The sequence below is a fragment of the Desmodus rotundus genome, chromosome 2 (genome assembly GCF_022682495.2).
Source record: "Desmodus rotundus isolate HL8 chromosome 2, HLdesRot8A.1, whole genome shotgun sequence".
Lineage (NCBI taxonomy): Eukaryota > Metazoa > Chordata > Mammalia > Chiroptera > Phyllostomidae > Desmodus > Desmodus rotundus.
In genome coordinates, this window is record NC_071388.1 from 58,797,007 (window position 1) to 58,867,974 (window position 70,968).

A 70,968-nucleotide genomic window follows, 5' to 3' on the forward strand; every position below is an offset into this window, starting at 1 on the left:
AGAGAGAATAGGAAAACAGAGAAAATGAATAAACGCAAAAGTTGATTCTTTGAAATGCACAACAAAGTTGAAAAACCTTTAGTTAGATCAATCAAGAAAAAGAGAGAGAGAAGGTTCAAATGTAAGAAGGGGCATTACCACTCACCTTACAGAAATAAAAAGAATTATAGAAGAATATTATGAACAATAAGCCAATAAGTTAGGGAAGTTAGATAAAACGGTCAAATTCCTTAAAAGACGCGAACTAAATGGGTCAAGGAGAAGTAGAAAATTTGAATAGACCTAAACAAGTAGAGAGACTGAATTTGTAACTTAAGAAACTATCCAGAGCTTATACCCAGATGGCTTCACTGATGAATTCCTCCTCCATTTTTTCTTAAAGATTTTATTTATTTATTTTTAGAGAGAGGGAAAGGGAGGGAGAAAGAGAGGGAGAGAAACATCAATGCGTGGTTGCCTCTCGTGTGGTCCCCAGTGGGGACCAAGCCTGCAACCCAGGCATGTGCCCTGACTGGGAATCAAACTGGCGGCCCTTTGGTTCACAGGCCAGCACTCAATCCACTGAGCCACACCAGCCAGGGCGGAAGCTATTCTTTGTCTCATGTTTTCATACACCAAATGAAGTCTGTATGGTGATTGAATATTCCCGATTATGGGGGATTCGTATCAGAATTTGATACCTCTGGACACACACAGTCTTAGGGGAAAGGTCAGAAAGATCTGAGTATCAGTTACAATGAACATCAGCCTGGGACTTTTGAATCTATAAACCCTATTTTGAATAGAATATACAGCTTCCTGTCTAAAACACTTCTCAAAGTTGAATTTGCATGATTCGCCTGGGGATCCTGTGAAGTTGAAAATTCTGATTCAGTGGCCTTGTGTGGAACCTGAGATTTTACATTCCTAACAGGTTCTTGTTGGAGGACCTCTGGCCACACTCTGAGGAACAGATCACTGCTTTTAGAGCCTCGACACAGGCTGGATATTGAATTCCACTGCTCTGCTTCCTGATCTGCTTTCCTTGTGCTTACTTGGCAGTGAAGATGGACTCTTTACATAATGTTTAGCAAAAGGAAAAAAAAAAAAAAGATCTCACCTTGAAAAACATCCTGATGCTGTTCTCAATCAAGCAAAAACGACTTCAAGCTTTTGGGATGGTTTTCGTTCTCTGTGGCACCTTCCTTCTTCACGTAGTCCAACTCTAATTAACAGGTGGCTTGTTCAGGAGTAACCAAGGCTAGAGGTGGGCAGAAACATGCTTGGGTGCTCCCGGTTTATTTATCTTTGTGATTGAGCATTGTCAGAAATACTAATAATCTATCTCAATCCCGGATGCATTTCAGCCTTGGAATCTGGTCCAAGGGCACTCCTGGGTGCCAGGAACTAAGAACTGTTCCTGAACTAACTGTTCTTTCCACGCTCTTCATGTCTGTTTAAATGACATTTTCCCAGAGAGGCCCTGGGAATCTTCTTTGCACAATGTATGAAATCTAGTTTGGTAATCAGGCCACATCCCAAATGTTAGTCAATGTGGTGTGAATTTACTACAGAAAATTGATTTCTGAAGGGAGAACACGCTATCCCTTCCAGAGACCAGCTCTGGTATCAGGAGCACAAAGCCATTCTGGTTCCACGGTCTGGTGTGGAGAAGCGCACACCGAGTGGCATCCTTGCCCTTCCTGAACCCTAGAATAAGACTGGGGACAGAGGCCAGCTGACAGCCCACAGGCACCTGTTCTAATCAAGTGTTTGTTTGACTCTTTCCTTATAACCGGACAGACTGGTGTGGTGAGGTGTCAGCTTTCTTTACAAAACACTTTTTCGTTTTCTCAATGACACTTATTATGAACAGTCCTCAAACATGACTGAAGGACAAATACCACTGCTGATACATGTGCAAATATCAAACTTATCCTGGGAGTTTGTTTCAAGGGCAGACTGAATTCTGGTGCTGAGCCCGCCCATTAAGCAGAGGTTGCCAGGATTGGAAGAAGTTGGGATAATTGTTGAAACAGGGGTAGATGGTTTTACAGAACATGTTCTTAAAGATTATTCTGATATAATAGGACATTCATCATTCTCTTTCACTTGATTACTCAACCAAAATGCTGAGCTCCTCCTACATGTGTACAGTTTCATACTAGCCTTGCAGGGGGCAGAGGGCAACGGTGAGAGTAGATTTTTAAAAAAGAGTGAAATAGATATGGCATTAGCTCTTAAGGATTCCATACTCTGGCTAAGAAACCAAGAAATAAAACTAATAGACAGTGGCAGTATAATAAACGCTAACCGGTCCAGAGTCATAGTTCCCAAAGAGGATGTTTCTGATTCCCACAAGGAGAAACTTCACAGAGAAGGTGAAATTGAAGCTAGACTTTGAAGTATAGGCTGTATTGTAATGCAGGGGAAATGAACAAAAACACTTAAAGAAAGCTCAAGGTAACTGAAAAATGAAAGTAGACTCTTTAGGCTGGAAGGGGTCTATGTAGTGAAACTGTGGGGAACAAGGCGGAAAATGTAGGTTGTTGACATGTTGTGAAGTATCCTGAAAATCAAAGCTCAAGTGTTATTTCAATCCCACGGCAGTGGGAACCCACTGAAGTTCCCTAAATCTTCAGATTTTACCCTAATGGAACACTCATGGGGTTTCCTGAGATTAATACATAACCTCCTAAAGTAAAAGGAGACGTTCCTACAGAATCATAATTCCGTGGCACTCAAAATACTAAAGAGCCAGTTTGGTCATCACAAAACCAGTTTTCTTGCTCTGCTACAGGTTCATTGGTAATGGGAAAGACGACTTCTCTAGGCCATCGTTTCTTCAACAACAAAATAAAGGGGTTAATCAAAATCACTTCTAAAGTTCCTCCTAGCTCTGAAATCAATTATTCTGTCTCCTGTTTGAGAGACTTTCTCGGTAACAGTGAAAAGAAAAAACTGTTATAATCCAATTAATGACACTGAAATCACAGTTTTAATTATTAAATGTGCAGATTTGTTCTAATTCTATCCACAGTGCAAAGTAGAAACTTGCACACAGGAAAAGTCATACATGATTTATTCACTGAAGCTTTGTTATGAAAAGTATCTAAGGAAGGCACATGAAGGCACTTTTTGATGACTAAATTATCAAATATAAATTATTTTTCAACATCACAGCTGAAAATTTTAAAGCAAGAGTGCACTTCTTAAAAAGTGCACTCTTGAATGTCACAGTGCTTAACTCTAGGGATTTGATCTTTGTATTTTTGTGCTGTACAGGAAATGCCAACAGTAAATTTTCAAGACACTGCATCCACAAAGGAACAAGTTTTTTTTTTCAACTTTCTTCAAAGAGCTCATGAAAACAGAAGTGTTCTGTATGGATGTTTGCAAACACTCCTAAGTTTCTACAGGGTACACTGAGTCAGAAAGCCTGCTTCCAGTTTCTGCTCTACCACAACTAGCTCTTAAGGGCAAAGACGCCATTTATCTGTTTTCTCCTCTGAACTACTTATCACAACTCTGGTCATTGTCTTTTCTCTCACTACTGGACTGAAAGATACTTGAGTGCTGGGACTCTAGTCACAGTTCTCTCTCTATATCCAGCACCTAAGTTACTCACTAGCCATTAAATTATCTATCTGTCAAGTGAGGCAGTTGGACAAAATTTCCCGTGTCCTTTCCATCTCTGATTCTCATATATAAGAATTTACTCTGAAATCATCGAAACACAGACAGTTGAATTTTTCCCTTTAGCTTAATTTATAGCCTTTTATTGCATACTAGTACTTTCTCTGATTAGGACATTCTTGTCTGAACTCAACTTGAGGATAAAGCAGTGTAAGTGGCTAGACTGGGACTATGTTTAGACAAGAAAGGATTCTCTGAGGAGTGATGTAGATTGTGTTGTTGAACCCAACTCCAACCTTTTGAAGTTGTGGTTTGTGTCCAGAAGTGAAAAAAAAAAAAGTAGGTAGAGCCAAATCAAACCTCATAACAATTTCCAAATATAAGATTTGATGTCTTAATTTTAGATGCTAAAGCACAATAAAATTTTGTTGACCCTCCCAAGAACGTAATCCAGTACCACACGGTAGTCCTTTGAACCAACCAAACTCCAGCAGCCTCAGGGAGAAGAGCCATGGCCCTGCACTTGAGTGTACATATTTCTTTAATAAGTCAAAGCCCACTCATTACAATGCATCCAGTTACAATGAAAATCTTTTACTTGTTCTGAAGCCCACTCAATTATTTTGATCAACATTATATACAACCCAACAGATACAATGAAATCTTTGACAACTCTTTGAAAGGCAGCTAAATTACAAACAGTAATTGGATAATGTAGACAACTGTGGTAAAGCATTTATTCTCATACTGTGCTTGATATAGATGCCATATAAAGTTCAATGGGGCAAGGGAGATCAAAAGAACTGTGCTTCTTCCCTGAACCCGACTCAGACAAGAATGAGATGAGGGTAAATCCTAGGTGGGGAAATATTTAATTCATTGTGCTTTTACATATTTTTCTCGCTACCCACCCCCTTTTATAAACCTTAAATCTGTGTATCTGGGTACTAATTATTTTACCTCAAGTACAACATGATACTATTAACTGTAAAAAGTATACTCAGATAAGAAGTCTGTAAAATCATTTTCTTTTAGAAGGCATCAAATATTCGGGGAACTTTATTTTTAAGGAATAAATCAAGTAAGACAGTTTTCAATGATCCAAACATGCATAATCCATCCTTAATATAAAATGCACTCAGTTGAAAAATTACACATGAAATACAAAGGGAATGCAACTTTACATAGGTAAAATGATCGCTAGCTACAGCAATTTAACAATCAAATTAATAACGACATTGTACATTTAAAAAAAAAACCCAACACCTTAAAGTCAATTATTTATAGTACACCAAGGGAAATTCTGATATGGAATGGTTTGACTCAAAGCAAAGAATAAGGCACCTGCTATGAATTAAGAACAATAACTTTCATTTTAAAAGTTATGATAAAATAGAATTAGTTAACCAAAACACTTGTTTCAAAGAGGGAAACAAGTACAGGGGCTGATTTCCTGGGTGAGAAAGGTAACAATGAAGACAAAAATCTGTTGGCCCCAGTCAGCTGATTCCTTTCCTATGCTAGGGTAGGCCAATTCCTGATAGTCCTTAACCACCCCCCTTTGTCTCTCCCCCATAATTTGGGGCATCAGAAGCTCTCTCTGAGGTTTACACTGTGTATGGACTATGTAGCAGATTTCCCTTCTGTTCCTCTTAAAACAGCTTATTTTAAAAGAAATATCCTGAGGCAATTAACAAAGCAAACAAGCAGCTTTCTTTCCAATTTATTAATACATAGACACCTCTCAGGCTTTTTTAACTAAGTTACGGCTAAGTATTTAAATAGCCAATACTTGTAGTTTCCATCGGTACCGAACACCCCAAATCTGCCTTCTCACTCACCCTTACCATCAGTAAAGAATGTGATCACAACCTATAAAATCATACAACAAAGGGAAGACCAAAGATCCTTATCAGCAAATCCATTTCATTCCAGATGACACTTTAGTCTGATGTACCTAGAACCCTAATGGAATTTTAATCATAACTCTAGAAAAACATTTCCAAACCAAGTGTAACTTTTTAGCTGATGTGCCTTTTTGATGTTAAAAGTGCTTTTAACATGCTAAGATGTCTGATGGCACACTGGACTCAACAGTATGTCCGGCTGAGACATCCATTTTTAGTAGTACTTTTCCCCTAAAATGTTATCTAGCATAGTAGACACCTTTGATATATTAAAGTAATTCTGGTGAAATCAATGGTGACATAAACAAACCTTCCCTGACTTTACTCCACCATGATATCTTTTAGTGAAACTGAAATAACTGATTAAGTTACAAAATGCTTAACCAAGTTTTCTTATGGCAGCTTAGATTGGTATATTCACTCATGCAAAATCCAAGGTAGTGTGATAGAAATAATATTGTTAAAATAAACATGGCTATAAGCATCTCCCTTTACATTAGGCATTTAGAAGCTTTTAAAATTTCCTAGGTGCTGAAGATTGTGGGATTCTTAGGCTAACTGTATAGCTGTTCCATTTATAAGCACCTTATTACAGGACAGTTACATGACCCTATTGGGAGTGTGCTTTCAATTCAAGGTATTGTAATAAAGTGCCTAACTATATAAAACCGTAAGATTCCAAATTTTAAATTAAGCTAATTTCATTTACACATTAGCATTAAAACAAAATTAGACCCTGTCTACAGACTTAATCTAATTATTGATGCTATATACCATTTTAATAACCACATTAAAAAACTTACTCTTAAATGACTGAATAAGTAGGGTCCACTACTATAGCTTAACAATCAAATTTTATTGCTTTATTCATGTGGTGCTTTTGCAAGGCACTGTGGTATGGACCAGAAAACTTGGAATGACTCATGAAGAAACCTTGGAATGACACATGAATGATGATATGAAAAGTCATTCTGAGGCAGGATGATTTACTGGATTGTTTTTAACTGGGGTATCAAACACTGGGAATGAGTTCAAGTTAAAATTCACAGGAGAATGGAAACATCTTAAGGTCAGTCACTTCACATGCCCATCCTGATACTTTGAATGATCTGGAAAATTGCTGTAAAGAGAAAGAGCAAATATTAAAACATGCTTTGAACAAAGTAAGTCTCGCAAGTGGCATATATTTATTAAGGTAGTTTGAGCCCAAGTATCCTTAAACGATTACTTGCAAAAGCTATGTAACTTCACTGTAGTTAAGAAATGAAGACAGGCCTACCTTAAAACAATTAAATGTCAATAAGCTATTTTTAAAAATCTCAGCTTCTGAGTTTTATATCTAAATGTCCAAGGGAATTTGAAAATCAGCAATCACTTCAGAAAGAACTTAAAGTACCAAAGCAAACAGGTTTTTCAACTATGGAATTACTTTGGTTTATTGCTAAATATTGTGTCCTCTAAAGGCCTAGCCTATAATGTATGTATGCCTCCTTGTTCTCACAGAGCTGAAATTCAATGATCTGTAGGTTATATAAATTGCTTGGCTCTTGGCCATTTATCAGGAAAACTTCCAGTTGGTAAGCTTAGGAGATAGGCAAAGTGAAAAAAAGAAACCTTAAATAACTTTATAATGCCCGAATGTGAAAAACAGAAACACATACCTCGATATTAATAGCTTTTAAATCAAGAGAGAAAAAACGTTCTGTAATCCATTTGCAGAGGCAGGAATCTATTACTCTAACAGCAGGCTGCCCTGATAATGAATTTTTCCTACCGTATGTCAAACGTTTCTTTTATTAATCTAAAACCATTTGTCACATATTAAATTGCCACGTTTCTCTATTTGCACTAGCTTTATCCTATAAAATATACCCAGACTGACATAAAGATGTTAGATTCTGGGACATATTAAATTAAGTTCGAACATCCATATGTACATAATGTTCAAAAGTTTCTGTTTTGCAAAGGTACTGATAATAGGATTGCAAAACCCTCTATCTCCTTCTGGGAGACGTTTTCGTTTATTTTGGTCTAAACTTCCAACTTGATCATTACTAAGGACCTGACCTCCTTTTCTGATATCCTGTGAGCACAAATCAAGCTGAGAGAAATTTCTGGAGCACCACCCTCTGTGCATATGTGGGACAAGTAAATTGGTTCAAATGAAAGCATTATGTGGAGCTCACGGCAGGTGGGTTGAGAACTACGCGGTTAAGATGCACCACTTATGGGTCACCACGTCATCCCAAACCCGTCCTCCAACATCCAGCCCAATGGGAGCCCCCAAAACACTTACCAGAACCACAAACAACAAAAATGAAGAGAGCCAACAACCAAGGTCCTACAGATGCCTTCTCTTCGGGAGCATTTCTCTGCAAAAAGGAAAACCCACCGTTTCAAATGCCACTCCGACGCAGGGCTTCCACAGCCTGCACTCCATGCCAAGTCTCCCCTCGGTTCCCGAGCCGCCCAGCTCCGGCACCCACCTCCCCAAGCCCCCCAACTTAAGAGACCAGATCGCGGCCTCGGACCCCCACAGTCGGCCGGGTCTGAGGAGAACTCGATGCGGCCCTACGCTCGGGCCTCGGCTCCGGCTGCAGATCCGAGGCGCGCCGCTCTTCCCTTACCGAGGTCTTGGCGACGTTGCCGCGCTGGGTGATGTTCTTGCTGTGCTTCTCGTTAGCCATACGGATCCGCTGCTTGGCGACCATCTTCGCGGCGCCACCACCTGCCCAAGCCACCCCTCGGATTCGCTTCCCCTCGGGCCGCTGCGACGCTCTGCTCCCGGTGCCCGCGCCGCCGCCGGAATGAGGAGGTTCTCAGGCGGGGCGCTAGCTCCGGACACTGGGCCTGAGCGCGGGGGCTGAGCGCTAGCGGGGCGTGGGCCGCCGACTGACTGAGGAACTTCGGGCTGACCAGCTCAGCGTGGAGGGCGCGCGGGAGGACAACAGGCCGCCGGGATAGGCTCGCCCTGAAGCCGCCGGGAGCGTGGACTGAAAGAGGAAGGGAAAGCAGCAAGAGGACTGCTCGGTCCGTCGGCTCGAACTACTTCGGGTTCGGCTGCCAACGTCAGCACTGGGCGAACTCCGCCCCACGGAAGTGCGGGCTCCGCCTGCAGAAGAACGGGCCGAGGAGGGCTAAGGCAGGCTTAGGGGCCCTAGCCTAACCCTAGCCCAACCCTCCCAAATTCTGTTGTGTGGCCCCAGAGCTGCGCGTGCGCCTTGGGACTCCTTTTCTGTTGCTGGCTCCAAACGGAAGTGAATTGGCCCCGAGGCTGGTGACCCCGGAAATACCAATTTGCCGTCTCCACGCCTGAGTAGACGTGTAGGGGCCGGGTTTGGCCCTGGTGAACTCTGACCCGAGCTTCTGGGTTTCTCTTTCCGGGACGAAATGGCGCCGTCCACGCCGCTACTGACAGGTGAGTTCCGAACGAGCCAGGGACTGTCTCTTCAAAGCAGTTTCTTTTTGTCTCTTATCTTGGGGACGACCCGGAAGCCAAGGAGTCTGGCCTTTTCTTGTGGATTGCGGAAGAGCCGTAGGGCCTTTTGGGTTTCTTGGTGCAGCATGGTAATCGGAAGTGAGGTCCTTTGCTTCTGGGCTAGTGCATTCCCCTTCCTCGTGATCCTTCAACCGTCTTCGCTGCTGCTTTAAGTGCTACAGGAATAGAGGAAGGGAGATAACAGAAAGTGCTAGTTAAGTTTGTTACCAAGGGTTTCCACGAACCTTTATTTGTTGGCAATGTGAAATCACTTAACTCTGTAAGAGGGAAAATGTAAACATATGACTCATAAAAGTGACCAATCATTAAAAACACGTTGATTTAACTAATACCAAGTTTTGTACTCCTTGCTTTAATCAGACTTGTAGGAGTGACTTGAAAGAATGGAACTGTGGTAGTGTACGTTTCAAGGGATGAAACTGGTCTGGGATGGTAGCATTGAGCATTACAGAAATAATCCTAGGAATGTTTGATGTTGAAATGGTTATGTGCATTTTAGAATTAGAGTGTTAGAGGATTCCTGAGATTTTTAAAGCTCAGGAAGGGTTTCTAATGTTGGAGAAGATAATAAACTTAGTCTTGGACAGAGTCAGGGAAGACTCTGGACTAGGGTAGTAGCTGGGAGTGTCGTGTGAATATCAAGTAAGGAGGTGGGAGTTGGAAGGGAAAAGAAGGCTTTGATCGAAACACCAGTGACTTAATATCTTATGTAGAAGGAAAAAGAAGTCGTTGAGAGACAGGTTGTTTAATTTGTGGAAAAGGATTATTTCTCCCTGAGACTCGTAAGGATACTTTTCAGCTTTTTCACTTTTTGGCATTCTACATCTTAATATCTTTGTTACTACTTTTATGCCACTGACATTCAATCTCTCTACCATAGATTGAATGAAGTGTTCATTTATCAAACATTTATCAATAGTCAGTTTAATAGATAATATGCCAGGCAGATACTGTTTAAAGGCATAAGTATATTATTGAATGAGTTTTTTCTTTAGCTTTGTAAAGGTAGCTTGTATGCTGTTCACAGTGTGGCAATACTAAATGCTTATTTGAACTCTAATTTAAAAAGTTAGTACATTTTAAAATCTGATACATTTTCTCCCCTTTCAAAATCTGCGCAGTGGCTCCTCACTGCTTACAAGGTAAATTTCATCCTGTTGAGCATAGTATGTGAATCCTTTACAATCCTTTCGTAACCAAACGCAGGTCTGACTGCCTGCCACTATAAAATAAGCCAGTATTTGAGAGGCAGGTGCTAATGTAAATGAAAGTCCTTTATTTTCCGGTGTTAGCGACCTGGAAGATGGGGGATTCATGTCGCAAAGCCCATCTCCTCCTCTCAGTGGAGGCAGTTGTTTTTGTAATGAGGGAGAGGGGAGCAGAACAGAGATCAAGGAAAGGGGTTGAAAAGTTCTCTTCATGCAGACAAACACAGTCCATTCCAGTAAGGCCAGTGATGGTCTAGTGTGCAGCATCCTGGTTTAGTTGGCCTGGATTCATGTGATTCTGGTTCCACCTTTGAAAGTCAGCAAATCTCCTGGAGGTAGGATGCCTGAACTGAGTCTGTATCTTTTGAAGTTAGTTCCCAGGATTCTTATACAAACAAGTTTTTTATCTACAAGCAACAAATTACTCAGAGTTAGCATTTACAGAAACAATGTGAAAGAATGGTGGGGTGGGTTAGAATTTCCCAGTGTTACAGTTTTCCACTGTTACACATGAATAGCTCTTGATATTCATTTCCTTGCCATTCCATCCTATTTTGTGTTCCATCTATATTGAACTTCTTATAATACCCTTGAAAAACCCATTTCTCCAGTCTAGGGCTTTCCTATTTTTCTTTATTTAGCTAGCATCTTCTTATTTTTAAAAAATTCATTTCAGACATCATTGCTTTGTGAAGTCTTTCCTTCCTCTTCCCAGGTAGTCACTCCCCAGGCTATTTTTGCATCTCATATATACTTGAATTTTTTTTCCTCACTTATATGACAATTATCTAGGTAGATGCTTTTCTTCCCTGCTAGACTGTGAACTCCTTGATTGCAGAGGTAGAGTCTTACTCATTCCTGTCAGTTTAGTACCAGCTACTGTGCTTGGTAAACAATAGATAATCTAAATATTTAATGGAGGAATAAATTAATGAAAAATAACCACTTAATTTATAGTCAAATTAACCAAGAATGACAGTTTTCCTACAGTGTTTAAAATAAAGGACTTCGTATAAGTTTAAAGGTTATCTAGTGAATTTACCCACCATATTCTCATATTCATAGAGGCCCAGAGAGGTTAAGTGGTCAGAGTCACATGGCAAATTGGTTGAGTCATTATATTCAGTCATTCCACTTCATGGGCCTTTTTTTCCTTTTCCCACTAGAACATACTGATTGTTGACATAAGAACTGTTAAAACCTGTAGAGAATTTTTTAAAGCGTTTGAGCCAAACTGATCACATATGCAGGGGAACAAGATCTGAAATGCTCCAGAGAATACCGTATTTTGCCATGTATAATGTGCACGTTTTGCCCAAATTTTTGAAGGAAAAATAAGGATGTACATTACACATGGGTAGTACTGATTCTGTATCTAAATAAATGTTTCTAATTCTTGTATTTATACTTATGCATTGAAAGTGTAACTCTAGAAAGCAATAACAATATCCATATGCAAAATAATAACCTGGAATACAATAATCGGTTTTGTTTCTAAATATAAATAAGTAAAAAATTGAGTTAAAAAGATTAAAACAGAAGATTTTTTTCCCTGAAAGTTTGGGCCAAAAATGTGGGTGTGCATTATACATGGGAGCACATTATATGCGGCAAAATACGGGGTAAGTTTTGCAGCTTCTTTTTCACTTGAAAGTAAGAAGGGAGCTTAAGGAAAATTATATGAAGGTGGGAAGAGCAAAGTGGGGATTGGATTATAGGATTGTTAACAAGATTACGAGTTCTTTTCAAGGTGCTATTTCGAAGGTGTGTTAACCTAGATGCACAGAAACAATGGACAGAATTCCCCCTTTTGTACCTACATAATTAATATTTTAAACATTTTTAGAATAGATATTTTAGTTAACAAGAGGTTCTTTTACTTGTAGAACCTTTAAAGCTTAGACTCATGGAAGAGTTGTGAACAATTTGGACATTATCCAGTAAATTTTATTAGTCACAACTTTTACCTGGAAATGGCAAAAGCCAAAGAATGTGAAAAGGAGATTTTTTAAAGAAAACTTTAACCTTAAAACTTCAATATTGCCGCATCTAGGTATTAGCATGACTCCAAAAATCTTCTTTATCCCTGTGCTCTTGACTTCTTCTCAGTTCATTCTTGGGCTGACATTCTACTTGGGAGCTCCACGTTTGCATTCAGCCAGTGAAGCAGCCCCTAAAGAAGGAGCACGTTTTTGCTAGTCACAAGGCTGGCTGTCTTTAGCTTGGCTTAGCTCTTGCTCATCTTTGAATCAGTTGACTGTTAATCCGATCACCAGGACCAAATTATATTCTCATCCCTGAACAGTTTCCAAAAGAAAATAAGAGTCACATAAAGTGGAGCCTGGATGCTAGGCATGTAAAACAACGGTGGCCTTAACATGTAACCCACAGGGTCTGATCAGCTTGCCTAGATGAGGCCATTGAGATAATTTATTAAAAGTTGAGTCATTTTCCTAAGTTCATACATACTTCAGCAGATGTAAAGGTCAGAAAGAGTGTCATTATAATAACCACCATACCCCTGGCACAGGACCCTTGTTTATTGAAGCCCAGTAGTTTCCTCATATTAACTCAGGCCTAGAACAGTAAATTATACTTGGGTGTCTGGAAAGGATAGTCAGTTTAAAAAATACATTATGTATGTACACTATTTAATATAATTACTGTTTTTAAACAGTTATTCTGTGTGAAACTCTGGCACTTGTTGCTTTAATGGAAAGAACTGTTTGCATCCTGGATTTTTCTTTGTGATAGAACATACTGCCAGATATCCTTTGATGAAGAAGGGAAATCATTAAGAACAAGATCATATCAAGTCTCCATACACTGTTAAGCTAGCTCCACATTCTGTTCACTGTTTCACATTCAGTCACTTCCAATTAAAATTAATTCCTCATTAGAAAGCCCTGTGTAGAAAAAAATTGTTTCAATTATTGAAAAGAGTTTTGTTTTGAGTTTATATTTATTTTTGCTTTTATTACCTTGTAATACAGTTTAGATTCTGTTATTAACCTGATTTTGTATTTCTTCTAATAGACTTTGTATATCCGTTTGTTCAAATTTGTATAAAAATTTAGTCGTAGTGATTAAATCCAGTAAACTATCTTTAGCAGTACTAAAATGTTTTCTCATAGTTATGCTTCTATGAAGGGAGGTTTGAAGAAAATATTTGTTTTAAATAATGGCTTATATGTATGAACAAAACTGTAGTGACTCAATATGATTTTTATGATGAATTCAGTTTATAATTAGTTCTCCTAAAATAGACCTATCTCTTGCAAAGCATCATGTACAAAGAAGGTTGTCTAATTTAATGGGTACTTTTGTCTTGGGGAATATGTTTTTTACCTTAGTATAAAAGTCTTGGTTTATTCAACTTTTGATTTTAATGTAACATTTTTGAGAAATGTTGAAAAACTTTTGATTAATTTAATTTTTTGGTGTATTGTGAGCAAAGCATTACCAAAAACGATAGGCTTTTTAAAGCCCTTTATTTTGATAGTCATAATTTAAGACCATGAGAAATTACCAAACCAATAAAGAGAGTTTCCATGGCCCCTTCACCTAGCTTTCCCTGATGACGTCTTACAGAGACATAGTACGTTATCAGAACCAAGAAATTGACACTAGTACGGTAGTGTTTACTAAACTGCAGTCCTTCTTTGTATTCTGCCAGTTTGTGTGTGTGTGCAGTCTAAGAAAATGATTCATGTATTTGCCACTGTTGGAGTATAGAACTGCTCCATCACCACAAAGAAGACACTAACCTTTTATATGGCACTTCCTTCCAACTCTAACCCTTGGCAATGAGTGAGTTGTCCTCTATCATGATAATTTTGTTATTTCAAGAGTGTTATATAAATGGAATCATGGCATATGTAACCTTTGGGTTTTTGTTTTTAAAGGGTTATTTATGTAGAATGCAAACGTGTGCCTCTTGAAAAGCGGTTGATTAATTTGACTCAAGATTTTCACTTCTGCAGACACGTTAAAACCAGGCATTGAAAACCACATGAGACTGAATGCTACTTGTGCAGGAAAGACCTGACACTTTTCACCCTGACTTTCCTGTCAAGTGTTACCTTGTAAGATTTGGGGTTAATCAATCTACAGGAAAGGGTATGGGTTGAGTGGGGTTAAGTAGGGTTTTCCCCCCTACTTCTTAGTCTGTTCAGACTTCTATAACAAAATACCACAGGCTGGGTAGCTAATAAACAATAGAAATTTATTTCTCACAGTTCTGGAGACCGGGGAGTCCAAAGTCAAGTCACTCAGATTCAGAATCTAGTGAACACCTGCTTCCTGTTTCATAGATGGCTGTTATGACAGCTGTCTGTGTCCTCACATGGCAGAAGGGGCCAGGGATCTCCCTAGAGTCTCTTTTTACAAGGGCACTTACTTATACTACCTTACAAAGCCCTCACCTCCAAATACCGTCACATTAGAGGTTAAATTTCAACGTATGAATTTTAGGGGTGCGGTGCACAAACATTTAGTCTAGCAACTTCCTTGGGGTATCAGACCTATCTTAGTTTGGGATGCAGGTATGAAATAGAAATTTAGAAAAGGAAAGCTTTGTACTGGTTGTTTTGAATACCCTGAAAATTTCCACTGCTGTGGCCAGAAGGCTGTCTTAATGGGTTCTGAGGTACAGCTGCTGCTTTAGTATAATGTACAAAAACTTGGAATTTTCCCCAAGTAAGCATTGTGGTCAGTGATAACAGCAAAACAAGGATGAAGGCTAAGGCCACTAGTCACAGGTGTCGTGAGAACAGAAGAAGCTGAGTTGGGGAAGCTTTTTTTCTTTTTTTCTTTTTTTTTTGCCAGTCGCCTCCAGCATGCGTTCTTGGGCCTGCAGTTAAATCAACAGAACATGGACTGATTGCATCACCATACAGCACGTTTCCTAGTTACACTGCAGCTTCTTTGGGACTACACTGCTGATATGTCATTTTGTTTTCCTAGGCCTGCGTGTGATTTCTGAAAGAGCACACTCTGTGTGTTCCATTGCCGCCGCAGCTGTGGGAGGGAACTCATTAGGCTGACAAATGTTATGTAACCTAGGATTACAGTGAAATCTGGTAACTGAACTCCCTAGTTTGGGAAACTCACTTTTTATTAATCCCTCAAATAGTGTTTGTTAGAACCTTAATTACAGTATTAAGAAAAGTATGGCCTGTCCTCTTCTAAATCATACTGTATCATATGCAGTATTGCAGCAGGTGATTAATTTGGTGATAAGAAATAGCACTGTTTTATCTGTGTGGTAAGAGAATAGTCAAAAGGCCAAGAAGCAATTGAGACTATTGATTCTAAAGAATTGAACTTTTCATTTTATATTTTATTTTTATTTTTAGAGCGGAAGGGAAGGAGAAAGAGAGTCAGAGAAACATCAATGTGCACTTACCTCTCACAGGCTCTCTACTTGGGGCACAACTTGGCTCACAACCCAGGCATGTGCCCTGACTGGGAATCAAACCAGCTACCCTTTGGTTCGCAGGCTGGTGCACAATCCACTGGGCCACATCAGCCAGGGCAAGAATTGAACTTCATAGTATTTAAATCTAGAAGAACATTTTCTGGCACAAAATGTTTTCTAAATGTCTTTACATTTTTAGAACAGATATCTTTAGTGTTTCATTCAAGGTGTAACAATAAAGTTCTTTTGAAATCACCTTGAGTGCAGTGATGGATTTTTTTTTTTTAATCCTTAATTCCTAGCACGGAGAGCTATGCAGGGCCAGGTCATATAGAGAGAGCCTTGTAGGCTGTGGTGTAAGGAGTTTAGATTTTGATATATGCAGTATACTTTGCTGAGCTCCATTCTCTTTCAGGGTAAACTACCCACAACAGTTTGGCAGCTCCGTCTGGCTCTCTGCATATGGTATCAGGAAACATGATCTCCAGTTATATATTTATAAATGTCTAAGAAACTCATAATTCAATTATGTGTTTACTTATTTTCCATCTCTCTACGAAAATGTAAGCTCCGTGAGGATACAGATTTTTGTCTTGTTCATCAGTGGTTCTTTTACTTTCTTTCTAAGTTTAAATTACTTACTTTGGGAGTGTAATTTATATTACTTTCGGTATCTGAAAATTGAGCTCATTCACAGGCAGAATATTAGTGAATCTGAGAACTGTCCCTGGAGGAGGCAAAGGAAATATGGATTAGAGTTGGAGGCAAGAGCAGCCCGTCTCTACCAACTTTGCAGTTTTTCCAGTAACCAAGAGAAGAGTGGAAGATTTGTGTACAGCTGGCAGAAAAGGAAGCAATTGTAATTGTAGCCGTGGACCTCAGTAGAACTTTTTCTTTTCAACTCTTATGCTATTACTGCTAGCAAGAATTTTAGCTCATAAAATAGTAACTCAATCACCAAGTCCTGTCATTTTTATCTCTTATATATTGAACACTCATTCTTCACTCTCCATTTCCATTGCTCCACCATAGTCCAAGTTTCCTTCATCTCTCCTATGGGGCTACTATAGAATGGTCTTGATTAGTCTCTTCACATCCACACTTAGTCCCTTCCAGTTTATTTTCTAAACTGACCTTTTCAAAATGTAAATCTGGTTTTAAAAATCTGCTTACAATCCTCTTGAAGCCTCCTACCACTCTTAGGCTATAGACTTTGGCCACAGGATTCTGCTTGGTGTGAGCCCTGTTTTATTCTCCAGCCCCAGCTCCTTCTAGCTACACAGGCCTTTTTCTCCATTCCTCTGATGCTTCATCATCTCTTGCCATGGAGTTTTTGCACTTGTTGCTGTTCTCTTTGCTTGTTAACTGCTATTCGTCCTTCAGATCTCAGTACATAAATTATTTAACCAAGGACATGTTCCATAACCTTCCATTTTTAAATCAAAACTCTTTATTATTCCGCTGTTAGCCCCATATATCTTTCCTCTGTAGCACTGAACAGTTACAGAACTCCGTATATTTCACCAATTATTTTATTAACTAGGTCAGGGACAAGGCTGATTTTCCTCCCTCTGTATCTCCAGTATTTCAACATAGGGTCTAGGAGGTAGTTCTCCGCGTCCCCCTGCCCCCCACCACATAAGCATTTGTTGACTATTGAATGAATTTAGTTCATTCAGCTTTAGAAGCTGCTAATTCAGCTATTTTCAAAAGTATAATCTAGTAGTATGATTTTTATTCTTATTAAATCTTAAATTTTGTTCACGCAGTATTTTAAGATATTACTATCATTGGGGACTTTGTAAATGAATGTGTCTAATCCCACTTGCTCTCTTAGTTTGAGAAATTATAAATATATTAATAATGCCTTATATTAAGAACCTTGGCTGTATACTATATTTTTGTTATTATTTTATATAAAGCACACAGCTACCCTCTACTCTTAATATTTTCATTCTTACAAAGCAGGAAACAGATTTAGAGGTGGTGGTGTAGCCAGGGTCCCACAGCCAGGTAGGAACAGAAGTCTGCCTCTGCATTTATGCCCTTTCTACTACGGCACAACTACGTTAAAGTTTTGAGTTTTTATTTATAAAAGTTACTTGAGAGAGTAAGCTAATACAAAGAAGATTGAACTTAGACTCAGCTTCTAATTCTGTTTCTAATATCCACACATTCTGAAAATGAGATTAAAAATGTGAAAATCTAATACTAAGATCGCTTCTTTTTCATTTGAATGAAGGAATATAAGTATGAATGTTGTATCTCAGTGCGCATGCATAGATTTCTTATAAAATAGATAAAAGTGGACTTATTGAAATAGTCTCCTTAGAGACTATAAATGAATATTTTTTATAGGAAAAGAAATCAGTGATATTACCTCTCTTAGTTTGGACTGCTATAACAAAGTACCACAGACCAGGTAGCTTATAAACACCAGAAATGTATTTCTTACAGTTGTAGAGGCTGGAAGTCTGAGATCAGGGGGCCAGCATGACCTGGGTCTGGTGAGGACCCTCTGACAGGCTGTAGATTGCCAGCTTCTGTCTATCTTCACATGGCAGCAGAGAGCTAGCCCTCTGGGCTATTACAAGCGCACTACCCCATTTATGAGAGAGCTCTACCCTTGTGATCTAGTTCTCTCCCAAAGGCCCCGCCTTTGGCTATTGCATTGGGATTGGGGTTCCTACTAAGGGATTTGGGAGAGACACAAAAATTCAGTCTGTTGCATTACCTGTTTATTCTCAGCAGTTACATGATTTTATGCAATAGGGTAAGAAAATTGTGTCCTTTTAATGCTAGCATTCTATAGTTCTAGGAAATGCTTAATAATTTTATTGATATTTTGACTGAAAGCTTTTTGTTATTTAAGACATTTGTGATGACTAAGTATTTATCATCAAAGTCATTGCATTCTTTCTATTTTGTCTCTTTAGTCCGAGGATCAGAGGGACTGTACATGGTGAATGGACCGCCACATTTTACAGAAAGTACAGTGTTTCCAAGGTATGATTTATCTTGTTGAGTGATGCTGATGGGAAATATATAGGATATTCTAAATTATTTTTGCCATTGTTATATTCTGAAAAACAAGGAGAAAGAACAACTAGTTTCTTGGGACATATTATATAATATTTCAGAAGATGGAAGAAATTGCATATACTCCATCAAGAAAACAGAGCTTTATATTAAAAAAGATTAGCCTAAGCATGCTCAAAAGAAAAAGTGTAGACAATAGTGTAACTGAGTTCAAGCCATGAGCTTAGAAGAATTTTATCTTAGAGAATGAGGAAAAATGTACAGATGCAATGGCCAAACCACTGCCTGTAATTTTCATGAAATCCCAGAATGAAAAAGGTATAAAAAGTGAAGAAAATATTAAAATATAATATACATAATATATAGCTAGGTAGATATAGAGATATTTTTCTCAAGCAGAAACATTGAATGGGTAAAGCAAAAATGAATCAAAGTGAATATTGGGGAAAGAGAGTTATAGGACACGGGACATGTCTGTGAATGAATTTTGGTATGTATAGTTTTGACTTGGGACCATGTTACTGTTTTAAATTAAAAAAATTAAAATGGAAACAAGTAAATCTTGCTGTATGTTAAGTTGGTAGGATAACCATATGATGACCTGAAAAATTCTTAAAAGCATTCAGCAGTTTTACTGTTAACAGAAAATTGATACTATCATTTTAAATCTATTGTTGAATAAAACAATGTCATTAGGAACTAAGATTTTCAGCCTAACAGTGAAGGGGTAGACTTGCATATGTCAATATGAACACATAATTTTTTTCATAAAATTAATTGTATTTGCTAGTTTTATCCACTAAAAATGCCTAAAAGCAGCGATAATGTAGTAGCAGCGAACACCCTTTCATCACTGACTGTGATCTCTAAACACCGTTCTTCACTAAAAGGAACCAGTTCCTGGGAGAAGGGGCTGACTGCAGGTCTAGGGTAGAAAATGTGCACATTGAACTGGAGACACCTAGTGCCAAAAAGCAAGAAAGCTGTAAAAGACTAGTGGGGTTTTGTTAAAGGGTCGCAGGAGCCAGCTTGAAGGAGTGCACACCAACTGAAGAAGGGAAAGTTTGAGCATGAAGATGAATAATAACTAAAAGGATTGAGACAAATCAAGTATATAAACACTTCCTCAAAATTCCCTTCTCTCCAAATTTGTTGATCAACATTAAAGATTGATGTGGTACTTGCTCGTTATTTTGAAAATTAATCAATAAATAGGAATCAGCATTTATCTTGCTTTTCCCATACAGACTTTTTCAAAGTAACCAAATTGTTGGCGAGGAAAATCTCTTTATAGAAGAAACCCAGTTAATGCAGGAGGAATGATGGGGTTAGATAATCACTATTTTGTAATTCTAAAGAAATCATGTATCAGTGGTTCTTAAACTTGAGCATACATCAGAATCATTGAAGAGAATATTAAAACACAGTTTGCTGTACTCTCCCCAGATATTTTGATTTAAATCTGAGGTGGGAGCCAAGAAGTTGAATGTTTAACAGGTTCCCAGGTAATGCTAATCTGCAGGTCTTGGGGACCCTGCTGTGAGAAGCACTGATCTAGACAAATGATCATTAAAAGACGTTGAAACTGGGATGAACTCTTAATGGGGAACTTTTTAATCAGGCTGACATCATCTGAATCTATTGATCAATTTTTATTAGAACCAGTTCTCTAGAATCTTGTTATGGAGGCATGGGCCCAAGGCTAGCCATGTGGGTGTCACTTTGAGCCCATGCAGAATGTAACACCTCAGTCCCTACCCAGCTTACTGAATCAGAGTCTATACTTTAACTAGATCCTCAGGTGATTTGTAAGCACATTAATGTTTGAAAAGCACTACTCTAGAAAATAAGAATACATGCCAAAGCTTTTGTGCTGCACTTCATTGTGCTTTGCAGTCCAAGGCATCAAGAATGAGAGGGAAAGGGAATGAGCCAAAGAACTGAAAGCAAATACAACATGGGGTGTACTGAGCTGACCACAGATTCCCAAAATACAGCCAGGTTGCTTGGTCATGCAGAATGTCTCTGGAGAGGCTATATGGAACCACTGTGCCTCCAAACAATCTTGTGGAGAGGAGCGTAAGAAATGTACCTGCAGCCACAGCTTCTCTCGGTCTGTTAGGGTTGAATCTGAATGCCAGAGCTCCTCTTTCTGCTACTGCAGTTGGCATAATGAAAGCCATGCTGAAATATGGCCCTCACTTCTGAAAAGTATGAAATGACAGTGGTGTTAGGGGATGAGGTAGCCAGGTCTCTTCGTTGAAAAGCTGATGCCCAGGAGCAGGACGGGTTATGTGAAACTGAGGAGGTACATAATGAGTGCGGTACAATCTCAGCATCACTAAGAGTAGAACAAGGAGACATGTGTCTCCTGGTGAGTTGTAACAGGAGCTACATAGTACTTACCTCCTATGAAGGTGAAAAACAAAACAAAACAAAACAAAAAACCTGCCCTGGCTGGTGTGGCTCAGTGGATTGAAGGCTGGCCTGTGAACCAAAGGGTCACCAGTTCAATTCCCAGTCAGGGCACATTCCTGGGTTGTGGGCCAGGTCCCCAGTAGGGGGTGCATGAGAGGCAACCACACATTGATATTTCTCTCCCTCTCTTTCTCCCTCCTTTCCCCTCTCTCTCAAAATAAATAAATAAAACCTTAAAAAAAACACAAAAAACCTGGTTTTAATCAAGCATTTGGATGAATGATTCTCAAATATGATTGCATACTAGAATGACCTGAGGCACTTAAAAAAACCCTGGATATCCAAGTACTGGGCATTAAATAATAGTAGGGAGTTATTGTTATTTTGTGAGATGAAGTAGCATGATAGTAATTATGGGTTTTAAAAATATCCTCATCAGTTAGAGATGTATACTGAAGTATAGCCTAAAATGATATGAGATCTGTTTTTGCTTTACAATATTCTGGCATTAAATATAAAAGTAGGCAGTAAATTAAACAAAATTGGCCATGAGTTAATAATTAAGTTTGGTGATAGATACATTGGTGCATTATCATACTCTTTCTCTATTTTTATGTATATTTGAAATTTTTTATTTAAAAGATTATTCCAGAAGGAAATAGACAAAATTTCTCAATTGCCAAGATTAAGAAAAGAATTAAATTCTGGATACTATAGTCTAGTCTAATAAGCTTGTCTTCAACTTTAAACAGAATTGTAGAATAAGTTATTAAAAGGACAATTTACAATCATGACATGAGGGGGTGATGATTGAAGTCAAAATGAGCTTGTTAAGAAAAAGTTGTTTTAAGCTTATCTCATTTCCTTTTTGAGTAGAATTTCCAGACACAGAATAATCTATGAACATGATTTTGGTAAAGTATCTGAGAAATGACAACGTCTGTTGGTTGGGTGATGGAAATGGCAGAGTTGTCTGTGGTTAAGTGCTGTGAAATCAGCTGATTTAACGAATTGATTTTAGTTTGAGGAAAAGACTGTTGGTGACCGACAGGATCTTGTTCAGAGCTCATTCAGCATTTTAAATATTTAATTTAGATGATAGCTTAGGACAATGTTTTATAATTTACACATTCCATAAAGCTGTAAGGAATAACTGTTTTAAAACAGAAAAATCAAGATGTAAATAGATCTCAGTAGGCTGGAATAGTAAGCCTAAGCCTCAGTGGAATTGAATACGATAGTTGTAAAGTTCTGCCTTAAGATTCAGAAATGAGTTTCACAGTATGGAGTAGAAGACATCTTGGTCATAGCTGTTTATTGTGAAGGAAAAAGTAGTATTTCGGTAACCACAAACTGAGTATAAGCTACTGTTACTGTGTGATTGCAGAAACACATATGTCATCTGCAGATGAATTAATGCAAAGATAGTAACCAGTATAAAAGGGATGTACTGGTTAGCTCTCAGTGCACTCTTAATAATTCAGTGTTGATTAGTCATGAAGTTCTGACCTAATGGTGTGACTACACATGGACATCTACATATATGTACACACATACACATTTCAGTCCGGCTCCTCACTGTCACTGGGAGATGTAATCATAGTAGCCATCTGCAGTTGAGAGACAGTACTTCAGAGTTAGGTTAACTTGATAGAATATCACCAAGAACTCTAATTTCCACAAGTTTGTTTTTATATAGAATCCTGCATCTGTATTTACTTAATGTGAAGATCCTCTTACTATTATGCTTTCTGTCTCTACACATGAGAAATTTATGGAAGGTATTTTTCTTCAAATCCAGGGGCACTTCTTGGCCACTTGAGAATATTCTAGTCACCGCTGTATTTTATGCAGGCGGTCTGGGACATCCTTCACAAAGTCTCCCTTTTCACACCCTTTATCTCTTTCAGTTTCAGGGCTGACTTCCACATTCGCTTACATTTTTAGGTTGTCCTACAAACTAGATATTCCCTCAAAAGGGCTCTTTTTTTCTTTCCTAACATTGATCTGTTGGCATAAAACCACTTTCCAGCTTACTTTACAATGGTTGTTGACGCTGCGCTTTAAGAGATAAAGTATTTTGGTAGACAGAACCATTTTGGAATTATTTTCTACGTTATATAAGTTCTTGGTTGTTAAAATTAGTAGTAGGATTGTGAATTTTTAACCAGATTTTTTGGAAAATAGTAATGCTTATTAATTTAAACTTTTTTTTATTGTCCTTTTCAGGGAATCTGGGAAAAATTGCAAAGTCTATACCTTTAGTAAGGATGGGACCTTGTTTGCCTGGAGCAATGGAGAAAAGTTAGTGTTCATTTATATAACATTTTATGTATGTGACATTAATATAAAACATAACTGGCGTTATTTGAGTGATATGTGTTTGGGTGTCATTAATAGAGCCCATCTTTTAATGCCATGGTGCAGTTAGGTGGCATCTCTAACTTACTTCCATGGAATACCTCTGAAGTTGTTTTGATTTATGGGCCATGATTCATTTGAGTTATCTAGTTACTTAGAATTAAAAAATAACATATGAAAAAGGGTATTTACTTTAATGTTGAATAATCTGAGAGGTTGTTTTAAATAGTGTTGTAGGTTATTGGTTAGGGTTTCTTAAATTCTGCACTAACACTTAGAGAACAATTCTTTACTTGTTTACCCTAGATTTAGATACTTTATATCTTTGCCGTGAAATTGGTAACATTATTTGCAGTTATTGCTATTAGTTTTTTGTACATAAAAGTATATACCTATGCAGTGGCTGGTGTGGCTCAGTAGATTAAGTGCCGGCCTGTGAACCAAAGGGTGGCCAGTTCGATTCCCAATCAGAGCACATGCCTGAGTTGCAGGCCAAGTCCTTGGTTGGGGGCATACGAGAGGCAACCAGTCCACGTATCTCTCACACATTAATGTTTCTCTTCCTCTCTCTTTCTCCCTCCCTTCCCATCTCTCTAAAAATAAATAAAATCTTTTAAAAAAGAAGTATATACCTAATTATTTGTAAGTTAATCAAAAGTGTGTTTAGTATAGTGTATATTACATAAAATAATCAGATTACAAAACGGTCTTGCAAAAGAAGTAAGTATTTTGATTAAATGCTCATAATTGTGTTAAGAAAACCAGTCCTTTTTAATATTTCCATAGTCAGTATAACACTTCAGTTCACAGAACCAGGAAAATGACCAAATATTTGTTGCTTGGTTGAAAGTCAATTTTAAGATTTAATTAATTTTTTGAGAGAGAGGGGAAGGTAGGGAGAATGAAAGGGAGAGAAACATCAGTTGGTTCCTTCTTGTACACACCCTAATGGGGGACCAGTCCTGCTACCCAGGTATGTGCTCTGACGGGGAATTGAACTGACAACCTTTGGCTTTGCGGGATGATGCTTATCTGACAGACCCATGCTGGCCAGGGCTTGTTGTTTTTAATCAGATGTAAAATCTTAGGTTTTCTTTAAAAAGGGTGAAAAGACATGTTAGTTTTAAAAGTACATTTTTTAAAAAGATTTTTTGTTTTTTTACTTTTAGAGAGAGGGGAAGGGAAGGAGAAAGAGATGGAGAGAAACATCAATGTGTGGTTGCCTCTCGCATGCCCCCTACTGGGGACCTGGCCTACAAACCAGGCACGTGCCCTGACTGGGAATAGAGCCAGCAACCCTTTTGTTCTCAGGCCATCGCTCCGTCCACTGAGCCAAACCCACCAAGGCTCAAAAGTACATTTTTTAATTGATTTTTATACAGTGGTAATGTATTCTGAAGTCTTTCAACTATTAGGTCAGATTGGATTAAACACGTGGTTTTTAAAAATTAATGCTAAAAAGATTGTGTTGAATTAGTTGATTCAGTTTTTATGACTATAAGCTGGCAGAATTAGCTTTTATAATTAAAAATTTTGGTATTTTTATTTTTTAAATTATTAAATCCAACCAATAAACTACTACTCTCAAATTACTAGGTATATAATTATGTTGGGTCTTACCCACAATGTTGACAGTCTTAATCTGAGTTCAATGAAAGCAAGTACTCTCAGATCTTCTAATGATTTATTAATGTTACTTTTTTGGTGAATCTTTTGTGGAATTTTGGCTTTTATTTTTTAAATCCATGTTTTAGTTTATACTATTTGAGTAATAAATTCATAGATATTTACTGTCTAATAGGACCTGTCATACTTCTTTTCATTGTCTGTATCTTTTTGTGGTAACCCTGTCCTAGCTTAGAGTTTGTTAAGTAAATCAGTTTTTACCTTGGCAATTATTATAATTATTTTATATACCTTGTATCTCCACTTGGCTTTCTTTGGATTCAACTCTGAATCTTTTTAATATGTCCCCATATGTTATATCCATCTTTTTAATAGGTATTTTTTGTACCTGGTTCTAGCATTTATTTCCTTAAAGTGCTGTGGACACAGTGATACATCACCATGTTCTTGGGGCAAGAAAAACAGATACAGTGTTTGTGGTCTCTGCCAAGTTCATGGTCAACTAAGTCAGAGACTAACTGATTTTTCCTTAAGTATGTGATTTTTTAAAAAGTCAAAATAAAACCCTTTGTTAAACTAAGAATAACTAATAAAAGTTATCAACTACAAAAAAGAAAGCTTCATGTAATTCTAAAATACGTAATTTACAGAAAGTTGTAAAAAATCTTGTGTGTCTGTGTGTGTAAGAACAATATCCAATAATCTTGTATTCTTACCAGTTTCTGTTTATCCTATCTCAGTGTCCTCAAACTTGAGTACAACAAAGTAACTTTAAGCAATTTCTGGAATAAGATGGATTATCTTTTTTTTACCCTAAAGAGTACATAATAGCAAGTCACCAACCTAGTTTTAAAGATTGGCTCTGGCATGTATGAGTGTCACCGTGTGTAAAAGGGAGATGATAATACCTATCTTGTAAGACTGTTGTGAGGATTAAATGGAAAAATGTAGGTAAAGTGGTTAGACCAGAACATGGTATGTCCTAAAAACTGGAAACTTTTTATTATATAGTTACTGTAAATCTCTGTCATTATCATACCACAGTAATTCTTACAGTCTATTCTTTGGAGCAAGGGTGTCCAACCTTTTGGCGTCTCTGCTCCAGTCTGGAAGAAAAATTGTCTTGGGCCACACATTAAATACATTGCAACACATAATCATACACACACATAAAGCTTATAATGTTTTAAGTAAATTTACGATTTTGTGTTGGGCCTTACTCACAGCCATCTTGAGCTTGCGCATGGCCCCTGGCTGACAGGTTGGACTCCCCTGCTTTGGAGACTGCTTCTGAGACTTTGATAGACATCCAAAGTCTCTGTGCTGATTTCCTCCTCTGCTACAGCTTTCATTTACTCATTTTAAAGTACACTTTTTCTCGGTGATGTGAGAAAGCTGCCTAAAAGAAGGCAGCTTTCTACCAGCCAGAAAGAGGGTCTCAGCAGGAACAGACCCGCCAGCACCTTGATCGTGGACTTCCTAGCCTCTGGAACTCTAAGAAATGAATGCCTATTAATTAAGCAAAAATACATAAATAAATAAATAATAAAATTGAAGTAAGCTATATTTCTGTTTTAACTCCTCTTTTTTTTTCTCTTTGGTTTGATATGCCTCAGCCTGTATATAGGTTAACTCTCTTCACTTAAAGGCCTGTTTTTTTTCCAGCTGAAGGTGGAATCATCTGTTGTCCTTCTACTAACTCCATGTTATTTCTCAGCACCAACCTTATATAGGGGACTTTTGGTAAAATGTATACTTTTTTCAGTTAAGGTGATTATCAGGTATTTTCTAGAATTAACCAAAAATTGATTTTTATGAAAAATGAACAAAGAATGATCTGAATGATTTTGAAAAGAGGTATGAATGTTTTTGATAGTGCTGGCTATTGTGAAACCATATTTTGTTGCTGAAGTAATTTCTTTTGAAACCAGAGTAAATATTATCAGTGTCACCAACAAGGAACTACTGCACTCCTTCGACCTTCCAAAGGCAGTTTGCCTTGAATTCTCACCAAAAAACACTGTCCTGGCAACCTGGCAGCCTTATACTGGTAAGTGCTTTCCAGTTATAAACATATTCTGACAGGGCCAATTCAATTCAGTGGGGGGAAAGAGAGTTTATAGCCTTACTAGAAAGTAATTGATCTTTATGATAGTAAGTAGTGTAAATATTTTTAATCAACAATGAATCTCATATTCTCCAAATATAATGTACTTTAATTAATTTGAAGGTATAGTAAGTTAGTGACAAGATCCATCATGAGATAGAGGAAAAGAAAAAACCAAGGGAAAATTTAGAAAGTAAATAAACACTGATTAGAGAAGATCTCAAAAATTAAGACTAATAACCTTTAAAATAAAAAAAAAATTTTAAACATTATAAATGAAAGAGAAAGTACAGTAGACTCTTAAGAAATGTTATGGTATGACAAAGAATAGGAAGCGGTGTGCTATTGCTGATACTTTTGGAGATATACTAACATGTCATGTGAACATTTTATACAGCTGTGCTTCGTAGATGAGTAATAAAATACTGAGAATTGGTATAGGGATTTATTTTAAGAAGCATGTTCTAATTATATGGATATTGTTGAGTAAATAATAGTTCCTTGTACAATGGCAAACCTTCTGGGTTGTAATAAAAGGTAAATTGAGAATCAAGGATGGTTTTATGTAACTGTGTATGTGAGTGACTTACACATACAAGGTTTCATAAGATAATTTCATCCACTTAACAGCAAACCATGTCAACCTTAATAAATAAGAAATCTCTTACATATTCTTAAAATCTGTAGTAATTAACTCATTTCAGAAATGCTGAAATTTTGCTCAAACTGCTATCATTATGCCTTTAGGAATGGGTGACTAAATCCATGATTAAAGATAGTGGGGAAAGTTTATTTAAAGCAACTCTCTTACTTGATCTGTATAATCTTGTTCAAGTTTTTTCTAAGAATGAAATCTTTGTTACTAGTGTTAGGGGACAATTACTATTAAAAATTTTGTTTTTATTGTAGCTTCTAAAGATGGCACAGCTGGGGTTCCCAACCTACAACTCTATTATGTGAAAACTGGCACGTGTTTGAAGTCTTTCATCCAGAAAAAGATGCAAAATTGGTAAATAAATGCTTTAAAATACTTATTATTTACAAAACAATTTAAATATTTTTATTGTATAACACTTATTTCTTTGGTATTGGTTTAGAAAATAACTTGTCAGACCAAAATCTAGATCTTTATGGATTTTGTATGTAGGCATGTAATAAACACTTGATTCTTCTTTTGTTTAGTATTTGACTGAAAAGGAATAATATTTTTCTATTACATATGCTAACTAAAACTATTAGTAACTGACTTAACATCTTAAGTAATTTTCCTTAAATAGTAAGCCATATCACAAACTTTAGCATGTTAGCATGTGATGTTACATTCTGTCTAAAATTTTTTTATATTCTTTCAATGTAGGTGTCCATTCTGGTCAGAAGATGAAACTATTTGTGCCCGAAATGTTAACAATGAAGTTCACTTCTTTGAAAATAACAATTTCAGTATGGAAAGACTTATGAAATAATTTTATTATTTACTATAAATATAAATGTATATAGTTCTTATTGTTTTATATGGTATCATAGAGTTGTCCAAAATAACATTACTATATTAATACACTGCTATATATTAATATATATGCTATGTGTAAACATAAAATATATGTTATAATTGCTGTTATATTAATTCATTTGGATAACTAATAAATCTAAATGCTAGTGAAATTTTATACCACAAAGATTTTCTTTTAAAATAACTTTTTATCTAAATTTCCATTAGACATTTAAATCTTTCTGAATTTATTTACTATTAAAATTATGTGATACAAATAAATGTTTTATTGTATAGAATTTAAACACAAAATTAGATACCCAATAATTATCAACCCATTGCCAATCCTACCTCATCTATCTTCCATCTCTCATACTCTGCTACAGCAAATCCTAGAGATGGTATAATTTTACCTGTAAATATTTCAGTATGTATCTCAGAAGATTAGGACTCTTTAACTTTTTTAACTTAATCAAAATACCATTATCACAGATTATAAAATAACTGTTCAGTGGTAAACTTCTAATAATTGCAATGTTACAGTTACCATATTTTAAAACTCAGGATCCAAGTAAGGTTTCTCACATTACAATTAAAAGCTACAGGTTCCCCTCTATCTCTTTTTTCCCTCTTGCAGTTTATTACTTAAACAAGGTTACTTGTCCTATATATTTTCCCATGGTTTGAATTGTATCCCGTCCTATAATTTAACAGGTTCATCTCTCCCCCGTAAGTAACTATTGAGTTGGCCAAAAAGTCCATTTAAAATAAAAGACACATTTTTCTTTTTCATTGATTTGGCTATTTTGAGTACATTGGCTATCTCTTGCTATTGACTTCTAGTGGGTAGAGGTCAGGGGTGCTGCTAAACATCTTCTAATGCATAAGACAGCCCCACAGCAAAGAATTATTGGCCAAAAAGTAGTATCCAAGAAACTTCACAAACCACTTTTGATACATTCAGTCAGTCACAGCACCTTCTCCATATAATGCACAAATCTTTTTTTGCATTTCAGTAGTGTTTTTACCTTTCTTGAAATAATAAAGCATAATATACCAAAAATGTTGCCTATTTTATTCCATCTTCAATATTTAAATGGCTACACAAAAATTCACCACTTCTGATAAGTTTTTATTATTTTTTATTGTTTATTCTATTACAATTGTCCCTTCCCCCCTTCACCCAGCCCACACCTATAGCCCACAGTCAATCCCCTTTCCATTGTCCATGCCTGTGTGTCATTCATACATGTTCTTTGACTCCTCCCTTACTCCTTTGAGTTGCTTCTCCTTCCTCACACCATCTTCCCCCACCCCCTACACCTCTCAGTCTGTTCCATGTTTCCATGTCTCTGGTTCTATTTTTCTCATTAGTTTATTTTATTCATTAACTTCCAGTTATAAGTGAGGTCATATGGTATTTGTCTTTTGCCAGTTAGCTTATTTTACTTAGCATCATAGTCTCCAGTTCCATCCATATTGTCACAAAAGGTGGGACTTCCTTCTTTCTGCTGCATAGTATTCCATTGTGTAAGTGTACCACAGTTTTACAATCCATTCATCTCTACTAATGGGCGCTTGGGCTGTTTCTAGCACTTAGTGATTGCAAATAGCACTGCTGTGAACATAGGGGTGTGTAAGTTCTTTTGAATTGGTGTTTTTTAGGATTCTTAGGGTATAATCCCAGCAGTGGATTCTCTGGGTCACAAGGCAGTTCCATTTTTAATTTTTTGAGGAAATTCCATACTGTTTTCCACAGTGACTGCACCAGTCTGCATTCCCACCGATAGTGCACTAGAGTTCCCCTTTCTCTACTTCCTCATCAGCACTTTTTTGTTGATTTATTAATGATAGCCATTTTTGCAGGTGTGAAGTGGTATCTCATTGTGGTTTTAATTTGCATCTCTCTGATGGCTAGTGATATTGAACACTTTTTCATATGTCCATGGGCCATGTGTATGTCCTCCTTGGAGAAGTGTCTGTTCAGGTCCTTTGCCCATTTATTAATTGGGTTGTGTGTCTTTCTGGTGTTGAGTTGTATGAGTTCTTTATATATCTTGGAGATTAAACCCTTATCCGATGTATCATTGGCAAATGTGTTCTCCTATACAGTTGGTTCCCTTTTCATTTTGATGATGGTTTCTTTAGCTGTGCAGAGACTTTTTAATTTGATGTATTCACATTTGTGTATTTTTTCCTTTATTTCCCTTGCTCTAGGCCTAGGAGATATATCTGCAAAAATATTGCCACATGGGATGTCTACAATTTTACTGCCTATGTTTTCCTCTAGGACTTTTATGGTATCATGACTTATATTTCAGTTTTTCATCCATTTTGAGTTTATTCTGGTATATGATGTAAGCTGGTGGTCTAGCTTCATTTTTTTGCATGGACCAGTCCAGTTCTCCCAACACCATTTATTGAAGAGGCTATTTTTACTCCATTGTATGCATGTGCCCCCTCTGTTGAATATTAACTGACTAGAGACATGGGTTTATTTCTGGGCTCTCCATTCTGTTTCATGATAAGTTTTTTCTTTAAGTGCACACTGATATGACAGCTGTTGCAGTATAATCTAACAAAATTGTTTTCAATGAAGTTAAAGACAACTAGGCAGTACTAGAGCCATTGTACTGGAAAAAAAAACAAACTTTTGGGCCAACCCAATAATTTGGATCTTGGGTTGGTCAGCTTCAGATTTTTACTTTCTGGGGGAGGTGAGGATAAGACTACATCATAGGGCAGTATTGAATTCTTTGATCAAGAAGCACATACTGCAGTCTTACTGTCTTGAATTTTGTAGGGAGTTAGCTGACACTCACATTCAATGCCTAGATCCATTATTTTGTGAGTGGTTGCGAATTGGTGATATTCTGATTACCCTCCCTATCTCTCACATATTAGCTGTACTACTTCTATAAAGAGAAATTTTCTCATCTGCTATCTGGTTACCTGGTAGTACCACTTATATGGAAAAGTCAGGGTTTTCTTTCCCTATATCACTTTTAATATAATGAGTTCTTTCTTTAGCAATCTTCATTGCAACTAATTAACTTTCCCACCCTAACTGTCTTCATGAACTATGGATTTAAAGCTATATGATGTGTTTCAATCCATTGCAATTATGCTCAAATTTTGATCCATTTTGATGCTCAAATTATCCCATCTTTGGTCAATTAGTCTTTAATGACTTTTTTGCTATGTGGTAAGACAAGCTGTTCTAAGATTATTTAGTCTTAGTATTTCCTGCTATATACCCAGAATAAGTCAATTCTTCTAGATACTCTGGTTCCTTGTAGTGGAGAATGGTATTTAGAGACTATAATCTGTGGGTAGGGGTTTCTTATTGCTATTATGTTGATTATTGTTTCTAGGCCTGTTTTTTCTTTTTTTATATCTTATATATGTATTGCCTTTTGCCAACACCAGGAATCCTGATTCTCTGGGGTACCATGTGTGATAGTTTGAGAATATTTCATTCAAATAATTATTCATTTGCTCTGCTACACATTAACCACATAGTGTTCTTAGAATAACAATGCTAAGAGTAATACCAGTAACATCATTACTGAAAATAATTTAAAGAAAAGGTTCTGCACTTCCTTATACCGTTAGTGACACTACACGTTTGACTGTATTAAAGTAGAATAGGAATTGGTAACTCTGTTCACCTGTACCAAACGTGGCATGCAGGCTAATTTTAAGCACCATTTGCATAATCATAGCTGTATACTTCATTTTCCTGCCTTTGAGACTCATTCTGGCTCCCACTGATTTGGGGTTCACTTGCTGGCTTATCTTGCCTATTTGTGAGCATGTGGAAAGAAGGGGGCTGCCAGTTTTGCAGTTTGGTGTGCTACTTTTGAACAACTGTTGATCTCTGAGTTTGAACAAAGGTGGTGTAATAGCTCTCGATCCCGTTAACTACACGAGCAATATTGCTTAAAACATGGGTTCTGACTGTCTGGCACAGCGTTAGTATTAATAAATATCAGCCGTTTTTACTCTTGTGATCATTATTGTCATGTACTTATAGACTCTTTATGTCCACATTCTGTATTAGCGGGCTAAAGTCATCTTTCCCTTCTAATGCACCGTAAGACTACTTCATTTCAGAGGTTGAAGGGAAGAGAACTGACATTTATTGAATACCTGCTATGACCTGGCACTGTGCTCTTAAATATCAATCACTGGGAATTAAGTGTATCATCTCATTACTTGCTCAAGTTCACACAGCTAGTGAGTGACAGAGTAGGAATTCAGGTGTAGTTCTGTCTTGCTCCCACGCCATGCTTTTTTACCCTGTTGCTCTGCCTCACCTACATGAGACTGCAGTGAACAGTGTTAGTGCACAGTTATATTAACTTTCTATGATGGATTCAGAATTTAACATGCCATTATTAGCGTCTCTCATCAATCTAACACCCTTTACTTTTTTTTTAGACACAATTGCAAATAAATTGCATTTGCAAAAAATTAATGATTTTGTGTTATCACCTGGACCCCAACCATACAAGGTAATTGCTATGTTTTTGTTTGTTCATGTAGAATATTATAAGATTATCCTTTTTCTTAGTTTTTAGTGATAGCCATCTTAGTTTATATGCTTAAAAAAATTAAATGACTTATATCTGTGTATCTTAGGTGGCTGTTTATGTTCCTGGAAGTAAGGGTGCCCCTTCATTTGTTAGATTATATCAGTACCCCAACTTCGATGGACCTCATGCAGCTTTAGCCAATAAAAGTTTCTTTAAGGCAGATAAGGTTACAATGCTATGGAATAAAAAAGGTATGAGAAATATATTTTATCTCATTTTGTTTATCAAGTATTGATTTAACTTGTATTCTTATGTGTACAGGGAAAAAAGTATCAGTGCTTATTTAATGAAAATTTACATGGCTTTGTTACATTGTATATATTTTTTATCACCATTAGGTTAATTTATGCTTTATATCTAATTACGTTTTTACTGTTACAGCTACTGCTGTGTTGGTGATAGCAAGTACAGATGTTGACAAAACAGGGGCTTCCTACTATGGGGAACAGACGCTGCACTACATTGCAACAAATGGAGAAAGTGCTGTAGTGCAGTTACGTGAGTATTTCAGTCATCTTCCTTTGATGAAAAACAGTGACAGTACAAAGTGATGATATAATCTAAGTTCTTGATCAGGTGATAAAACTCACGTATTTTATAACCTTTAAGATAAAATTCCTCTTCAATGTCTTTGGTTATATTTTGTTTCCTTTTTTCTTCTATTTATTATGTTCCAGTTAAAGGTGAGATCATATGGTATTTGTCCCTCACTGCCTGGCTTATTTCACTTAGCATAATGCTCTCCAGTTCCATCCATGCTGTTGCAAAGGGTATAAGCTCCTTCTTTCTCTCTGCTGCGTAGAATTCCATTGTGTAAATATACCATAGTTTTTGGATCCACTTGTCTGCTGAAGTTAAGAACAATCTAACAATGGGCAGGGGGGAGTGGGGAGGGGACAGTGAGGAGAGGGGATTACAGGAATTACTATAAAGGACACATGGACAAAATCAAGGGGAAGGGTGGAGGTGGGGGAGGGAGGGGGGTTTAGCCGGGGTGGGGTGGAGGGATGGGGAGAAAAGGCATACAACTGTAATTGAATAACAATTAAAAATTAAAATTAAAAAAAAGATAAAATTCCTCTTAACTAAGAAACTTTACAGTCATCTCCAAATACCTTATTTTGACTGAACCCTATTGGTTACTTTATTTATACTAGTAGAAAACTTGTAGAGTGAGGCAATTCCATTGTTCTAGCTCTTTTGGGACTAATTTAACTTATTAGGATAGTAAGTTGATCTAGTGAGTTTAGCACTATCTTTAGAATTGAAGAATGCTAGCACTTCATCTTTTGCTTTAAGGAGCTAAATTAACTGTAAAATAATACAGTTAATTCTGGCAAATCCCTAATTTTTTCATTTTGAATTGAACTTGTAAAAATGAAAACTATTCTACAGAAAAGGAAATAAAATAAGGATGACTTTCTACTATTTAACATTCTGAAAGATCTAATCAGTGTAACTGATCAAATGATAAAGTATACACTTTTAAAAGGACAAAATAATCTCAGCTAATAGATGAAGTCACATTATAAACGACAGCCACTTAGAAAAACATAATGGAAGGAGGGTTTCATATATAGCAAGAAAAAAACAAGAAATAGTATAGGTCTGATAGGAAGAAAGCTTCAAAAACTTCTGAGAAACAAACTGACCTTTAGTAAGAATTTTAAAAAGACGTCATTACTCTCCAAATTGATCTAAGAATGAAATTAAAATGCCAGTAGATTTAACTTAGGTAAGCTGATTCTAAAGTTTACTAAAAAATAAACATGCAAGAATGTTTTGAAAACTGCAAAAGAAGAGTAGGCTGGGGGGTTCTGACACTACTAGATACTAAAGTAAGGCCGTTGTAGTTAAGACACTTTGGTTTTGGCTGGTGGATAGACAGATAATAGATCAGTGAAACAGAACAGAATCCAGAAAGAGAGCCGTGCTTCCACAGCTGCTGCTGAATAACAAAGTCAAGACACGAAACAATGGTGGAAAATACTGACTTTTAAAAAATATGTAGTAAACTGTCTAGCTATTTGAAACAAAAAGTTAATAATGCTGCCTCAACACCAAAATAAAATGCAGTTGGGCCAAAAATTTATGCCTAAAAGTACAAAACTAAAAGCAAATATTTGAGATTTTCCCCCCTAATCTTAAAGTAGAAAAAAAACGTTGTAAAGAAAAGTGATAAATTTTAATATATAAAAATTATAGATTTCTAGATTGGGGGAAGAAAAGATTTCATAAATTAAGCAAAACCAAAAAATGAGGGAAAGTATTTTTAGACAGAAGGGATGAGTATGAGAAAAGGTGTATTTTGTTAACATATCAAAGGAGTCAATAAAATACCAATAACTGAAAAATAGTCATGAGACAGTAAAAAGTAGTCCACAGAAAAAGAAATGAAATTATGTATAAATATATTTAAAAGATGCTTAGTTTATAATAAAAGAAATAGAAAGGAGAACAAGATACAGTTTTTCACGTCATTAGCTTGGCAGAGGTAGAATATGGAACCACACAGCATGAGTGAGAGTGAGGGCAACTCTGTTTTGTCAAAAGTCATTGATAGTGTAAGTTGGCACTTTTTTGAAGCACGTCTTGGTGGTGTGTCATCAAGGGAATTGAAGGTATGCACCCTTTGACCAGACAGTTTCACTTCTGCAGATGTATTTCTGAACTGTCACAGTGGAAAGTATATATAAAGGTTTGTAATGGAATATAGTGCAGCTGAACAAGAGTAAGGCAGATCATAAGGTGCTTATGTGGAAAAATCTCCAAGACAGAGTATTAAAATAAAACGACAGGTTTAGAACTTTGGGGGTTTTGTATGTATTTAAAAGAGAGATTTAATTTCAACAAAAATAGTCTGAGAGCATATGCAAGAAGTATACCAGAGGGTTGCCTTTGTGTACCAGGGGTGTCCAACCCACACGGCCCGTGGGCTGCGTGCGGCCCAGGATGGCCATGAATGTGGGCCAACACAAAATTGTAAATTTACTTAAAACCTTTTTTTTTTTTGCTCATCAGTTTTTTTTAAGGTTTGTGTATTTAATGTGTGGCCCAAGACAACTCTTCTTCCAGTGTGGCTCAGAGACTCCAAAAGGTTGGACACCCCTGGTAGAGGGACTTATTTTTGTGGCATGTTTTATATAGTTTATATTTTTATTACTATGTACATATACTACCTAGTTCAATTAAAACTAGTTTGTTAATAACCTATACTACTAGGAGGCCAAATTGCCAAAATGTAAAAGAAATTAAGATTTACTAGAGACTCTTAAATAAATTTATGATTATACATTAATTCCATGGTATATCATGTAAAAGTATTTTAACTTTAACATACCATAAAATTTTTGGATATTTTTTACTTTTTGACATGCTTGAGTATTATGTAATTATAATTTGTGTTAATAAACATACTAATATAAGCCATTGCTAATTTGGGTTTTATATTATTTTCTAGCAAAAAATGGCCCCATTTATGATGTAGTTTGGAATTCTAGCTCAACTGAGTTTTGTGCTGTTTATGGGTTTATGCCTGCCAAAGCGACAGTTTTCAACTTGAAGTGTGATCCTGTGTTTGACTTTGGAACTGGTCCGCGTAATGCAGCCTACTATAGCCCTCATGGACACATACTAGTGCTGGCTGGATTTGGAAACCTGAGGGGACAAATGGAAGTGTGGGATGTTAAAAACTACAAACTTATTTCTAAACCAGTGGCCTCTGATTCTACATATTTTGCATGGTGCCCAGATGGTGAGCATATTTTAACAGCCACGTGTGCTCCCAGGTTACGTGTTAATAATGGGTACAAGATTTGGCATTATACTGGCTCCATCTTACACAAGTATGATGTGCCATCAAATGCAGAGTTATGGCAGGTTTCTTGGCAGCCATTTTTAGATGGAGTATTTCCAGCAAAAACAATAACTTACCAAGCAGTTCCAAGTGACGTACCCAGTGAAGAACCTAAAGCTGCAACAGCTTATAGACCCCCAGCTTTAAGAAATAAACCAATCACCAATTCCAAACTGGTAAGTCAAGTTTTACTACTTTGGTAGGAAAAGGTTTCTAGGGTGTGGAGTTCCCTAGACCTGCGTATCCTCAGGCATGTTCTTGTGTTACCTCGTACCTGATTAGGTTATCTACTCAGGAGCAGAAACCATGCAGAACCTATTGCTGAAAATGGTGAACAGTTCATATTAAGTTGACAAAGAGGTTAATGTGAAACAATTCACACTTTGCATGTCTGAGATAGATAACTGAGCATGGCACACTGGCTTTGTAGATCATGGGCTCAAATTCAAACGCCCATCAGGTTAGGCTGGTAATGTAAGGCAGTGGTGACTGGGACAGGACGGTGGCGGGAAGGGATCCCGTCCTCCTTAAAGGCCACGCCACCACACGGCAGCAGCTCACTGTTTCCACAGGAGATTTTAGGCCCAGTTTGCTAAAGTATTTGATTTTTCAAGACCAAACAAGTCTGGATGTTTATGTAAAATTTCTCTTATTTCTAAAACACTGTTACTCAAACAGAAGATTTGTTGTCCTTAGGCCATCAGTTTCTCCCTCTGTTGGAAAGTTATTACCACTGCATTGGTCAGATTCTGAACTGCTTTAAACTGTTAGCATTTCAGAGCTCAGGAGAAAGCGTTTATAAATGACCTGAGTTTCTGGGATGATGTTCAGGAGTAAAGTTGCTCCGTAAGTCTGTCTATTATTTATTAGGAAGGTGACAATACAATAGATGTAAACTAAAACTGCTCCAAGTAAACAGGGATATTTAGTTACTTAATTATTAGGCACTCGAGCAAGTAAATACTTTTTAAAAGGGTAAAGTATACACCCTGGCTGGTGTGGCTTAGTGGATTGAGTACCAGCCTGTAAACCAAAGGGTTGCCAGTTCAATTCCCAGTCTAGGCACATGCCTGGGTTGCAGGCCAGGTCCCCAGTAGGGGGCACGTGAGAGGTAACCACACATTGATGTTTCTCTCCCTCTCTGTCTCCGTCCCTTCCCCTGTCTCTAAAAATAAATAAATAAAATATATTTTTTTAAAGGGATGAAATATTCCTTTGCTTTCCTTGTGCCACTCCTAACCCTCTCAAAACAAAAATAACAACCTTCCTTTTCCTTAAAATGTAGCTGTAACTTCTTAAAATGTTCTGTTTAAACATTTTTGTTGTATTAAATTATTTAGTAAATAATTAAAAAACTTATTTAACAAATTAAGCCCTACTTATACTTTTATTAGATCGAAAAAGAAAGTATATTGTAGTCTTTAGATTTGTCTGATGTATATCGAAATGTTTCTAACCTAAGATAAAAACAGGAGTAACCTCGACCTATCCTGCTTCCTAAATGCACGTAAGATAGCACAAGAAGAAGAAACTTTGAATTAGTGTATATTTTTATTCTCTGATCCATAAAACTAGTTTGTTTTGGTGGAGGAAGGTAGAGAAATTAATGTAAAAAGATTATAGTTTGAAAATGGTGATAAAACTAGGTAAGAACTTAAAACCAAAATTTTTTAACATTAAAGTTTTCACTGATTTCTGCTTTTGTATGTGATAAGGTAATTTTGTAATCCTGACAAATCATTTTAGTTCAAGTAACCACTAGTAAGAAATTTTTGTTTGTGTCTAATTCCAGAATTAGGTAAATGACAAAGAAAATGCTGTCAAGAAATTACTAGAAACAAAGATGTGCTAGTCGATAACTTCACAAAGGCAGGGGAATGACATAGCAGAAGGGGGAAAAAAAGGTGTTGGGATTCTTTCCCTTGAAGAAAAAAATTAGTTTTTTATAAGTAAAAATTTGTATATAAATTATACTTAGAAAGTATTTCTTGGCTTTCAGAAAAACCTCCACTTTTATTTTGTGTTCATCAAACAATTACATAATAATTGATATAACTGAAGAAACAAATTTTATTGGGAAGGATGAAATTATGTACAATGGGCACGTAGTACTAAATCCAGAAAAGCTCATAATCTATAGTAGCTGTGTGGATTTTTTTTTTTTTTTTGTCTTAAATGAAAATCTGTCAGTCTACATGGTGCTCATAGTGTGGAAGAGATTTATAACTCATTCTTTTTGCATCATTTTTAATTGCTTTGTCATTTTTTGAAGCTCTCATCAGTAGAAACTTTGAGCTAGAGCAAGGTACTGTAGAAGAGCCCACTACTGAAAGAATTTTGATGTATAGAAAAATGCTCAGCACATATTAGTATATCTTAACTCACATTGGATGTATGCAGTGGAGACAAAAAAAATAAAAGAAATGACAGAGGCTTGGTCTCCAAATTTTTCTGTTTTGCATTGTGGGTTTTTATGTAAAGGGTGTGGCAAACGTAGGTTTACAGTTGTTCATATGGAAAAATACTACAATAATTAATAAATAGTAACTGAAGAATAAACTCTGTTTCGGGTACTCACAACTGCTTTTGCCCCACCCTATATTCAGTTGCTTCAAGTAGGATATGTATGCACAAAGAACTTTGATGATCTGAGATAGTTAATGCAACTGCTAAGATAAAGTCACCGTGGTTTCTTATTTATTCCTCTGTATCTTAAATGTTTGAGACCTGCCCATTTCCTCATAAAACTTACAAATACAACGCTGATCTGAGACCTAGTAATCAAGAAACTTCATAGAAATCTGATCCTTTTGATGTGCCAAGTGTGACAGAGTCTAAGAGACAGTTAACACTGAGGTAATAGCAATGCAAAGAGAATCAGTTGGTAGACGAATATTTTTGTTTAGGGTGAGAAAATTTCTGTTCTGCTCTCTTAGCAAATTTCACTTATACTCCAGGTGGCAAACACAAGGCCCACAGGCCCAATCTGGCCCTCCACCTTGTTTTATCTGGCCCTGCACCTTGTTTCTACCCAGAAGCAGCGCTGAGCTCTTGCTTAATTGTTAAGGAGTAGTTACATTTACACAGTTCTAAAATTACATTCGGCCCTTTGTAGGCAACCGCGAGGCTGATGTGGCCCCTGGTGAAAATGAGTTTGACACCCCTGGTCTATACAATACAGTGTTATTTACTGTAGTCACCATGTTGTACATTAGATGCTTCTTGATCTTAATTCACCCTCTTTCTATCATGGAATATAGTTGACACCTCACTGGTAATATAAATATCTGATTATGGAAATTATTGTCTCTTTTCATTGTATAATCTGACAAGTTACTTAGATTTTTGTAAGCCACTTCCCTATGTTAGTCCTGGATTTATAATTATGCAGTTACTTATTCCTTTCTATTTGATCTATTTTTTCGTTTAAGTTTTTCAATTTGCTTTTACTTTTATCTTCCTATCCCTGATTTTGCAAGTAAAAAACTAGAAAATTGCCCTGGCCAGGTGGCGTGGTTGGGTGGAGCGTCATTCCATCCCCCAAAAGGTTGCAGGTTCAATTCCCAGTCAGGGCACGTACCTAGGTTGCAGGTTCGATCCCTGGTCAGGAGGCAACCAGTCAATGTTTCTCTCTCTTTCTCTTTCTTCCCCCATCCCCCACTGCCTCTCTCTCATTTTAAAATCAATACACAAATCAAGTGAGGATTTTTAAAAAATAGATCTAGCGAATAATTCTTAGTGCAAAGAAAATAAGTGAGGAAACTGGCTTTCTGTTGGCAGTAGTCAGATCCAAAAAGGTTGCAGAAGAAACTATTGTTGCTATCTGATTCCATAAGAATCATGTGTCAGTAGTAATACTAAAAAAAATTCCATTGTTTAAACAAAACTGAAGTGAATTTTGCCAGCTCTTATGTAAGAGACATCTATGAATAAAAAGATCCTCATTGTATCCATCCCAAAGTTGAAATGTGCCTATTGCTAATCAGAGTTTTGAAATCATCTTTGCCAGTAATCTTAAATTTGATAAAATAAGTTTATCCCAGATTAGCAAAGTTGTATAATTTGTTGTATGCATTTTAAAAAACATGGACTCTATTTCAAAATTGTTTATTTTATGTTTTTCCATAGCATGAGGAGGAACCACCTCAGAATATGAAACCACAACCAGGAAATGATAAGCCATTATCAAAAACAGCCCTTAAAAATCAAAGGAAACATGAAGCTAAGAAAGCCGCAAAGCAGGTATTAAAACAAAATAAATTAGCTTTAAACCTTTAAAGTTTTGTTGACTTGAAGACTTGACTGTTACGTTATCAAATGAAGTTGGAGTTAGACTTAGAATTTCTTTCTTTTGTGTTTGACTGTGAATATTAAAGTATTCTCGTGTATGTAAGAGGAGATAAAGGAAACTGGCCCTGACCTTTAAACCTGAAACCCTAATTGAATTATGTAGTATGTTACTTGCTATAGACCTTTGTGTTTAAACTTTTGTGAAATGGTATAGTTTGCTTTCTTGAAAACGTGTTTGTTAAGAGAGATGAAGTGCGTGACTATGAAGCCATTTTATAACTCAGTATTATATTACTATAGGAAGTTACTCATTTGGGAATCTAAATACCAGAAGTACACAAACAGTGGAATTGTTATAAAGTAATTTTTAATATGATTTTATATATATATAAAGTTGCAAAACCATACCAATGTAATGCTAGACCAATTGCGGTCGTGTATGACTTACAGGGATAGACCTCCTAGGCTAAGACTTTCTGGTTAGTGAAGTCATGGTAGCTACGTATTGGTGATTCAAATAATGTGGTGGTGCTGGTAATACTGGAATTTTTTCGGTAGTTCTTAAGTTACTTATTTGTTTTGGTAGGCAATTAACTGTTTTAAACTGTGGAATTGCCTTATGAAAACATATTCTTCTAAAATCTGGGCTTTAAAAAAATCAGTGCACTCTTTTGTAGTTAATAGATTTCATCCAGTAATATCTTTAAATAGTTCAAGTTTAGGTCATTCTGAGCAAAGTAATACACTCCTTGTATTAGACTTGTGCAAAAGCAGGACGTGTGCTTTCATCGTTATTGGTGGGGACCTCTGCTGGCTCTGAATGTTACCAGTTAGTAGTGTCCTTATAGCTACTAGTAGGTAAGATCCTCCTTGCCTTTTTCCTAGCTAATATAATTGACAAATAAAAAATTTAAGTATACAACGTGATGATTTGATATACATGTATATAGTGAAAGGATTCCCACAGTCAAGTTGACTAAATGTCCATCACCTCACACTATCTTCTTGGGGGTGAAAACACTTTAAGTTCTATTCTCTCAGCAAATTTTACTGATACAGTGCAGTACTACAACTATAGTCACCATGTTCTACGTTAGATCCTCAGGCACTATCTTATACCTGAAAGCTATATCAACCCTTTTGTCAACCTCTACACTTCTGCCACTGCCCAGCCCCTTGCAACCACCATTCTGCTCTCTATTTCTGAGTTTGATTTTTTTTTTTTTAGATTCCACATGTAAAGAGATACCATCCAGTATTGTATCTTTCTCTGTCTGGCTTATTTCATTTAGCATAATGGCCCTGGTTTATTCATGTTGGTGTAAATTGCAGAATTTCTCTTTTAAAAATACATATATGTGTAATGCACATATGTAATACACATGTGTAATACATATACACACATGCATATACATGTGTATATACACACATACAGGGGCCAGTAGAAGTAAGGCCTACTTGAATGTGGTTGGTAGGGTAATAATATGGGTATAATAATTTATAGTTTTAATTTGAACATTTACCTAAAATGTTATATGGTGTGCTTGAGTCTAATAGTATTATGTTACAGAATTACATGCTTATGATATTGTAATAAAAGATTTTGTAATAAAAAAGGCATTATTTGTGCTGGACCCTGTATATACACACACACACATGCGTGTATGTTTGTATATATAACTTAACTGTGTTTTACACCTTGGCTATTGTGAATAATGCTGCATCGAACATGGGAGTGCAGATGTCTCTTCGAGATAATGATTTTCTTTCCTTTGGGTGTCTACCCCAAAGTGGGGTTGCTAGGTCATATGATAGCTCTTTTTTTAATTTCTTTTTTTAAATTTGATTTTTCATTTTTTATTTTTAACTACAGTAGACATACATTATTATATCAGTTTCAGGTGAACAACCCAGTGATTAGACATTATGTAACTTAACAAGTCATCACCCCCGTAATCTCGTGCCCGTCTGACACTATACATATTTATTAGAAAATTGTTGACTATATTCCTTATGCTGTACTTTACATCCCTATGACTGTTTTGTAACAACCAATTTGCACTTAACTGCTTCACCTTTTCACCCAGCCCTGAACTCTCCTATTTGGCAACTGTCAAAATGTTCTCTGTATCTGAGATAGTCTTCAACTGGCTTCTTCCTTAATTTTCAAGTTGTAGGACTTCCATTTAGCTTGATTTCAGGTAGTTCTGAATGATAGTTGATATGTAGTTTAGTTGTGATTTTGATGTATTGTGGGAAGAGGCCAGTACACATTTACCTACGCTACTATCTGGACTGGAAGCCCACCGCTCCCACCTTGCTGGGCCCCCTGGCCTTCTGGGCCAGGCATTGGCTACTGTCTTCCCAGAGACCAGCAGTTCGTCAGTCTATTTTTAATTTCTTAAGGAACCTCCATATTGTTTTCTATAACAGTAATACCAGATTCTTTCTAATAGAGATTGAAGGACCTACTGAAACCCACCCACTTTAGAATCCTGTTTTATGAGTGATATTTCTTCCTTTTATCAGATATTTTCAATATGGCTATCACCGGTACTGTGCTAAGGTGCCTTTGCAATAAGACATCAGTTGTCTTTATTTTGTGCGTTTTTCTGATAAAACTTGCATTGAGGTTATAGAATCAGTATCTCTTACTTATAAAAATCAATTAAAAATATTTGGACCTTCTTAAGTGGAACCCTTGTGGCTTTTTAAAAAAAAAATCGGTGCCATTAATGTAAAACATGTAATTACAAAAACGAACACCTGCCCCACCCCATACAACCGAGCAGTCACCTGCGTGCTCCATACAAAAGACAATGCCATCACTGCAGCATTTATGGAGTTGATCTTGGTGTGTTTTCCAGTGATGGCAAAGGTTTTCTTCTTGCAAGATTATCCTTTCTGTAAGCATTTTTGAGACAATTGGCTGGAGTTAGTAAAAGTTACGGCTGTGTGATAGAACGAAGGTAAATGGTCCATGAGAGTGGCACCCTGACCATACCTTCTCAGCCCTGACTGCAGATTAAGTAACCAAAGATAAGGGAGTCAGATGCGCATGATATAATCAAGTACTTTCATAAACTGGGGTGATGGTTTTATAAGCCTATCAAATGTAACAAAAAAGAATTGAAACTAAAAATTTAACTCTACTATATGCATATCCTTTCCAGAGAAGACCAGAATTTGAGTATAATTATGCAGACATTTTAGCATATTCTTGGTTATTTAAAATAGGGTAGAAAATTAAATTTTTTATTTTATCTAACTTTAATAGTTTTTTATATTTATAACATTAACCTTCCTTCGTAGTAGAAAAATTAATATTCTCAACTCACTACAAACAACTAAATTAAATTTTTTTATCTGATGTCAAAAGTGAATTTTGATAGGCAAAGTGTCTCTTCTCCTTTAATCTACTCTTTAATTTTATATTATGAAAAATATCAGACCACATATTAATCAGAATTTACAGGCTTCTTAAGAGTAGAAACTAAATAGTTTCTTAGTATTTTTAAAGTGCTCAGTAATGTGTTTTCACATAGAAAGTAAGGAGTTAATTTTTGCTGCACTGGAGTGCACTATAAAGTGCAACTCTGAGTAACAGGGTTTGGATTCTTGGGTCCTGTGTCTTCCACTGGGAACCGAATGAAGAAGTAGAAGCCCTACCTTGATGGCAATAAAAACTTAAATAACTTTGTTCCCCTTCTTGTCAAAATGTATGTCTTGTCTTAAATGCAAAAGGAATGTCATTCCTTTTCTCTTTCATTTATTTAGCATGTGCAGTAAAGCACGTATTATGCTGGGGGCACAAGTAGAACAGTGAACAAGGAAAGCTCAGGTGCAGTCTAATGAGGGATAGTGCATGCGGTGTTAGAGCAGGGTTATGTACCACATGTTGTGCACCTAACTAATCTGGTCTCTTGGGAGCTGGGGAAATTTTCCAGGAGGCCAAAAGGTTAAGTAGAGTTAGCGAGGTCATCTGAGGGTATTCTAAGCACAAGGAACAGTCAACAAGAATAGTAAACAAAAGGCCAGGAAACAAGAGTTTATATAGCACTTTATGGGAAATAAAGATGGTTCAGAATCAGTGGTACCTCAGTGAGGAAGGATGAGGCTAGAAAGGTCATCAGAGGTCTGATCATATTGAGAGCAATATAGTATCATTTTCAGGGGGGAAAAGTTTTCAGTGGCACTGTGTCGCAGAGTTCAAATTGAACTGATTGTAAATCTCTATAGGACTTGTCCTGTAGCATCATCCATTACATGTACTTGATCATACATATTTGTAGTTTTGGAGGATATCATAAGAGTGAAACTTCAAATACCTTAACTAGAAAATCCCTCTCACATTTCCAAAGCATCCATAGAATGGCACCTCCCAAAATATCCAAAAATTTTGAATGCTTATTGGCTCATACAGAAACCTGCTAGTTTGCTCTGCTAAGGTATTTCATTTCATTTCTTTTTTTAAATTATATTCTAACACAATATTCTTAAAACCTTTTCTTATTTTACTTTAAATTATAGATCTACCAAAGTGTTCCCTATGACAGATATTACAGTAAAAACCTTTTGGTTGTATCGTTATACTGTGATATTTTTTTCAGTTGCATTATCATGGGACAGTGTCACATACTTTATGGGGCCTTCCATGCAGATTCTCTCTTTATATAAAATGTAGCATAAAAGATAAAATCACACTTTGTTTCTGCATTTGATATACCAAGACTGTTTTGGTTGAAACACTTTGATGTTTGTGTTTTAGAAAATTAAATATTTCAAAATATTTCCTGCAGGAAGCAAGAGGTGAAAAAAGTGTAGATTTGACACCTCCTCCTGCCCCACAGAACTCAGCACGGAACACTGTCTCTCAGTCAACCTCTGGAGACCCTGAGGTAGACAAAAAAATCAAGAACCTAAAGAAGGTGAGAGATTTAAATACAACTCAGATGTGTTTTTTGAAAGAAATATGTAAGAACTATTGAAGAAAGTAATGTTTAGATGCCTAAGAATAGGCATCTGTGCAGTTAATAGCAGTTCTCAGTGTTGCTTTCTCACTGTGAAATACTGTAATGGGAATGGCACTGATTTAAGTTCTATTCACAAATGTCTAATGACTATTAGTCTTTTTATTATTGATTTTTGGAGTAAGAAATAATATACATTTGCACAGAAATATGCTAAACACTTTATACTTAGTATTTCATTAGACACGTATGAGGCAGCTAAGAACAGAACTTTACCTCAGTGTCAAAGATGAGGAAACAGAGACAAAAAGAAGTTCATTAGTTTGTCAAGTTGCAACGAGTTTGTAGAAATAAAACCAGGTCTCTAGAGCCCTTCCCAGACTGCACTATTTAGTTTCTCTTTAATGGAGGGTCGGATGGGCAGAGGGGAGGGCAAAGGGAAAAATCCGGACAACTATAATAGAATAACAATTTTAAAAATCTTAAAAAAATAAAAACACCAAAAAACAATAGTTTTGCCTTAAACCAAAGATGTCATCCAGGTACAATGAGGTGCTAAAATAAATGGTGAAGTTGGTTACATATTTACATACATATATGCATACATATATTGGGTTGGCCAAAAAGTCCATTTAGTTTTTTCCATAAAATAAAAGACACATTTTTCATTTTTACCAATAACTTTATTGATTTGGATATTTTTAACATATTGGCTATCTCCCATGTGGTATAACATTCATTGATTGTCCTCAATTAATGCCTGGATTTGACCGCTATCAATTTCAATTTGTCTACCCGACCATGGAGCACTGTCTAGAGAGAAATCTCCAGCATGAAACTTCACAAACTACTTTTGACGTGTTAATCAGTCACAGCACCTTCTCCATACACTGCACAAATCTTTTTCTGTGTTTCAGTTGCATTTTTACCTTTCTTGAAATAATAAAGCATAATATGCTAAAAATGTTGCATATTTTCTTCCATCTTCAATATTAAAATGGCTGCACAAAAATTCACCAATTTTGGTAAGTTTTTTAAAATCTACACCAATATGACAGCTGTCACAATACAATCTAACAAAATTGTTTTGAATAAAGTTAAAGACAGCTAAGCACTACTAGAGCTATTTAACGGTGGGGAGGGGGGGTGAACTTTTTGGCCAACCCAATACTTATATAACATTAATTTAAAGCTTGGAAAATATTTCATCAAATCCCATGTTCTTATTTTTTTCAGAGCTAGAGTTTATTTATTGATTGATTGATTTTAGAGAGAGAGGAAGGGAGAAAGAAAAATGTCAATTTGTTGTTTTACTTATTGATGAATTCATTGGTTGATTCTTGTTTGGTCCCTGACTGGGGATAAAACCCACAACCTTGGCATATCCGGACAACACACTAACCCACCAAGCTACTCAGACAGGGATCATTTATTTATTCTTACATTTTTCAGTTAAAGTTGATATTCAATGTTGTATTAGTTCAGCTGTACAACACAGTGGTCAGACATTCACATAACTTGTGGTGTAATTCTCCCCAGTAAGTCTAGTACCCAGCTGACAACATGCTGTACTTTATATCCCCTATGTTCTTAACATGTCTAATTTTACATTTAATTAAAAAAAATAGTTTACCTTAGCATTTTAACAGACTGTTCTTAATACAAATGAAAGATAATGGATCTCTTTATTCAAGGTTCACATTCACATGATTGAATTGTTAAGGAAATTTACTGTATTTTGCCATGTATAATGTGCACTTTTTTGCCCAAATTTTGGAGGGAAAAATAAGGATACCCATTATACATGTATAGTACTAATTCCGTATCTCTGTAAATGTTTTTCATTCTTTTATTTATGCTTATGCATTAAAAATGTAACTCTAGAAAGCAATAACGATATCCATATGCAAAATAATACCCTGGAATATGATAATCGGTTTTGTTGAACTTACAACAAGAAACTTGCAATGAAAGCAGTTTCGGCCAACACTCAACTTATCCACAGGTAAGATAGATAATGCCGATTGTTATCCACTTGATAAACTAGGTGATATGGACTTTATTTTTGAACCACAATATGTTCAAAAATAAATGCTAAAATTACTTTACAATACACATATAAATGAATAAAGAATTGAATTAAAAAATTAAAACAAAAGATTTTTTTCCTGAAAGTTGGGCCAAAGACATGGGTGCCCATTATATGTGAGAGCACATTATACACATCAAAATACAGTACATTTTAAAATGAACTATTCTTCCTTCCTCTTTACTCATGATGTATTTGATGTTTGCAGAAACTGAAAGCAATTGAACAACTGAAAGAACAAGCAGCAACTGGAAAACAGCTAGAAAAAAATCAGGTCCGTATTTCTAACTTAGGTTCATAGTCATGACTATACTTTTTTTATAATAAGCAATTGTCAAACTGAGTGGAAGAGCACATGGATTTTAAAAACTTCTTTTGGAAATTATATGCCATTTTTTTTTAATGTTTTTACTCTTAAACAGGGAAAAAGATAGGGGTAGACATAATGTAGATCATAGTGAATAAGAAAGCCACTATTATGCTATTGCTGCTAAAAATAAGAGCATTTATTAAGTTAGACAAAAATAAGCTTCTCTTTCTTCCTGTATCTCAGGTTGCACCGCCCTGTTTTTGCCCCTTTCCCTCCTCCTTACCTCAGCACTTTTAAGCCCAGGGATAAAATGGAAAGTGTACTGGACCTAAAGGAATGCAGTAAGACAGCTTCTGCCCTTTGCCCCCATGATTCATACCAGATAACAAATTAGAACTTGTTTTAAATCTGTGTTTACCAGTGGATCCGATAAAGTGTCAGAAGTAGTCTCTAAATATTTTCTTCTTTGCTATTTGTCTGTAGAGCCAATACTTACTTTATTTCCTATTTAATAACTTTATTGTTTTAAACTTTTCTAGTTGGAGAAAATTCAAAAAGAGAAAGCCCTTCTCCAGGAGCTGGAAGATTTGGAATTGGGTGTTTAAAGATTCACAGAAAGCACATTGATTAGCAGAAATTAGTGAAAACACATCTTCTATTAAGTTCATTGGTATATACAGAATATTCATGCTCCTACATTTAACATCCATGATTCTGTATATGTGTGGAATTACTTAATAATGACAATTACTATTGATTTTTGTATCCTGCATCTTATATCATGTTAATGTATGATATAAAAAAGAGACACATGAATTTTCTAGCTAAGCAAGACAGATTGAAAGACAATGTCACTGTTTTTTAGTAGGGGGCAGTATTTACCCTTACATGAATAAAGACATTTTAAATTTAATCAACTTTGGCTTTGTTGTAAGTTTCTCACTCAAGTCATCCTTTATTAATTTAGAAGGCAAGTTTGAGAAGGTAGTCTGGAATATATAATACGGTTTTCTTGATCGAAACTTGAAAGAAATCCTTAAAAATCAGGTTTAATAAATGTCTTAAATTGTTTATATTACTTGTATTATTTGAAATAAAGTTTTGCCTAGTTCTAAAGTAAACGTAGACTTTAAAAACAAAATAGTAAAACATTTTCTTTTCATATTTCAAATAATAAACTTAGCGATCTGAGGACGAGGTGAATACTATCCAGACATGGACTGTGATTGTTTTGGTTGTCTTTTCATATGAAAAAAAGATACAATGATAATCCGATGCATTTGACTAACAAAATCAATTCATATTTGGTTTTAAAGTCTATTACAATTATTTATTTTCATCAGGTTTACATTTGAAATAGGCTTTCATTTTCCAGAACTAGTATTTAAACTGATAGGTTGAGAATCCAGAAACACCTTGAGAGACACACAAATAGGTAACTGAGTTCACTGGTGCCCCAAAGTTTTTACTAAGATTTGGTAAAGATCTAATGCATTAAATTGAGTGTTATTTTTAAAATGTTTTGTGTGTGGAGTGTGTGTGTACATACATTTGCTTTCAACACTAATTTGCTTCTGATAATACTAACCGGCACAAATAGATTACTTTTACAATATATTACTTTAAAATTGTTTTTTTAAATAAAATATTAAGTAATGCATTCTGAAACTGCAAATTTTTTTTTTTGGTTTGGCAGCCTAACAATTGTTTTAATTAATTCCTATTTATAGCAGAGTTTATAATAAATATATTAGTAATTTTTAAAATGGTTATCTGAGAGGTGGTATCATTAAACTTTTTGTTTTAGTTAGATGTTTTTTAATTTCTCTAGGGTCACTATTCCTACCAAATTTTTTTTTTTTTTGATTTTCAGAAAGTTACCTGTAATGTCTATGCTAAATAAATAACATTTACACACAAGACAAAACCATCATTGGCTTTTATAAAAATCCAAAGTACAAGAATCCAAGGTAAATAAGGAGGTGTGGATCAACTACTAAAATTCTTACACTCATTTTTTTCTTTATTTCTGTAATGATATAAACCATTTAATTCTTTGTAGAGAATTTGAGCACACGTCAATATAAAAATCACTGAGGTGTTCTTTGACTACCCATTTCGTTTAGTTGTTATTTTAAATATATTATTCTTGAGGAGTAAGAGTAAGGTGATAGAAATAAAAAAAGAGTGTACGGTGCTTGAAATGAGAGTTAAAATACAGCCTCCTCTTATCTGGGGGTGATACATTCCAAGACCCCCGGTGGATGCCTGAAACTGCAGATAGTACCAAAACCTACATATACTATGTGTTTTTCTGTATATACCCATGATAAAGTTCAATTTACAAATCAGGCACAGTAAGAGACTAACAATGACAACAATAAAATAGAACAATTATAATAATATACTATAATAAAAGTTACATGAATATGGTCTCTCTGTTTCTCTGATAACCAATCTGTATTATTGTATTATCTGTATTATTATATTTGATTTGCTAGTAGTATTTTGTTTAGGATTTTTGCATCTATGTTCATCAGAGTTATGGGCTTGTAATTTTCTTTTTTTGTGTCGTCCTTGTCTGGTTTTGGTATCAAGGTAATGTTGGCCTCGGAAAATGAGTTAGGGAGTATTCCCTCTTCTTCGGTTTTTTGGAAGAGGTTGAAAAGAATTGGTATCAGATCTTTTTTGAATGTTTTTTAGAATTCACCAGTGAAACCATCTGGTCCTGGACTTTTTTGGTGGGGGAGGTTTTTGATTGCTGTGTCACTTTTCTTGCTAGTGATAAGTCTATTTAGGTTTTCCACTCCTTCATGACTTAGTTTAGGAAGGTTGTATATTTCTGAGACTTTTTCCATTTCTTCTATGTTACTGATTTTGGTGGCTTGTAGTCTTTCACAGCATTCTTGCATAGTTCTTTGTATTTCTGGTGTGTCCATTGTAACTTCTCCACTTTCATTTCTTATCCTATTGGAATCTTCTCTCTTTTCTCCTTAGTGAGTTTAGCTAGAGATGTGACATTTTTTTTTCTCTTTTCAAAGAACCGGTTCTTTGTTTCATTATTTTTTTCTGTTGCCTTTTTGTTCTATATTCATTTATTTCTGCTCTGATTTTTTTTACTTCCTTTCTTTTACTGACTTTGGGCTTTGTTGTTTTCTAGTTCTTTAAGATGTAATGTTAGGTAGTTTAAGGGGGATTTTTCTTATTTTTTAATACAGGCTGGTAAAGCTGTGCTCTTCCCTCTTAATACTGCTTTTACTACATCTTAAAGTTTTTAGGGTATCGTGTTTCATTTTTATTTGTGTCTATGTTTCTTTTGATAACTTATATCCCCAATAGTTTTTTCAGTAGCATGTTATATAATCTCCAGATTTGTGATTTCCCCAGCTTTCTTGTAGCTAATTTCTAGTTTTTTATTGTTATGGCAGGAAAATATGCTTGGTCTGGTTTCAGCTTACTTTATTGAAACTAGTTTTGTGCCCCAACATATGGTCTATACTTGAGAATGTTCTGTGTGCACTTGAGAAGAATTTATATTTTGTTTTGGGATGAAAAGTTCTATCAATATCAGTTAAGTCAGTTTGGTCTAATATATGTTTGAAGGCCTATATTGCCTTATTGACTTTCTGTCTGTTGTTGTGAGCGGGATATTCTGGTCCCTTACTATAATTGTATTTTTATCATTTTCTTTCTATAGGTCTGTTAGTAATTGCTTTATATATTTTGGTGCTCTCAGGTTGGGTACATATATTTTGGTAAGTGTTACCTCTTCCTGTTGAGTTGTTTCCTCTATCATAAAATGTCTGTCTTGGTCTCTTATTACCTTTTTTATCTTGCAGTCTATTTTGTCTGATATGAGCACTGCTACACTGCTTTTCTCAGGATGCCATTTGCTTGGAGTATCATCATCTTCCACCTCTTTGAGCCTGTGTTGTCTGTAGCTGAGATGAGTCTTCCGTAGGCAATATATAGATGGGCCTTGTTTCCGTAACTCATCACACTAGTCTGTGCCTTTTGATTGGTGAGGTCAGTTTATTTACATTTAGGATGATGATAAAATAAAATGTCCATTTAATTTTTTATTTTCTGATTGCTCTGTATCTCCATTGGTTTTTTTCCCTTGTGTTTCTGTCTACTATTTTGGTTTGGTGGTTTTCTGTGCTTTTTTTTTTCTTTCTCTCTTTTTTTTAAATGTTTGGTGTCTCAGCTCTGGACTTTTGTTTTGTGGTTACCATTCGGTTTGTGTAAAATGTCTCCTGCACACAATAGTCCTTTTTCCTCTAATTGCCTCTTCTGTTCATTCGCCTGTTCACATTCAGTCCTTTTCCTCCTCCCCTATTATGACTTGCCACAAATTATCTCTTTTTATGCTGTGCATTCATTACCAATTGCAGTAGTTACAGTTATTTTAAATGCCCTTTTTTACCCTTAAACTTTGTGTTGTAATTAAGTGCTTATTATCCTCTTCTGAAGTAAAGTTGCAATTCCCTGCTTGTGTCTCTGTTAGTCATCTTACTGCAAGTTTTGTCCTTTTCTCTTTTTGTTTCCAGAAGGGCTTCTTCTCACATTTCTTGTAATGCATGTCTTATGACGGTAAATACTCAAATTTTGTTGGTTGGGGAAGACCTTTATTTCTTCATATCTAAAGGGTAACTTCTGGATATATTATCCTTGGCTGCTGGTGGTTCCTCTTTTTCAATATTTTTAATACTTCCTTTCACTCTGTCCTGGATTGTAATGTTCCTACTGAAAAAATCTGATGGTAATTTAATGGGATTTTCTCTGTACATTACAGGTTACCATCTTTTCCCCCCTGGTTTCCTTGAGAATTCTTTGTTATTAATTTTTAACAGTTTAAATAAAATGTGTCTTGGAGAAGATCTTTGTGTTGATACAATTAGGTGTTCTTTTAGCTTTCTCTATTTTAAGTTTAGTTATTTCCATACACTTGGGAAGTTTTCATCAGTCATTTCTTTGAGTAGTCTCTGTTTTCTTGTCCTTCTGGTATAGCCATTATTCTTATGTTGCATTTTATAATGGAGTCCAACAGTTCTAGAGGTCTTTTTCGTTTTTCCCGCTCTTAAATTTTCCTCTTCCTCGGGGTCATTTCTAGGTTTCTGTCTTCAAGCTTGCTGCTTGTTTCTCCCATCTGGTCTGCTGTTTCCAGGGCTCTCTAATGCATTCCTCATTTCATTTATTGAGTTCTTCAGCTCCAGAATATCTGCTCAGTTCTTTTTTTTTTATAGTTTTAATCCCTTTGGTAAAGGACTCCTTTTGCTCATTGATGTTTTTCCTGAGCTCAGTGAATGGTTTTACAGAGATCTTTTGTATCCTATTGAGCTTGAGAAATGGAATCTTATATTCTCTGCCATTTAAGTCACAATCTTCCATGACTTTGAGTTTGGTTTCTGGAGACTTCATTTTTTTTTTTTCTCTGCTGCTCCCATATTACCTTGGCTTTTCATGGTATTTAATGAATTGTTTCTCTGTATATTTGAGGTGGTGATGATTCAGATCCTGGCCAGTAGGATCCATGTGTTGTGGCAGCAATAGACAAATTCACATGGACTACAGAAATCCTGTGGAGAAAAAGGGACGGCATGGCCACTCTCTAAGTGAGAGAGGATGAGAGGGCCAGATAGAGCCCACAAGAGCCTGACGCCTGCCTGGACAGGCTTTCATTGCTTTTCTGGGCACATTACCTCGAGGATGGTCCTCATTTACTGTGCACAGGTTCACTGTAGGTGATTACCTTTTACAGACAACCAAGGACAGAATGCTGCTAATTACTTCAAAGAGAAGCATGTTACAGCTAAAGGGGGAAAGTGGTTGAACTGTCACATTCCATACTTGGGTGGTTTAGCACAGACTTTAGGAAATTAAAGATACTCAGTAAACATTTGCTGCCTCAATCCAGTCTGAGAGAGTTTTAGCAAAAGCAAGTCTCATAACAGCCTAGGTACAAGCAGGCCTGATCCCCCACGGGAGAACCAGTCCATGGACGTGGGTCCTGCCTGCCGGACCTCACTCCCACTAGCTTTTCTGAGTGGGAGCTGGGCTTCATTTCCCATGCATGGAACAGTTCCCTATATAGTGAACTGATTCCTTGTTTAGATACTGTTTTCTCTCAACAGTTCAGGTTGAGAGGTAGGATACTTTCTTTTGTTTTCCTATAAATGGTGTTATAGCACAAGTTTTTGTCTTCTCTTACCTGCAGTATTTGTGCCTCTGAGATTGTGCTGGAGCCCCATCACTTCATTTAAGGAAAATACTATGTACCAAAAGGGACAGTAGGTGTCTCCTCTGTAACCAGTTTGTCTTAGTTGCGGACACCACTAGTGGGGCAATGTAGCGAATGATGGAGATCAGTATTGCAAGGTCCAAGTGCTACCTCTATTTTACTAATTGTTGCTGGCCCACTGTGTTTTTTGAAGGTGTCTTCAAGGTCTCTACCAGGCTCTTTCATGATGGGTGGATCAGAGGAGACAAGTTCATGATTTTGTGGTTCTGCCCCTTTGTCAGCCATGGCTATTTAAGGCATGTCATCCTTCTCTGCCTGGCTCTGTCAGGATGGTTGTGGCTAAGAAGACAAGTTCATGATCTTGTAGCTCCCCCCTTCTGACAGCAATGGCTGGTAGCACTGCTGGGCTGATTGGGGTATCTCAGCTTGCTTTACCAACTTCTGCCCGGATGGGTGGGGCAGTGGAGGCAAGTTTACAGTCTCGTGGTTCTACCAGGGTCTGCTGCAGTGGGGCATGGGGAAGGGAAGTGCTTTTTCCAGGGAACCGCTGCTTCTGCCCCTCTTACACTCCAGGCTGTAGCGTGAAGGCTGCAGTCCAACTTCTTCACTGCTACCGCATTCCCGGGAGCACTGATGGGCCCTGAACCTCTGCGGCCACCATGCCTGTCTTTCTACCCATCCTGCCTCCCCTGCTCCAGTCTTCTGCATCTTCAGACGTTTTTGCGGTTCTTTCAGGTGTTTTTGTGTGTTGAGCAGGGAATACTATTTTGAGTTATAGGTGACTTGCAAATTGAAGGGCAGAAACAAAGGCATCTCCTCAATACTAAATTTATAAGACTAATGGTTCTTATTCCAAGCATTAGCACTATCTTTTTTTCATTGTCCAGTCATTTGAGTAAAATGTGATGGTATGTTAGATAAAAGTAATATATGATTGAGCACATACTGGGTAATTGAGAAGGCAGCAAATATTGGGTGCGAGGTAGCAGTACTATGTGATTGCTCAAAACGTTCATCCATTGGGGTACTTAAATATGAAATTGGCATAATATAGGTAAGTTTGGGTGTCTTATGAATTGAATGGATGTGTCCCCAAAAATTCATGTGGAAGCCCTAAACGTCGATGTGATGGTATTTGGAGATAGAGCCTTGGAGAGGTAATTAGGATTAGATGAGCTTATGAGGGTGAGCCCTCATCATGGAATTAGTGCCCTTATACGAGTAGACACCAGAAAGCTTGCTCTCTTTCTCTGCCATGTGAGGACTTAGGGAGAATGCAGTTGTCTGCAAGCCAGGAAGAGATGTCTCACTGGAACCTCACTGTGCAGCCACCCTGGTCTTGGACTTCCAGCCTTTAGAACTGTGAGAAAAGCAATTTCTGTTGTTTAAGACACCCAGCCTATGGTATTTTGTAATGGCATCCTAAATAGATTAATACAGGGTCTGTGTATAAATTTAAGGTTGTTTAAAAGTCAAGGACAGCCAATTAGTCTGGAAGACTTCATAGAAAAAAAAACACACACACACTAACATTTAACATGTATCCGTTGGGGATGTTGCATATAGGAAAATGTTTGGTTTGCTCATGATTTATCACATTTATCCTGGTTGGCAGCTAAAAGGACAGACACGGTCCAGACAGAATCTAACATTGGGACTTTCCTTCCATATAAACAGTGATGAAAACATTTACAATCCTGTTTTTTTCTCTTTTATTTGTGTGTCATTGTACAATTTTTATCCAGCCACTGCAGTGAAGTTGTATCAGGTAATTTATCTTTCATTGTAAACTCAGTGAAAGTAGGAACAACAACACCGTCAACTTTTTAGCCTTTCTCAGCTTCAGTTGAGTAGCTAGGACAAAATCATTTGATTCAATGACACGTCCACTGGCCTTGATGTAAAAAAATAAAAAAGTAGCTAAGAGAGAGAAAGCAAAAGAACTGGAACTGAAAGAGAGTGAAATAAAAAGCAGAGGTGAAAAAAAGACAAAGATAAGTCAAAGGAAGATGACAAAAAGAGGTGGAGTATCGCGTAGAACTTTGTGTATCCTTTTGACCCAAATAATTTACCTCCAGAAATTGTCCTAAGAATGTGTGTAAAACTATACTACAAAAGAAAGTTTATCCTAGTGATGTTTACAGCAGTGAATTCTTTTAATTATAGAATGGAATTCCATGCAGCCTTTAAAAAAAAAAGATACGGTAGACCAGGGCTCAGCAAACTAGCCCTTAGGCTAAATCCTGTGCAGCACAGATTCGTTTTACATTTTTAAGTGCTTGAAGAATCAACAGTTATTTGGTGATGTAAAAACTGAAATTCAGGTTTCTGTGCCCTTAAAAAAGTTTTATTAGAATAGCTTTCAGGCTACAACTGCAGAGTTGAGCAATTGCAACAGACAGACCATCTGCCTTGCAAACTCTAAATCATTATTCCCTGGCTCTTTACAGAAAAGGTTTGCTAACCCCTACTGTACAAGAATACGAAGTAACAAGGAAATAATCATAATACACGGTTATTTTGCTTCTTCACTATATAAATTCCTAGAAGTGGAATCACTGGGTAATATCATACTAAGAATTTTAAATGCTCCTTTATTATTTTTTCTTTACCAACCTTTGGCTCAATCATTTTTCACATTTGGTATTGTTATTCTGAGACTATTGTTTTTATTTAATGGAAGTATGATCAAATTGCTTAGGTGAGTGTGCAGATTGGCATTTTAAGGCCTAAACTTTTTTTTTTTTTTTTTAAAGAAATAATGCCCTGGCCAATGTGGCTCAGTTGGTTGGAGCTTTGTCCCAAAACTGAAAGGTTGTGGGTTCAGTTCCCGTTCAGGGCACATGCCTAAGTTGTGGGTTTGATCTCTGGTCCAGGTGCATAGGATCCCCAATCTGAGCACCTGCAGGAGGCAACCAATCAATGTTTCTTTCTCACATCAATGTTTCTCTCCCTCTCTCTCTAAAAGCGATGCAAAAGTGTCCTTGGGTGAGGATTAATAAATTTAAAAACGGAGGTAAAAGGTGAAGCAATTAAGCACCCTCCCCCCTCCAAAAACATCCTTTGTACACAAGACAACAGTACGGTGATTACCAGGGGGAAAGTGGAGGAGGGAGGTAGAAGAGGGTAAATGGGGATAAATGGTGAGACCGAAGGAGACTTGACTTGGGGTGATGAACACAATACAACACGCACGATGAGTTACAGAATTGTACAGCTGAAACCTGTATAATTTTATTAACCCAAGTCACCCCAGTGAATTCAACAAAAAACAAGGTAATAGGCCAGGTTGGTTTTTACATAGGTTGAACCATTTAAACATTGATTGCTTAAAAAAATTGTTGAAAGAAGTTTGTGGGCCAAACTGCTTCAGATAAAATGTTATGCCATTTTTGAAAAACTAAATTTGCACTTCCTAAATTTATACCCCTGCCAAGTAAAAAAAATAGCATACATGTTTCAAAAGAAATTTTATATCAGAAAGTCTATGAAATGTGAAAAAAGTAAGATGTTCAGTTTTCCAAAATTAAATTGAAAGGTGAGCATGTTATTTATTCTTGACTCTTCAGCTGTCTATAGACACAATCCACTCATGGCCACAGTCCTCTTGAGACGCAGGCCTCCATCCTGCAGGTGTCCATCCCAGGCCCCCGCAATAAGATTGCCACCCCACAGACACAGCTCTGCGCTGTGGAGTCTGTAAGGCAGGTGTCAGCGTGGAGGTTGCTGCAGGTGTAGAGACCTGTTTACACTGAAGGCCACTCCTGAAAGGGGGCCGACCGCCTACTCTAGTCATGTGAGTTGCTACTTCCTAGCCTTCTCCTTCTCTTTATATTGCTTTATTTGGTTCTTGGAGCCTCTCTAGGGGTTCACCGGCTTCCATCTTCACCTTTTCCTGGTATGTTGTGGAATCGATAGGTAAACCAATTAGTATGGTTCCATCTACTTTCTAGAGTTGCTAGTCTGCGGTCAAACTGCCTTCTTTCCAATGTTGTGATGGACTCATTGCTTCTAACACTTTCCTGTCATTTCTCTGAGATGCTGAGAAAGGAGAGAGAGATGCATGTACTTATTTTGCTATCTTAAATTGAGAATCAGAAAAGCACACTTCTAATGGTTTTTTTATATTTTGTATATCTTTATCTTTTATTTTTTTGTTTTTCTTTGCTATTATTTATAGTTTTCATATTTCTCTGTCTTTTTAAATTGTTATTCAAGTACAGTTGTCTCCATTCCCCCCCACTCCCCCCCCACCCCAGCCATCCCCATCACCCACCCTCGATCCTACTCCCCCTTTGGCTTTGTTCATGTGTCCTTTATACATGTTCCTTGACGATCCTTCCCCCTTTCCCCCCCATTATCCCTTCCCACCTTCCCTCTGGTTACTGTCAGTTTGTTCTTTATTTCAGTGTCTCTGGTTCTATTTTGCTTACTTGTTTGTTTTGTTGATTAGATTCCACTTATAGGTGAGATCATATGGTATTTGTCTTTCACCACCTGTCTTGTTTCACTGAGAGTAATGCTCCCCAGTTCCATCCATGCTGTTGTGAAGGGTAGGAGCTCTTTCTTTCTGCTGCATAGTATTCCGTTCAAAACCATATATAATTTTTGTGTGTTGCATAATAATAATTGAAAAGAAGTTATTGTCAAACTCAGAGAAACAAATTCTGTTTTGTCTGATATAAGTATTGCTGTCCAAGGTTTTGTTTGTTTGTTTGCATTTTTATAAATTATCTAGGGCAAGGGATATAAAGGGAACAATAAACAAATGGGACTACATCAAACTAAAGAAAACATCAACAAAATGGAAAGGGAACCAACCGTAAGGGAAAACATATTTACCAAAGATACCTCGGACAAGGGTTTGATCTCCAAAATATATGAACTCACATGACTCCACTGCAGGAAGACAAACAACCCAATGAAAAAATGGGCAAAGGACCTGAACAGACACTTCTCCAAGCGGGACATACAGAGGGTCCAGATACTTACGAAAGGATGCTCAGCATCACTAGCCATCAGAGAGATGCAAAGTAAAACCACAATGAGATACCACTTCACACTGGTCAGAATGGCCATTATACCAAATCAACATACAAGTGCCGGTGAGGTTGTGGAGAAAAGGAAACCCTAGTACATTCTTGGTGGGAATATCTTTTATCTTTTAAATGAATTTGATAATTGAAAGCATTTAACAGGTTCACCCAAAGCGGTTTCTGACATGGCCACTAGAGGATCCCAAAGATCAGGATATAGGAGAATTAATCAGGAATTAGAAATTTAGAACATATCTGGAAAATACCTGTAATGTATGTTCATTCACTTAAAACTTGCCAATATGTGATAGCCTGCAATGTTGCTCTATTTTCATTGCCACATTTCTTTTTTGTGTGTATGTTTTTGTTCTTTTTTGCCAAACTTCTTGAATTAACCCCCTTTAGCCCCTTAACCATAAGACGTATTCCTATGCTTAGTCTGAGTTCCATCAACGATCTCCTATTGGCTACAAATGAACCACGTTTGGAGAGTTTGTTTGTAGGTTAACTGTTTACAAAATGAAACGTGTTTCCCCATACAGGTAATAATAGAAGTGGTTATTAGTGCTGAGCCCATGAAAACCTTAAACAAAAGAAGTATGTATAGATTAACTTTTGTAAAAAACAGTTTAAAAATTAATTTTCAAAAATTAATGCCAGAATGAGAAATATAAGGAAATAGAATGAGATTTTTTTTTAAGTTTGAATGCTAACTTTTATTTAAGAAGACTTAAGGAAATAGAACAAAAGAATTTTTAGGAGATTCCTAAGGGAGATTTTGGTCTTTTATGTACGTTAGATACTGGTTCTTTGCTACATACATATAAACTTATTTTCTCTTTCCCTGGGTATAAATTTTCACTATTCTTTAACTTAACCATAATTGAGGTTTTGTGTTTACAAATAAAATTAAGAGAGGGAAAGAAGAGAGATTGTCCTAAGATCACTAAGCAAAATACAGAAATGGCAGTGAAAGAGAAAAAGGCAGTACAGAAAAAAGGTAATACATGAGATGGACAGAGAAAGAAGGAAAGAAAAGGAGAAATGAAGGAAAGAGACATTAGAACTGGGTTGGAGGATCACTCCAAGGATACCATCTCAGCTTCCTGTTTGAGCTGGGGAGGGATGGAGGAATGGTAAACACTCTTGGAAGAAGAAAGAAGTACTCTATAACCCAGGAAGAGTTGCAAATCAGGCACTTAGCAATACCTCCACAAATCTCTTAAGAATTTTCTTTTCAAAGAAAAGACATCTGTATTTTTTAAAGTTAAAAGTCTCACAAAGCAGACTTCTTGCATTTACACTCTCAGGCAAAATTTCTTTTAGGCGCAATTTCGTTTATTTCTCTTATGTTCGTTCAGTTGAAACTAAACAGGTCAAATTTCAGAATTGTGATATCACCAGAGAAAAACGTTTACTCTGTCCAGTCTGTTTTGTTTTTGCATCCTCACCCCCACCCCTTCCCTGCAGGAACCTCTAGCCCCCGCTGGAGAAACCTGAAGGCTCTGGTTTGTGATTCCTCCTCCCTCGTTCCCAATCACGTAGTGAAGAAAATCCTTTCACACTTAATGCTTGAAATAATACATTTGGACCACAAAATTTAAGCAGACATTTGCATTTTAAACACTGGCAATGAAATTCTTTCTCAAGGAGTTTAGACAGAGGGTTTGGTAATATTAACTATAGTAGAGAAGAGCCCAGTGAAAAAATAAAAATGTGGTTTCTTATTCAAAAATTAAAAGTTTTAAGACGATGACAGCAAAGATTAAACCAAGTGCGGTGCCCTTCTAAGCACAGGACACTGTGCAGCTGCACGGTTTGCCTACGCATGAAGCTAACCTTGCATGAAGCTACTGGAATTCCAACTCCCTCTAATCTTAAAGAAGAGTCTTTACTCTGTTTCCAGACATTCCCCAGCTCCCTGGAGGAGGCAAAGGTAATGGCTGATCCTAACCAGACTACTACCATAGCTGAGTTTGGAACTGTTGAGGAAAGGGAAGATTTTTAAAAATATTGATTTGATTGATTGATTTTAGAGAAAGGGGAGAGAGAAAGAGAAACAATTTGTTATTCCACTGATTTACATATTCATTGGTTGATTCTTGTTATGTGTCCTCACCAGGGATTGAACCCACAACCTTGGTATATCGGGACAATGCTCTAACCCACTGAGCTACCCAGCCAGAGGTTTTTTTTTAATAGGACTTCTAGGTAGGTTCACAGCAAAATGGAACTGAAGGTACAGACTTCCTGAGGCAGGAGAGTGAGAAGCTAGGAAAATTCCTTGGCAAGTGGAATGGAAAAAGTGAGACAGATACCTGAACAAACTGGCCCAGCAATTTACAGCCTGATGCAGAAGTTCACCTCCCTAAAGATAACATCTGGGCCTCAGTTGTATTTCAGCTCCAGGCCCAGAAAAGCAGCAAGACCAGGGGGGTGGCGCCAGGACAAGCTGCAATGACTAATGGTGCTGACCAGCTAGTGGAGAACACAACCCTGAAAGAGCACACGTGGAAAATTGATGAATAATTTCCTGAAACACTCTGCTGAGACCTACCCTAAGATTCCCACTGCAAGAGCGATCAGAGCCCTCAAGACAGAGGACCCAGAGGATCTGCTTTTCCTCCTAGGAGCACCCCCACCCCATTCCCTTCCTCTTTTTCCCTACAGGCACGCATCTCCTAAATTCTAAGCGACCCCACAAGACTTGCAACCAAGAAGCGATGGGCAGCAGCAGCTTGTCCCAGACTAACCGCTGAACTTGTCTCCAAGGCCCCTTTTCTCTGATTTCCCAGTGGGTCAAAGCAGACCTGCCTAGGCTCCCGTTGTTTCTTCTGTGCTCAGCCCTTCCTTGTTTCACTGTTCCCAGTTTTAATAAATGTACCCTTGTAGTCACCTGGACTAGTGTTGTGAAATCTTTCCTACGTGAAGTCAAAAACACACAGACTGCCAGCTGGCCCTGGGCAGGCCCACTCAGGGCCAGGCCCCTGTCCCCACACAAGCACTATCTTCTCCATTATCAACACCCCGGGCAGAGTGGTACGTTTGTTGCAACTGATGGAAATTCAACCAAGTAAATTTGAAGATTTAATTGGAACAAGGTTGAGGCAAGGGAGATATTAACAAAAAAAGAAAAGAAAAAGTTTTGTCGGGGGCTTAAATATCTTTTTTTAGGGAAAGAGAAAGGGAAGGGTTTTATCATGCAGATTGCCTCTTTCTTTGGGGATGGGGGATATAGAGATGGACTAGGTGACAGACTACCTTACTGGTGTTTAACCAGAAAATTCCAGGCTAATTATTTAAGATTATATTTCTGGGAGAGGTTGAAATTTCAATTAAATCAGATATTACATCTAAATTTGGTATCATAGGCTTTAGGGCAAGAGATGCCATTTTGGGTCTGTGGTTTTAACACAACTGATGAACCTACCTTGACACATCATTATCATCTGACATCCACTCTCACCCAAAATTTGCATTAGGGTTCCACGCTCTGTGGTGTTCAGTGTATGGGTTTGGACAAATGTGTAATGATGTGTATTCATCATTCCTCTGCAGAGCAGTTTCACCACCCTAAACATACTTTGTGCTCTCGCCCATTCATCTCCCCACCCCCACTCCTAACTCCTGGCAGCCACTGATCTTACTGTGTCCACGCTTTTGCCTTTTGCAGGATGAATCATGCGGTATGTAGCCTTTTCAGATTGGCTTCTTTCACTTAGACAATATGAATTTAAGGTTCCTCCATGCCCTGTAATAGTCTGGTAGCTCATCTCTTTTTAGTGCTGAGTTACTTCATTGTCTAGATGTACTACAGTTTATCCTTTGACCTACTGAAGGACAACTTGTTTGCTTCCAAGTTTTGGCAATTGTGAATAAAGCTGCTCTAAACATCGGGGTTGTTGTGTAAACATCATTTTTATCCCAGGCCTTCAAGGGACGAAGAGTTTGCCACCACAAAATATGCCTTTTGGTATATCCATTGTTTTAAGCCGGTTATTTTTAAGAAACAAAAGACTCAGAAAAGACTCAGAAACTTTGACCTTCCCTCTCACCGCCTAGCAGAATTTAGGTAGAGGTTCTGCTTCAGGAAGGGAGCTATTGTTGTAGATAAGTGTAGCTCAGTATGAACGGAGTGACAGGGCAGCGCCCAGCAACACCCACTCGGTCGAAGGCCTCTTTGTGTCCACTGTTAAAGATGCCCACCAAACATTTATTTACCAAACATTTGCTTTTCTATCTCCACGTGAATTACCTTCCTGTTCTTTGAGTCCAGAACCACCACCCCTCACCTTCTTCTCCTTAGCACAAGATAGCATGTAAGCCGTAACTGCCCAAGCTGTCCTTGAGTCTCATGTTTTTATGGAAGGTCCATGGGTACATATATAATAAATTTGGTCATTTCTCTTGTCAGTCTGTCTCATGTTGACTTGATTACTAGTCCAGCCAGAAGAATTTAATAGAAGGGTAGAAGGAAAATTATTTTTAACTACCCCAGCCTTTTCTCCTCGGCCCCTTGCCCCAGGTCCTTCCTCAGGTCCGGCCTTGATTCTGAGTTTGCTGACCTGAACAGCTTGTTGGCCAGGACTGTGTTGCAACAGGAAAAGTGTGCTTCCTGTCACACCACAACGAATAGGTAGAGACAATAAGTGAATCTTTAGAGGCACTTTATTCAGATGGCTGGTGATCTGAGAAGACGGTGGGTTATGTACCCTAAAAACCATTTTAACATCTCAACTCAAGCCAACCTTTTTGTAAGGAGAAGAAAAGTGTAGATAAGGGGCTTTGAATTCCGGGGAAAAGGTTAGTGAGATAGGACTTGCAGTCCTGAGATTCCAGCAATTCTTTATCTGCACCTGGACATTCCCTCCCTGGAGCACAAAGGCTCAGATGTCATCCTGATTGCACGCAGTCCTCCTGGCGTCCAGAGGCTGATTTGCCTCTGGGCTTCCTGGAGTCAGGTAGGCCGGGTCCTACATTCCAGTTCCTGGAACAACAGGTTTCTATATTCATTAATCACCAAGTCTACCAACTATATAACTAAAGCTAAAAGTTTCTAACTCTTGAGTTCCCCCATCATTCCCCACTGTTAATCTTAACTATCTTGTTTCTAAGAGATTAGTTTCATATGGAAGTAATCATGTTGCTGTTGAGCATGTATCTCAGCATTAGAAAGTCTCATGGGGGGTTAGGAATACCCTTAAACACAGACCCACATAAGGGGGCACACTGTATACAACGACAAGCTATGACACTGAAAAGGGTAAAAAGAGTGAAGCAACAGACGCCTCTCTAAGACCAGAAATACTAGGCAGCCAGGAGGTTAGTTTAGACAAATAATACTAAAGAGCCTCTCTCGTTGCTTATCTTGGATACTACTTCACTTACTTGCTTTACTTTATGCTCTGTGAGCTGTAGTCAGGTTGAAACAGCAGAGTCTTTAAATTCTTCACATCCATGATGATGTCTTAAAAGAAGGTAGTCTCTAGCTGCATGATTTTCTAATACTGCTTCCCTAACCTGTCCTAGTTCTTGACTGATGATGGCACTAACAGTTTCAGAGGTGGCATTCAAAGCTTTTACCATAGCGCAGGCTAATCTACTTCTTTTTATTGTTTCATCTACTTATTTCTGTATTCAAAGAGGTTCTCATGACTGGTATTACAATTATCATAAAAGGTATATATTCAGCAAGGCTAAAAAGGTGCAAATCACTGTTACAATCAGGTGCAAAGGAGAGTTCCCATTGAGCCAGAGTCAGGTGGAGCTTCTGAGGCATAAACACCATCAGTCTTCCAGAGAGCGCGGCCCCCCAGAACTGTTTGCTGGAACATAGGAATAAACAGTCCTTCCACATATTGGAAACCATCCTTTAGGCAATTTGAGGTAACCAAAGGCATAAGATACATCAGTGGCGGTGGTGTAATTTATTTCCAAGTCCACTGAAAGCATAAAGCAATTTTTAGTACAGTTGGTAAAAGTTGTACACTCTCTATTTGCGGCTACATTAGTGACTTTTAAGGAAAACACTTCCCCATCCTTTAGAGTAACCACGGGTCCCCAGTTACAATAATAGAGTAGGTTATGGTCTTACTGATATGTTGAAACAAAGGACAATTTTGAAGGCTCTTCAGGGGAGTAAAAATACCACAAGACATGAAATGAAAATTTGTTCGACACAGGTTCCTCCCACAAAAGTCAGAACATTTTTTAAATATTCTAAATACTTTACCTAAATACCTAAATATTTTCATCGCTTTGAAAGGAATAAGTACCGCATAACATGGGGTTAAACAAAAAGTGATGAAAAGAATATGACATTGTTTTCTAAAGATGACTTTCAGGTCTTCTTTTTTTATTATTATATTTTATTGATTATGCTATTACAGTTGTCTTGATTTTCCCCCCTTTATCCTCCCTCCAACCAGCACCCCAATTCCCTCAGGCAATCCCCCCACCATTGTTCATGTCCATGGCCCATGCATATAAGTTCTTTGGCCACTCCATTTCCTATATTGTACTTTACATCTCTGTGGCTATTCTGTAACTATCTGTACCTCTTCATCCCCTCATCTCTTCACCCATCCTCCCTGACCCCCTCCCATCTGGCGACCATCAAAACGCTCTCTGTATCCACGATTCTGTCCCTGTTCTTCTTGTTTGCTTAGTTTGTTTTTTAGATTTAATTGTCGATAGATTTGTTTTATTTGCTATTTTATTGTTTTTAGTTTTGATCTTATTTTTCTTAAATAACTCCCTTTAATATTTCGTATAACAATGGCTTGGTGTTAATGAACTGCTTTAGTTTTTTCTTGCCTGGGGAGCTCCTTATCTGCCTTTTGCTTCTAAATGATAGCTTTGCTGGATAGAACAATCCTGACAGTAGGCTCCCACTTTTCATTATTTTGAATATGTCTTGCCAATCCCTTCTAGCCTGCAAAGTTTCTTTTGAGAAATCATCTGACAGTCTTATGTGAACTCCCTTGTAGGTAACTCTCTTCTTTTCTCTTGCTTTTTTTAAGATTCTCTCTTTATTTTTAACTCTTTGCATTTTAATTATGATGTGTCTTGGAGTGGGCCTCTTTGCATCCATCTCATTTGGGACTCGCTGTACTTCCTGGACGTGCATGTCTATTTCCCTCACCAAATTAGGGAAGTTTTCTTTCATTATTTTTTCAAATAGATTTCAAGTTTCTTGCTCTTTCTCTTCACCTTCTGGCAACCCTATGATTCAAATGTTGGACTTATTAAAGTTGTCCCAGAGGCTGCTTACACTATCCTTATATTTTTGGATTCTTTTTTCTTGATCTTGTTTTGATTAGTTGTTTTTTGCTTCCTTATGTTACAAATCATTGGTTTGATTCTCAGCTTCATCCATTCTACTGTTGTTTCTCTGCAAATTGTTCTTTCTTTATTTCAATTAGTGTATCCTTTGTTTCTGACTGGATCTTTTTTATGCTGCTGAGGTCCTCAATAAGTTCCTTGAGCATCCTTATAACCAGTGTTTTCAACTCTGTATCTGATAGATTGCTTATCTCCTTTCGTTTAGCTCTTTTTCTGGAGTTTTGATCTGTTCTTTTATTTGGGCCATGTTTCTTTGTCTGCTCATTTTGGCAGCCTCTCTGTGTTTATTTCTATGTATTAGGTAGAGCTGCTTTGACTCTGTCTTGGTAGTGTGACCTAATGTATTAGGTGTCCTATAGGGCCAGTGGCACAGCCTTCCCCCTCACACAAGCTGGATACTCGAGGTGCACCTTTGTGTGGGCTGAGTACACCTTCCTCTTGTAGTTGAGCCTTGGTTGCTATTGGCAGATCAATGGGAGGGATTTACCCAGGCCAGTCACCTGCAAGGACTGGCTGTGACCACTTACCACCAACCTCCCTCCTCCATGGAGGATCAGCTGTACAGGGGCAGGGTGGTGGTGCTCTGGCATGGTCTGTAGCAGTCCACTGGGTGCAAGCCCTGGCATTTCCCAGGTGATGCACCCTAAGGTCAGTCCCCACCTATGTTTTGCCCGGGTCCACCCTGCCTGAGCTGTAAAGCAATCTGAGATGGCTGCTACTTGTGCCAGACTTGGAGATTTCCAGGTGAAGCCAAGCTGTGAATCTAGGCTGGCTGTTGCTAGTGACAGGCTGGGGCTCACTGAGGCCAGCTGTTGCTTGTTTGAAAGTATTTAGGAAAATGTGAAGCATAAGCCAAGACCAGCCATCCATATGGAAAAGCAGCCTGCATGAGCCCATAAGTTAGGTGGGGCAAAGTCTCTGGGGATCTCCAAGGCAGGTCAAACAGTGTTAGCCAGGTTGATGGAGTCTCAGGTATGGCACCAGCTTGCCAGCTCTGTTGGAAGGAGGGTTCAGGAAAGGGACAATGGTCTCTGCTCCCCTTGATGCCAGACACTTCAGTTTCTCCTTTCATATCACTGATGCCTTTCAAGCTGCAATCCTGGTGCTGGAGCTCAGAGGGATTGAGTCTGAGTAGGTGAGTCCGTGTGTGGGTTCTTTAAGAGGAACTACTTGGGGCTCCAGAAGTTTCTCCCATCAACTCAATCCCTGCTGGTTTTTGCAGCCAGAAATTATGGGGACTTTTCTTCTTGGCACTGGAACCCTGGGCTGTGGGGCCTGGTGTGGGGCTGGGACTCCTTACCCCCAAGATATCCCTCCTGAATTTTTATCCACCACGCGTGGGTGTGGGACCATTCCATTTGATATTTGCGCCCCTCCTACCATTTTGTATGGATGTGGTTTCTTTAATTCCGTAGTTGTCAGACTTCCATTCAACTCCATTTCTGATGGTTCTGAGTGATGGTTGTTCTATATTTTAGTTGTAATTTTGATGTGGTTGTGCGAAGATGTGAGCCATGTCTGCCTGTGCTACCATCTTGACTGAAGGTTCACTTTCAGGTCTTCTTGTGATTCAGTGGTCCATTGTTCTTCCGTTGCTTTCTTTACTCTGGTGTAATGAATCCAAGGTTTTATTCCTGCCAATTGCACCAGTTGGGGTGGCAAGGAGTACATCCCAAGGTCCAGTCCACTTTTATTCTATTTGGCTTTCTGGAGATCCTGTCTTCCAAGTCTTGAGTAGCACCTTATCTCCAGACTAAAAGGAATGTAGTCAATATGTAGGGGGAGTGATATCTAATACAAGCAAGGACATTAATTGTAGGTAAGGTCTGACTTAAACGTACATAGTTCTTTACCTTTACTTCTTGATCCACATTCATATCTCACCCCAGTTATAGCCTGAAATGGTTGCCCATACACAATTTCATAAGGACTCAATTGAATCCCACTTCAAGGAGCCACTCTTATCCCGAGCAGGGGAATAGGTAAAACTTATCCCAATGGAAATGAGTTTCTTAACACAGTTTGGCTATATTTTTCTTCAAGGTGTGATTCATCTTCTCTACCTTCCTAGAAGCCTGAGGTCTCCATGTGGTATGGGGTCTCCAGTTGATTCCTAAAAATTTACTAACCTTCTGTGTAACTTCTGAAACAAAAGCAGGTGCATTATTGCTCTGCATGTTGCCAGGTAGGCCAAAGCAAGGGATTATTTCCTTCAGTAAGGCTTTCACTACCTCCAAGGATTTCTCGGTTCTAGTAGGATAGGCTTCTACCCATCCTGAAAAGGTGTCAACAAAGACAAAGAAATGTTTCCATCCTCGGACCCTCAGCGTCTAGGTAAAGTCTATTTTCCAGTCCTCAAATGGGCACCATCCATGGTGTTGTTTACCTTCTTTCTTTTGATGGGGATCTGTCTTGGGGTTGTTCTTCTGGAACACAACACATCTAGTTACTACTTTTTGTATGACTTTAGAAATTCCAGGACCTGTGAGCTACAGTTTAATATAGGAGGTTAATGAGTCTCTTCCATAGCGAATGGCCTCATGCATATGCTTCATGGCTGGCTCTACTAAATGTTCAGGAAGCAGTGTAACTCCTTTCTTATTCTTTCTCCATCTACTATCAGGACCTCCTTCATCAAAACCCCAACTCTCAGCTTTCTCTAAGTCTGCAGTCAAATATTCAATGTCAAATTGTGACAAGTCTAGGACAGGTACCAAAGGCATCATAAATGTTTCTTTAGTAGCCTCTTTTGCTGCTTGATCAGCCAGGTTGTTTCCTCTGGCCACTTCAGGGTCCTCTTTCTGATGCCAAGGGCAGTGCATAACTGGCACCTGTAAAGGTACCCAGACAGTTCTAATAATTTTAAAAGTTCTGCTACACACATAATCTCCTTTTTATTGGTGGTTATGGTCCTCTTTCCTTCTAAATGGAGCCATGTACATGCAAAACTAGGAGGTGTACCTCAGGTTGGTATACACATGCACTCTTCTTTTGTGCAACAATGCCAGTGCCCTCCTCAATGCAGTCAGTTCAGCTTTCTGAGCAGAGGTTCCCTGTGGCAGGGCCTTGGCCTCCACTACTCCTTCAAGAGTCACAACTGCATATCCAGCCTTCTTGTTTCCTGTGTCCACATAACTGCTTCCATCTGCATAGAGAGTCCAGTCTGCCTCTTCTAGAGGATGGTTCTTCTGTAGATCAATTCTGCTAGAATAAACTTTAATTTCAGCACAGCCATGCATTAGCATGGCCAAGTCAGGCTCTGGGAGAAGGGAGGCAGGATTTAACTGACAGTTTTGAGGGAAACATTGGGACTGTCAAGAAACATTGCTTGGTACCTGCCCGTTCTTCCGGCAGCAAGCCACAAATTTTCCTTCTGCTCTAGCCAGATCAATACTTGGTGGGGTGCGTAAGTGGTGATAGGAAAACTTTTCAGCTTCCTGTAAAAGCTCGCCAGTGGCTGCCACAGCTCTCAATCAAGCTGGGCACCGCTGGACAGTGTGATCTAGTTTCTTTGACAAGGATGGGATGGGATGGGAAATGTCACTA

At 37.4% G+C, this 70,968-nt stretch overlaps 2 protein-coding genes across 4 annotated transcripts; one reads left to right on the forward strand and one right to left on the reverse strand.

Moving 5' to 3' along the window:
* Positions 1 to 4,656: 4,656 nt before the first annotated feature.
* On the reverse strand, positions 4,657 to 8,557 carry SERP1 (stress associated endoplasmic reticulum protein 1). Its single transcript, XM_024556296.4, has 3 exons — positions 8,150 to 8,557; positions 7,819 to 7,894; positions 4,657 to 6,642 (listed from the first exon to the last, which is right to left on the reverse strand). The coding sequence occupies exons 1-3, from the start codon at positions 8,231 to 8,233 to the stop codon at positions 6,602 to 6,604; spliced, it is 201 nt and encodes a 66-aa protein (XP_024412064.1). The 5' UTR covers positions 8,234 to 8,557; the 3' UTR covers positions 4,657 to 6,601.
* Positions 8,558 to 8,775: 218 nt separating this feature from the next.
* Positions 8,776 to 49,714, forward strand: EIF2A (eukaryotic translation initiation factor 2A). Of its 3 annotated transcripts, XM_024556295.3 has the most exons (14): positions 8,776 to 8,940; positions 18,585 to 18,654; positions 23,335 to 23,409; positions 27,024 to 27,142; positions 28,109 to 28,208; positions 28,557 to 28,639; positions 33,132 to 33,205; positions 33,333 to 33,477; positions 33,668 to 33,784; positions 36,747 to 37,318; positions 41,271 to 41,384; positions 46,232 to 46,360; positions 48,700 to 48,765; positions 49,341 to 49,714. In XM_024556295.3, exons 1-14 carry the CDS (start codon positions 8,913 to 8,915, stop codon positions 49,404 to 49,406), a joined length of 1,758 nt encoding a protein of 585 aa, XP_024412063.2. In that variant the 5' UTR covers positions 8,776 to 8,912; the 3' UTR covers positions 49,407 to 49,714. The 3 variants fall into 3 exon arrangements, with proteins under 3 accessions (XP_024412063.2, XP_053774223.1, XP_045047963.2); XM_053918248.1 differs by lacking the exon at positions 23,335 to 23,409; XM_045192028.3 differs by lacking the exons at positions 8,776 to 8,940; positions 18,585 to 18,654; positions 23,335 to 23,409; ... (1 more) ...; positions 28,109 to 28,208; positions 28,557 to 28,639 and adding an exon at positions 28,692 to 30,988.
* The last annotated feature ends 21,254 nt before the right edge of the window (positions 49,715 to 70,968 follow it).

Bases quoted from the DNA above. Each gene is read 5' to 3' on its own strand.
- SERP1 (XM_024556296.4), bottom strand. From the start codon at position 8,233: ATGGTCGCCAAGCAGCGGATCCGTATGGCTAACGAGAAGCACAGCAAG. The intron at 7,895-8,149 runs GTAAGGGAAGAG...TCCTTTTTGCAG, and splicing joins GCAACGTCGCCAAGACCTCG to AGAAATGCTCCCGAAGAGAA. The intron at 6,643-7,818 runs GTAAGTGTTTTG...TTCTCTTTACAG, and splicing joins TTTTGTTGTTTGTGGTTCTG to CAATTTTCCAGATCATTCAA.
- EIF2A (XM_024556295.3), top strand. From the start codon at position 8,913: ATGGCGCCGTCCACGCCGCTACTGACAG. The intron at 18,655-23,334 runs GTATGATTTATC...TGTCCTTTTCAG, and splicing joins GAAAGTACAGTGTTTCCAAG to GGAATCTGGGAAAAATTGCA. The intron at 46,361-48,699 runs GTGAGAGATTTA...TGATGTTTGCAG, and splicing joins AAATCAAGAACCTAAAGAAG to AAACTGAAAGCAATTGAACA.